Source organism: Oncorhynchus gorbuscha, linkage group LG18 (genome assembly GCF_021184085.1).
Source record: "Oncorhynchus gorbuscha isolate QuinsamMale2020 ecotype Even-year linkage group LG18, OgorEven_v1.0, whole genome shotgun sequence".
Lineage (NCBI taxonomy): Eukaryota > Metazoa > Chordata > Actinopteri > Salmoniformes > Salmonidae > Oncorhynchus > Oncorhynchus gorbuscha.
Window position 1 is genome coordinate 83,437,526 of NC_060190.1, and position 72,089 is coordinate 83,509,614.

Sequence of the window (72,089 nt, forward strand, 5' to 3'; positions counted from 1 at the left end):
TGGTGATCCGTCATCCACACTGATATGTCTGCCAGACATGCAGAGATGCGATTCGCCACCTGGTCATCAGAAGGGGGAAAGGAGAAGATTAATTGTGTGTCGTCTGCATAGCAATGATAAGAGAGACCATGTGAGGTTATGACAGAGCCAAGTGACTTGGTGTATAGCGAGAATAGGAGAGGGCCAAGAACAGAGCCCTGGGGACACCAGTGGTGAGAGCGCGTGGTGAGGAGACAGATTCTCGCCACGCCACCTGGTAGGAGCGACCTGTCAGGTAGGACGCAATCCAAGCGTGGGCGCGCCGGAGATGCCCAACTCGGAGAGGGTGGAGAGGAGGATCTGATGGTTCACAGTATCGAAGGCAGCCGATAGATCTAGAAGGATGAGAGCAGAGGAGAGAGAGTTAGCTTTAGCAGTGCGGAGCGCCTCCGTGATACAGAGGAGAGCAGTCTCAGTTGAATGACTAGTCTTGAAACCTGACTGATTTGGATCAAGAAGGTCATTCAGAGAGAGATAGCGGGAGAGCTGGCCAAGGACGGCACGTTCAAGAGTTTTGGAGAGAAAAGAAAGAAGGGATACTGGTCTGTAATTGTTGACATCGGAGGGATCGAGTGTAGGTTTTTTCAGAAGGGGTGCAACTCTCGCTCTCTTGAAGACGGAAGGGACGTAGCCAACGGTCAGGGATGAGTTGATGAGCGAGGTGAGGTAAGGGAGAAGGTCTCCGGAAATGGTCTGGAGAAGAGAGGAGGGGATAGGGTCAAGCGGGCAGGTTGTTGGGCGGCCGGCCGGCCGTCACAAGACGCGAGATTTCATCTGAGAGAGAGGGGAGAAAGAGGTCAGAGCACAGGGTAGGGCAGTGTGAGCAGAACCAGCGGTGTCGTTTGACTTAGCAAACGAGGATCGGATGTCGTCGACCTTCTTTTCAAAATGGTTGACGAAGTCATCTGCAGAGAGGGAGGAGGGGGGAGGGGGCGGAGGATTCAGGAGGGAGGAGAAGGTGGCAAAGAGCTTCCTAGGGTTAGAGGCAGATGCTTGGAATTTAGCGTGGTAGAAAGTGGCTTTAGCAGCAGAGACAGAGGAGGAAAATGTAGAGAGGAGGGAGTGAAAGGATGCCAGGTCCGCAGGGAGGCGAGTTTTCCTCCATTTCCGCTCGGCTGCCCGGAGCCCTGTTCTGTGAGCTCGCAATGAGTCATCGAGCCACGGAGCGGGAGGGAGGACCGAGCCGGCCTGGAGGATAGGGGACATAGAGAGTCAAGGGATGCAGAGAGGGAGGAGAGGAGGGTTGAGGAGGCAGAATCAGGAGATAGGTGGGAGAAGGTTTGAGCGGAGGGAAGAGATGATAGGATGGAAGAGGAGAGAGTAGCGGGGGAGAGAGAGCGAAGGTTGGGACGGCGCGATACCATCCGAGTAGGGGCAGTGTGGGAGGTGTTGGATGAGAGCGAGAGGGAAAAGGATACAAGGCAGTGGTCGGAGACTTGGAGGGGAGTTGCAATGAGGTTAGTGGAAGAACAGCATCTAGTAAAGATGAGGTCGAGCGTATTGCCTGCCTTGTGAGTAGGGGGGAAGGTGAGAGGGTGAGGTCAAAAGAGGAGAGGAGTGGAAAGAAGGAGGCAGAGAGGAAAGAGTCAAAGGTAGACGTGGGGAGGTTAAAGTCGCCCAGAACTGTGAGAGGTGAGCCGTCCTCAGGAAAGGAGCTTATCAAGGCATCAAGCTCATTGATGAACTCTCCGAGGGAACCTGGAGGGCGATAAATGATAAGGATGTTAAGCTTGAAAGGGCTAGTAACTGTGACAGCATGGAATTCAAAGGAGGCGATAGACAGATGGGTAAGGGGAGAAAGAGAGAATGACCACTTGGGAGAGATGAGGATCCCGGTGCCACCACCCCGCTGACCAGAAGCTCTCGGGGTGTGCGAGAACACGTGGGCGGACGAAGAGAGAGCAGTAGGAGTAGCAGTGTTGTCTGTGGTGATCCATGTTTCCGTCAGTGCCAAGAAGTCGAGGGACTGGAGGGAGGCATAGGCTGAGATGAACTCTGCCTTGTTGACCGCAGATTGGCAGTTCCAGAGGCTACCGGAGACCTGGAACTCCACGTGGGTCGTGTGCGCTGGGACCACCAGAGTAGGGTGGCCGCGGCCACGCGGTGAGGAGCGTTTGTATGGTCTGTGCAGAGAGGAGAGAACAGGGATAAACAGACACATAGTTGACAGGCTACAGAAAAGGCTACGCTAATGCAAAGGAGATTGGAATGACAAGTGGACTACACGTCTCGAATGTTCAGAAAGTTAAGCTACGTAGCAAGAATCTTATTGACTAAAATGATTAAAATGATACAGTACTGCTGAAGTAGGCCAGCTGGCAGTGGGTGCGTTGTTGACACTACACTAATCAAGTCGTTCCGTTGAGTGTAATAGTTTCTGCAGTGTTGCTATTCGGGGGCTAGCAGGCTAGCTAGCAGTGTTGTTTACGTTACGTTGCGTTAAAAGAACGACAATAGATGGCTAGCGAACCTAGAAAATCGCTCTAGACTACACAATTATCTTTGATACAAAGACGGCTATGTAGCTAGCTAAGTAGCTAGCTACGATCAAACAAATTAAACCGTTGTACTGTAATGAAATGAAGTGAAAATGTGATACTACCTGTGAGTGCGACCGGGTAGTTGAGTTCTATACAGAAGACGTTGGCTAGCGTTGGCTAGCTGTTGGCTAGCTAGCAGAGTCACCTACGTGACTCTGCTACGTGTTGAAGGAGAGGATGCCACAAGACTATTGAGATGCAGCCCTGGAAGATGAAACGAGCTGTAGTGCATTAGACTATTGAGATGCAGCCCTGGAAGATGAACCGATCTGTAGTGCATTAGACTATTGAGATGCAGCCCTGGAAGATGAACCGATCTGTAGTGCATTAGACTATTGAGATGCAGCCCTGGAAGATGAACCGATCTGTAGTGCATTAGACTATTGAGATGCAGCCCTGGATGATGAAACTATCTGTAGTGCATTAGACTATTGAGATGCAGCCCTGGAAGATGAAACGAGCTGTAGTGCATTAGACTATTGAGATGCAGCCCTGGATGATGAAACGAGCTGTAGTGCATTAGACTATTGAGATGCAGCCCTGGAAGATGAAAAGATCTGTTGTACTTCTGACCTCTGACTCCTCTCTCCAGTACCATCCCTCCAGAGCAGCAGGCTGAAGCGAGGGAATTGGACTCTGCTCTGTCTGACCTGCAGACCAACACCATGCACCAATACCAGGAAGTGGTAGGTACTGTACAGTACTCCACCAGGTCATATTCATTAGGTACCATACAGAACAAAAGACAACTGGGGAGGGACTATGTGGACTTGTTCAAGAAGAAACCTTTATGTTTCGTTTCAGAATGCCATCAATGAGAATATTGCAGAGTGGAAATCGGAGATGGCAGAGAAGTCCCAAAAATTGGTACGTTATGATCAAGCTGAAGAATGCATTGAAATGTTAAAATGATTATTCTACGACTAAAATGTGTGTCTGTCAGACCCAGTTGAAGGTTGATGTGGCCACTCTAAAGGAGAACATTGGTAAGCTAAAGTCTCAGATCGTTGAGTCTCCTGAAGAGATGAAGATTCAGATGGAGAAGATGAAGGAAAACGTGAAGAACATCAAGCTGGCCATCGAGATGGCAGACGAGCGTCTGGTAGGGCTGCAGAGTAATGTCCAGGGTGTGACTCACAGCGAGGCTGACATCCAGCTGATATTCAAACTACTGCAGGACCTCCAGAGCTCCATGAACAAGACCCAACAGCACCAGGAAGAGGTTAGTACTGTTGTTGTTGTTAGACCCAACAGCACCAGGAAGAGGTTAGTACTGTTGTTGTTAGACCCAACAGCACCAGGAAGAGGTTAGTACTGTTGTTGTTGTTAGACCCAACAGCACCAGGAAGAGGTTAGTACTGTTGTTGTTGATTTTAGACCCAACAGCACCAGGAAGAGGTTAGTACTGTTGTTGTTGTTAGACCCAATAGCACCAGGAAGAGGTTAGTACTGTTGTTGTTAGACCCAACAGCACAAGGAAGAGGTTAGTACTGTTGTTGTTGTTAGACCCAACAGCACAAGGAAGAGGTTAGTACTGTTGTTGTTGTTAGACCCAACAGCACAAGGAAGAGGTTAGTACTGTTGTTGTTGTTAGACCCAACAGCACCAGGAAGAGGTTAGTACTGTTGTTGTTGTTAGACCCAACAGCACCAGGAAGAGGTTAGTACTGTTGTTGTTGTTAGACCCAACAGCACAAGGAAGAGGTTAGTACTGTTGTTGTTGTTAGACCCAACAGCTCCAGTACCACTGTGTTACTGTCGAACTGTGTTACTGTCCAACTGTGTTACTGTCCTACTGTGTTAATGTCCTACTGTGTTACTGTCCTACTGTGTTACTGTCCTACTGTGTTACTGTCCTACTGTGTTACTGTCCAACTGTCCTACTGTGTTACTGTCCTACTGTGTTACTGTCCTACTGTGTTAATGTCCTACTGTGTTACTGTCCAACTGTGTTACTGGAAACTGTGTTACTGTCCAACTGTGTTACTGTCCAACTGTGTTACTGTCCAACTGTGTTACTGTGTTACTGTCCTACTGTGTTACTGTCCAACTGTGTTACTGTCCTACTGTGTTAATGTCCTACTGTGTTACTGTCCTACTGTGTTACTGTCCAACTGTGTTACTGTCCAACTGTGTTACTGTCCAACTGTGTTACTGTCCAACTGTGTTACTGTCCAACTGTGTTACTGTGTTACTGTCCTACTGTGTTACTGTCCTACTGTGTTACTGTCCTACTGTGTTACTGTCCTACTGTGTTACTGTCCTACTGGGTGCACAAACAAAAGAGCTTACATGAAGCATTGAGTAAATGTTAAACTTGGACCTCAAATGTAATGCTTTTGCCGTCTGAGGTGCAATAAGCTAAGTGTGTGTGTGTGTGTGTGTGTGTGTGTGTGTGTGTGTGTGTGTGTGTGTGTGTGTGTGTGTGTGTGTGTGTGTGTGTGTGTGTGTGTGTGTGTGTGTGTGTGTGTGTGTGTGTGTGTGTGTGTGTGTGTGTGTGTGTGTGTGTGTGTGTGTGTGTGTGTGTGTGTAGGCCCAGGCTCTGGTGTGTGTGTATGAGGCACAGCAGAAGGAACTGAAGAACCATGGTGTGGAGGAGGGCCAGCTGAAGAGATCTTTAGGGATGAAGATGGACAAGGAGTCCAAACAACATATACGAAGACAGAAGAAGAAGGAGATTAAGGATCAATACATTGAGGATGTACTAGGGTAGGAGAGGGGAACGAGTAGGGAGGAGAAGAGTAGATGAGGGGAGGAGAAGAGTAGATGAAGGGAGCAGAAGAGTAGATGAAGGGAGCAGAAGAGTAGATGAGGGGAGGAGAAGAGTAGATGAGGGGAGGAGGAGAGAAGAGTAGGGAGGGAGGAGAAGAGAAGAGTAGGGAGGAGAAGAGAAGAGTAGGGAGGAGAAGAGAAGAGTAGGGAGGGAGGAGAAGAGAAGAGTAGGGAGGAGAAGAGAAGAGTAGGGAGGGGAGGAGAAGAGAAGAGTAGGGAGGAGAAGAGAAGAGTAGGGAGGAGAAGAGAAGAGTAGGGAGGAGAAGAGAAGAGTAGGGAAGAGTAGGGAGGGGAGGAGAAGAGAAGAGAAGAGAAGAGTAGGGAAGAGAAGAGAAGAGTAGGGAGGGGAGGAGAAGAGAAGAGAAGAGTAGGGAGGAGAAGAGAAGAGAAGAGTAGGAGAGGAGAGGAGAAGAGAAGAGTAGGGAGGAGAAGAGAAGAGTAGAGTAGGGAGGAGAGGAGAAGAGAAGAGTAGGGAGGAGAGGAGAAGAGAGGAGAAGAGAAGAGTAGGGAGGGGAGGAGAAGAGAAGAGTAGGGAGGAGAGGAGAAGAGAAGAGTAGGGAGGAGAGGAGAAGAGTGGGGAGGAGAGAAGAAGCGTAGAGGGGAGGAGCAGAGTAGGGAAGAGAATAGTAGGGAGGAGGGTGGAGGAGTATGCTTAAATTAAATATGTGTGTCTCTATAGTCAGTGTGACAATGTTCACCAGAAGAGGGAGCAGATAGCGGACCAGATCCAGGAGAGAGACAGGGATTCTCAACACCTCCGCAGTCAGATGACCAACCTGAGGGACACCTGCAGTCAGGAGACTGAGAAAGCTCAGGTAACACACCACAGGCACAACATAAATGTCTAGATGACCAACCTGAGGGACACCTGCAGTCAGGAGACTGAGAAAGCTCAGGTAACACACCACAGGCACAACATAAATGTCTAGATGACCAACCTGAGGGACACCTGCAGTCAGGAGACTGAGAAAGCTCAGGTAACACACCACAGGCACAACATAAATGTCTAGATGACCAACCTGAGGGACACCTGCAGTCAGGAGACGGCGAGAGCTCAGGTACTGTATATCTACACACCTTACATGTATAATATCTATAGTGTGAGGTATGTAGTTAAACAGTGTTATATATATATATATCTACACACCTTACAGGTTGGCAGGTCTGAATATGAATGCATTTTGCAACACAATTTTAAGTCCAAGTACACTGGTGCAATATCAACCTTGACACTGAACCAATCACCTTTTCATATTTCTCTATATGGCCACCAGGACCTGTTTGATCGTCTGCTGGCAGCTCTGGATCACTTCCATAAACGCATACAGAACCACGTCGTCGAGGGCAACAACGACATCGTCAAGATGACTGCTAACTTCTAACCCAGTGTAGTTGACTTCTCTACATCTGTCATTAGTTTAGCTCAGCTCTGCTAACTTCTAACCCAGTGTAGTTGACTTCTCTACATCTGTCATTAGTTTAGCTCAGCTCTGCTAACTTCTAACCCAGTGTAGTTGACTTCTCTACATCTGTCATTAGTTTAGCTCAGCTCTGCTAACTTCTAACCCAGTGTAGTTGACTTCTCCACATCTGTCATTAGTTTAGCTCAGCTCTGCTAACTTCTAACCCAGTGTAGTTGACTTCTCCACATCTGTCATTAGCTTAGCTCTGCTAACTTCTAACCCAGTGTAGTTGACTTCTCTACATCTGTCATTAGTTTAGCTCTGCTAACTTCTAACCCAGTGTAGTTGACTCCTCTACATCTGTCATTAGTTTAGCTCTGCTAACTTCTAACCCAGTGTAGTTGACTTCTCCACATCTGTCATTAGTTTAGCTCAGCTCTGCTAACTTCTAACCCAGTGTAGTTGACTTCTCTACATCTGTCATTAGTTTAGCTCAGCTCTGCTAACTTCTAACCCAGTGTAGTTGACTTCTCTACATCTGTCATTAGTTTAGCTCAGCTCTGCTAACTTCTAACCCAGTGTAGTTGACTTCTCTACATCTGTCATTAGTTTAGCTCAGCTCTGCTAACTTCTAACCCAGTGTAGTTGACTTCTCCACATCTGTCATTAGCTTAGCTCTGCTAACTTCTAACCCAGTGTAGTTGACTTCTCCACATCTGTCATTAGTTTAGCTCTGCTAACTTCTAACCCAGTGTAGTTGACTTCTCTACATCTGTCATTAGTTTAGCTCAGCTCTGCTAACTTCTAACCCAGTGTAGTTGACTTCTCCACATCTGTCATTAGCTTAGCTCTGCTAACTTCTAACCCAGTGTAGTTGACTTCTCCACATCTGTCATTAGCTTAGCTCTGCTAACTTCTAACCCAGTGTAGTTGACTTCTCCACATCTGTCATTAGTTTAGCTCTGCTAACTTCTAACCCAGTGTAGTTGACTTCTCTACATCTGTCATTAGTTTAGCTCAGCTCTGCTAACTTCTAACCCAGTGTAGTTGACTTCTCTACATCTGTCATTAGTTTAGCTCAGCTCTGCTAACTTCTAACCCAGTGTAGTTGACTCCTCTACATCTGTCATTAGTTTAGCTCTGCTAACTTCTAACCCAGTGTAGTTGACTTCTCCACATCTGTCATTAGTTTAGCTCAGCTCTGCTAACTTCTAACCCAGTGTAGTTGACTTCTCTACATCTGTCATTAGTTTAGCTCAGCTCTGCTAACTTCTAACCCAGTGTAGTTGACTTCTCTACATCTGTCATTAGTTTAGCTCAGCTCTGCTAACTTCTAACCCAGTGTAGTTGACTTCTCCACATCTGTCATTAGTTTAGCTCAGCTCTGCTAACTTCTAACCCAGTGTAGTTGACTTCTCTACATCTGTCATTAGTTTAGCTCAGCTCTGCTAACTTCTAACCCAGTGTAGTTGACTTCTCTACATCTGTCATTAGTTTAGCTCAGCTCTGCTAACTTCTAACCCAGTGTAGTTGACTTCTCCACATCTGTCATTAGTTTAGCTCAGCTCTGCTAACTTCTAACCCAGTGTAGTTGACTTCTCCACATCTGTCATTAGTTTAGCTCAGCTCTGCTAACTTCTAACCCAGTGTAGTTGACTTCTCTACATCTGTCATTAGTTTAGCTCAGCTCTGCTAACTTCTAACCCAGTGTAGTTGACTTCTCTACATCTGTCATTAGTTTAGCTCAGCTCTGCTAACTTCTAACCCAGTGTAGTTGACTTCTCCACATCTGTCATTAGTTTAGCTCTGCTAACTTCTAACCCAGTGTAGTTGACTTCTCTACATCTGTCATTAGTTTAGCTCAGCTCTGCTAACTTCTAACCCAGTGTAGTTGACTTCTCCACATCTGTCATTAGTTTAGCTCTGCTAACTTCTAACCCAGTGTAGTTGACTCCTCTCCATGTCTTATTTTGAAAACATACAAACATGCAACTTTTATTTGTGAATAAAAATATCTATTCTCACTCTGCAGTGTCACCATCTGTTAATGTTTATTCATGTGACCACTTTTCAATTTTGTATATGAGACAAAACAATTGAATAGCATGACTATATAATTAGATGGTGCTGGAGGAGATGGCTGCTGTTTTACTGTCTCCAAACCAATTGTGCTATTGTGTTTTTTTTGTGTGTAATTTGTAACTTATGTGTGCATTATTAGGAGCTGAGAGGGTGGTACCCTCTCAGGTCCTGGAACCCGAAAAGGGAGATATGGAGAACTAAAAGAGGGAAGTGTGAGTTGTAATTATTTTGCTAGTAATGTGGTCCCACCTGCCCTGAATGACGGGACGCCACTGCTGTTACCTATGGGGTTTTACATTTTTTGGTTTCAAACCGTCCAGTTGGTGGCGGCAAAACACTTTTTTTATAGTGTAGCCCGCCATAAAACCCACAGAAAAAGAAGAAGAAGCAGCAGAATCTTCCTGTTTTTGTGGTTTAATTTGAGATTTGCTCCCTGCAATTGTGTTTGCCCAGTTTTGAGGTGCGTCTGTGCAAACTGGTGAGACATGAGAACACCTTTACAACAATACTCTGACAAGCAGCATCAAAAGACAACAGCTGGAGGGATATGTCACAGATCTCATCAAATCAAAATGAATTTATATAGCCCTTCTTACATCAGCTGATATCTCAAAGAGCTGTACAGCCTAAAATCCCAAACAGCAAGCAATGCAGGTGTAGAAGCACGGTGGCTAGGAAACACTCCCAGTCACATTCTGGCTGTGCCGGGTGGAAATTAGAACGGCCAAGATGTTCAAATGTTCATTGATGACCAGCAGGGTCAAATAATAATCACAGTAGTTGTCGAGGGTGAAACAAGTCAGCACCTCAGGAGTAAATGTCAGTTGGCTTTTCATAGGCGATCATTGGAGAGTATCTCTACTACTCCTGCTGTCTCTAGAGAGTTGAAAACTGCAGGTCTGGGACAGGTCAGGGTTCCATCTGGTGAACATGACATTTGAACACCTATATCAAAGAAATATTGAGAAAGATTTGGATTTGGGGCCGGTGTGTTCTCAATCTGAAATGGGTGAAGGAGAAGAGTGGGGCCGCAGTGTGTTCTCAATCTGAAATGGGTGAAGGAGAAGAGTGGGGCCGCAGTGTGTTCTCAATCTGAAATGGGTGAAGGAGAAGAGTGGGGCCGCAGTGTGTTCTCAATCTGAAATGGGTGAAGGAGAAGAGTGGGGCCACAGTGTGTTCTCAATCTGAAATGGGTGAAGGAGAAGAGTGGGGCCGCAGTGTGTTCTCAATCTGAAATGGGTGAAGGAGAAGAGTGGGGCCGCAGTGTGTTCTCAATCTGAAATGGGTGAAGGAGAAGAGTGGGGCCGCAGTGTGTTCTCAATCTGAAATGGGTGAAGGAGAAGAGTGGGGCCGCAGTGTGTTCTCAATCTGAAATGGGTGAAGGAGAAGAGTGGGGCCGCAGTGTGTTCTCAATCTGAAATGGGTGAAGGAGAAGAGTGGGGCCGCAGTGTGTTCTCAATCTGAAATGGGTGAAGGAGAAGAGGGGGCCGCAGTGTGTTCTCAATCTGAAATGGGTGAAGGAGAAGAGTGGGGCCGCAGTGTGTTCTCAATCTGAAATGGGTGAAGGAGAAGAGGGGGCCGCAGTGTGTTCTCAATCTGAAATGGGTGAAGGAGAAGAGTGGGGCCGCAGTGTGTTCTCAATCTGAAATGGGTGAAGGAGAAGAGTGGGGCCGCAGTGTGTTCTCAATCTGAAATGGGTGAAGGAGAAGAGTGGGGCCGCAGTGTGTTCTCAATCTGAAATGGGTGAAGGAGAAGAGGGGGCCGCAGTGTGTTCTCAATCTGAAATGGGTGAAGGAGAAGAGTGGGGCCGCAGTGTGTTCTCAATCTGAAATGGGTGAAGGAGAAGAGTGGGGCCGCAGTGTGTTCTCAATCTGAAATGGGTGAAGGAGAAGAGTGGGGCCGCAGTGTGTTCTCAATCTGAAATGGGTGAAGGAGAAGAGTGGGGCCGCAGTGTGTTCTCAATCTGAAATGGGTGAAGGAGAAGAGTGGGGCCGCAGTGTGTTCTCAATCTGAAATGGGTGAAGGAGAAGAGTGGGGCCGCAGTGTGTTCTCAATCTGAAATGGGTGAAGGAGAAGAGTGGGGCCGCAGTGTGTTCTCAATCTGAAATGGGTGAAGGAGAAGAGTGGGGCCGCAGTGTGTTCTCAATCTGAAATGGGTGAAGGAGAAGAGTGGGGCCGCAGTGTGTTCTCAATCTGAAATGGGTGAAGGAGAAGAGTGGGGCCGCAGTGTGTTCTCAATCTGAAATGGGTGAAGGAGAAGAGTGGGGCCGCAGTGTGTTCTCAATCTGAAATGGGTGAAGGAGAAGAGTGGGGCCGCAGTGTGTTCTCAATCTGAAATGGGTGAAGGAGAAGAGTGGGGCCGCAGTGTGTTCTCAATCTGAAATGGGTGAAGGAGAAGAGTGGGGCCGCAGTGTGTTCTCAATCTGAAATGGGTGAAGGAGAAGAGTGGGGCCGCAGTGTGTTCTCAATCTGAAATGGGTGAAGGAGAAGAGTGGGGCCGCAGTGTGTTCTCAATCTGAAATGGGTGAAGGAGAAGAGTGGGGCCGCAGTGTGTTCTCAATCTGAAATGGGTGAAGGAGAAGAGTGGGGCCGCAGTGTGTTCTCAATCTGAAATGGGTGAAGGAGAAGAGTGGGGCCGCAGTGTGTTCTCAATCTGAAATGGGTGAAAGGAAGAAGAGTGGGGCCGCAGTGTGTTCTCAATCTGAAATGGGTGAAGGAGAAGAGGGGGCCGCAGTGTGTTCTCAATCTGAAATGGGTGAAGGAGAAGAGTGGGGCCGCAGTGTGTTCTCAATCTGAAATGGGTGAAGGAGAAGAGTGGGGCCGCAGTGTGTTCTCAATCTGAAATGGGTGAAGGAGAAGAGTGGGGCCGCAGTGTGTTCTCAATCTGAAATGGGTGAAGGAGAAGAGTGGGGCCGCAGTGTGTTCTCAATCTGAAATGGGTGAAGGAGAAGAGTGGGGCCGCAGTGTGTTCTCAATCTGAAATGGGTGAAGGAGAAGAGGGGGCCGCAGTGTGTTCTCAATCTGAAATGGGTGAAGGAGAAGAGTGGGGCCGCAGTGTGTTCTCAATCTGAAATGGGTGAAGGAGAAGAGTGGGGCCGCAGTGTGTTCTCAATCTGAAATGGGTGAAGGAGAAGAGTGGGGCCGCAGTGTGTTCTCAATCTGAAATGGGTGAAGGAGAAGAGTGGGGCCGCAGTGTGTTCTCAATCTGAAATGGGTGAAGGAGAAGAGTGGGGCCGCAGTGTGTTCTCAATCTGAAATGGGTGAAGGAGAAGAGTGGGGCCGCAGTGTGTTCTCAATCTGAAATGGGTGAAGGAGAAGAGTGGGGCCGCAGTGTGTTCTCAATCTGAAATGGGTGAAGGAGAAGAGTGGGGCCGCAGTGTGTTCTCAATCTGAAATGGGTGAAGGAGAAGAGTGGGGCCGCAGTGTGTTCTCAATCTGAAATGGGTGAAGGAGAAGAGTGGGGCCGCAGTGTGTTCTCAATCTGAAATGGGTGAAGGAGAAGAGTGGGGCCGCAGTGTGTTCTCAATCTGAAATGGGTGAAGGAGAAGAGTGGGGCCGCAGTGTGTTCTCAATCTGAAATGGGTGAAGGAGAAGAGTGGGGCCGCAGTGTGTTCTCAATCTGAAATGGGTGAAGGAGAAGAGTGGGGCCGCAGTGTGTTCTCAATCTGAAATGGGTGAAGGAGAAGAGTGGGGCCGCAGTGTGTTCTCAATCTGAAATGGGTGAAGGAGAAGAGTGGGGCCGCAGTGCGTGTTTGTGGTCTTACGTTCAAGCTGACCTACTTTTCTGGAAAGAAGAAATTCTGAGTGGGAAATTTTCAGTTCCTGTGTTGTGTCACATCATGCATGTTAGCAGGGCTAGTTCAAACATCTAAAAACAGGCACTGTGGTGTTATAATGATTAGCATATGTTTATGAAATCCGTTATTTTGGGTAAACATTTTAGCTCAACGTAGACCATGGAGATGTTTTAAGATTGCTTGCAATGTATTCTATTGTTTTGGCCATCTGCTTGTAGGGGTGGGGGGTGTATGTGTGTTTTGGACAGCCCAGAGCAGAACACTGAGGGCCCATCTACAGGTGGTTCATTGCCCCTTGGTTCATCATCTCACCAGCCTGGATCATCACCTCCCCGGCCCCTCTCCAAAGCCCAGGCCCTTCTCACCAACACCCAACCCACGGTCCAGGCGAACCCGTGCTCCCTGCCCTGCAACTCCATCAACCTCTGACCCAGCCACAATGACCAGAAGAGGAAGACAGCTGACCCATCTCCCCGACCCAGCCACAATGACCAGAAGAGGAAGACAGCTGACCCATCTCCCCGACCCAGCCACAATGACCAGAAGAGGAAGACAGCTGACCCATCTCCCCGACCCAGCCACAATGACCAGAAGAGGAAGACAGCTGACCCATCTCCCCGACCCAGCCACAATGACCAGAAGAGGAAGACAGCTGACCCATCTCCCCGACCCAGCCACAATGACCAGAAGAGGAAGACAGCTGAGGATCCTTTGGACACTGCAGCAGGAGTTACAGAAACAGCATCCAGCTGCGACAATTTTCACAAAACCACTTGTTGCAATTTGGATGAGGCTCTCTTGTTCAGATATCGGTAAGTGGACTGGAGGCAGGGCATGAAAGGGATAACAAATCCAGTTGTGTCATCCGTTTTGGGAAAGTACCTGCGTAACTGAGCACCCAACTCACTCAGGTGCTTCACTACATCACATGACATTGTCCGTAAGCTCGAGTTCATTTGCACATAAAAAATCACACAATGATGGAAAGACCTGTGTTGTCCTTGTTATTTAAAAAAAATGATTTAACCTTTATTTAACCAGGTAGGCAAGTTGAGAACAAGTTCTCATTTACAATTGCAACCTGGCCAAAATAAAGCAAAGCAGTTCGACAGATACAACGACACAGAGTTACACATGGAGTAAAACAAGCATACAGTCAATAATACAGTATAAACAAGTCTATATACGATGAGAGCAAATGAGGTGAGATAAGGGAGGTAAAGGCAAAAAAAGGCCATGGTGGCAAAGTAAATAAAATATAGCAAGTAAAACACTGGAATGGTAGTTTTGCAATGGAAGAATGTGCAAAGTAGAAATAAAAATAATGGGGTGCAAAGGAGCAAAATAAATACAGTAGGGAAAGAGGTAGTTGTTTGGGCTAAATTATAGATGGGCTATGTACAGGTGCAGTAATCTGTGAGCTGCTCTGACAGTTGGTGCTTAAAGCTAGTGAGGGAGATACGTGTTTCCAGTTTCAGAGATTTTTGTAGTTCGTTCCAGTCATTGGCAGCAGAGAACTGGAAGGAGAGGCGGCCAAAGAAAGAATTGGTTTTGGGGGTGACTAGAGAGATATACCTGCTGGAGCGTGTGCTACAGGTGGGAGATGCTATGGTGACCAGCGAGCTGAGATAAGGGGGTACTTTACCTAGCAGGGTCTTGTAGATGACATGGAGTGGGGTTGTGGGTTTGGCGAGGAGTATGAAGCGAGGGCCAGCCAACGAGAGCGTACAGGTCGCAATGGTGGGTAGTATATGGGGCTTTGGTGACAAAACGGATTGCACTGTGATAGACTGCATCCAATTTGTTGAGTAGGGTATTGGAGGCTATTTTGTAAACACTAATAACATGTGACTATTACACTGTAATAACACCTGTACATGTGACTATTAAACTGTAATAACACCTGTACATGTGACTATTAAACTGTAATAACACCTGTACATGTGACTATTACACTGTAATAACACCTGTACATGTGACTATTATACACTGTAATAACACCTGTACATGTGACTATTAAACTGTAATAACACCTGTACATGTGACTATTACACTGTAATAACACCTGTACATGTGACTATTACACTGTAATAACCACCTGTACATGTGACTATTACACTGTAATAACACCTGTACATGTGACTATTAAACACTGTAATAACACCTGTGCATGTGACTATTAAACACTGTAATAACACCTGTACATGTGACTATGAAACACTGTAATAACACCTGTACATGTGACTATTAAACACTGTAATAACACCTGTACATGTGACTATTACACTGTAATAACACCTGTACATGTGACTATTAAACACTGTAATAACACCTGTACATGTGACTATTAAACACTGTAATAACACCTGTACATGTGACTATTATACACTGTAATAACACCTGTACATGTGACTATTATACACTGTAATAACACCTGTACATGTGACTATTAAACACTATCTAAATATCTGAATCTGAGCTGCCACATGGATGAAGCCAACCCAGGGAAGCTGCAGGACATGCTGAAGGATCGACCAATGAAATACTTTCTCAGAAAGCCTGGCCTCGCCTCACCAGCCACTCTCGTCAGACTGTTTTCTCTGCTACCACATGGCAAGCAGTACCGGAGCGCCAAGTCTAGGTCCGAAAGGCTTCTTAACAGCTTGATGAGATCACGTTGTTTGCCCTGGGACCATTCCTGGACCCGTCTGAGCTAGGACGACAACACCATCCCGCAACAACTTTCCTTCCACAACAAGCATCACGGCACGTACCCTCACAACCTTTAACATACAGACTAACATTATGTTCACAAGATAATCTTAACAGTAGAGACATAAAGATGACTTCAAAAGTATCGATTAGAAATGGGAAATAGGATCTGTAACCGATGGCTATAGGAGCCGTCTCAGGTCTATCCAGCCTTAAGGCCCATAATACATAAGTGTGATGTCACTTCCTGCAGGGAGTTCCTGAAGCAGAGGTCATTTCAGTACTAGAGGTTGGCTCCGCCCCTATCAGAAGAGGAGAGTCCATATCTACTAGAAACCCACCACCCCCTATGACATCAGACAGTCAGCCGGCCAATGACAGCCAGCCAGGGATGTCACCTTGAGTCCCAAATGGCCCCACATTCCCTACATGATGCACGACTTATTGTTCAGGGAACAGGGTACCATTTCGGACCAACATCAGACTGAAACCACACTATGAATACAAGAAGCACTTTGGATGAAAGAAATCAACACTTTAATAGAATAAATGGCCAGTAACTTACAACCACTGTTCACTTCAACCAAAGTACCATCAGTAAAACAAGGTCATTATATTCAATCGTAGTTATAAATCATATACAGAATTAAATTAACATCATATCAAGAGTTGCTTCAGAACTGAGGAGTTAGTTATTGCTAGTTAACAATACAAAAGTAGAGGCATGTAGCCATGGATGGCAATTTAGGATCACAGGACCCCGAGGTCAGTCTCTCGTGGCCCCCTAATGCCTTTACAGTGCCCCACTTTTAGGTTGCTACATATGGCTCTGGCCCAAAGTAGTGCACTGCACAGGGAATAGGACACCATGTCTCCTCCAGTCAGAGTTATGTTATTCTGTTCAGGTTCTAGAAGGTTCTGTCCAGAGGGTGGGAACAGACATAGGTTCTCTTCTCCAGAACCTCCCTGGCGATCTTCTTAATGTTCTCATCTTGGTTCTCAGGTGAGTCTGAAACAAAAATAACATTCATTAGCCTACACACAAACTACCTTCATTACACACACACTACCTTCATTACACACACACACACACACACACACACACACACACACACACACACACACACACACACACACACACACACACACACACACACACACACACACACACACACACACACACACACACACACACACACACACACACCTATTGATCTGATAAAACAATGTACAGATGTTTTTTCTCTGAGGACGTTGTGTCACAGATTCTCTCTCTAAGGACGTTGTGTAACCGATTCTCTCTCTGAGGACGTTGTGTCACCGATTCTCTCTCTCTGAGGACGTTGTGTAACCGATTCTCTCTCTCTAAGGACGTTGTGTAACCGATTCTCTCTCTGAGGACGTTGTGTAACCGATTCTCTCTCTAAGGACGTTGTGTAACCGATTCTCTCTCTCTAAGGACGTTGTGTAACCGATTCTCTCTCTGAGGACGTTGTGTAACCGATTCTCTCTCTGAGGACATTGTGTAACCGATTCTCTCTCTGAGGACGTTGTGTAACCGATTCTCTCTCTGAGGACGTTGTGCAACCGATTCTCTCTCTCTGAGGACGTTGTGCAACCGATTCTCTCTCTCTGAGGACGTTGTGTAACCGATTCTCTCTCTGAGGACGTTGTGTAACCGATTCTCTCTCTGAGGACGTTGTGTAACCGATTCTCTCTCTGAGGACGTTGTGTAACCGATTCTCTCTCTGAGGACGTTGTGTAACAGATTCTCTCTCTCTGAGGACGTTGTGTAACCGAAACAAAACATATATGAGAGTTCACTAATTATAATAGCTGCGACAATTATATGTTAATATGTGGATCACATGTGATGCTGTGACTGGCTGGCTGTGTATTGAGGTTACCGAGCCGACAAGGTAAAAAAAAAACATCCAATGAGCCCTTGAGCAAGGCACTTAACCCTAATGGCTCCAGGGTCACTGTTGGAGGTGTCAGGGATAGTTGGGATAGGCAAAAATACACGAGTACATGTGTGAACTAGGATAAATGTAAGCACCCCACAATGACCTCATCAAAAGTAGTGCACTATAAAGGGAATAGGGTGCCGACTCTGTCCTACTCACTCCTCTGTAGCTGAGTTAGCCAGTAGTTGTTCTTGAAGAAGGCGTCGGTGCAGAACGTGTTAGCCAGCAGCACCTAGAACAATAGAAGCTCTCACATAGTTAATCAGAATATGAGGAAGGCAAACAATTAAACAACCAAAACTAAATGGAAGAAATCATACTACGCTGTTGATTAGTGTAGCAACCAATAAGCTTCAAGACATATGAATAATAAAACACAAAATATTACCATGTTGTTAGATCCTACTGCATGTTTTATTATATTTTTATTGACCCTTTATTTAACTAGGCAAGTCAGTTAAGAACAAATTCTTATTTACAATGACGCCCTACCCCAACGCTGGGCCAATTGTTCGCCGCCATATGGGACTCCCAAACACGGCCGGATGTGATTCAGCCTTACTGATACAGTATACTTCCTGATACTGTATACATACTGATACTGTATACATATTGATACTGTATACATATTGATACTGTATACATACTGATACTGTATACATACTGATACTGTGGTAATATTGATACTGTATACATACTGATACTGTATACATACTGATACTGTATACTTCCTGATACAGTGGTAATATTGATACTGTATACATACTGATACTGTATACATACTGATACTGTATACTTCCTGATACTGTATACTTCCTGATACAGTGGTAATATTGATACTGTATACTTCCTGATACAGTGGTAATATTGATACTGTATACTTCCTGATACAGTGGTAATATTGATACTGTATACTTCCTGATACAGTGGTAATATTGATACTGTATACTTCCTGATACAGTGGTAATATTGATACTGTATACTTCCTGATACAGTGGTAATATTGATACTGTATACATACTCAAACAGTGGTAATATTGATACTGTATACTTCCTCATACAGTGGTAATATTGATACTGTATACTTCCTGATACAGTGGTAATATTGATACTGTATACTTCCTGATACAGTGGTAATATTGATACTGTATACTTCCTGATACAGTGGTAATATTGATACTGTATACATACTGATACTGTATACTTCCTGATACTGTATACTTCCTGATGCAGTGGTAATATTGATACTGTATACATACTGATACTGTATACATACTGATACTGTATACATACTCATACAGTGGTAATATTGATACTGTATACATACTGATACTGTATACTTCCTGATACAGTGGTAATATTGATACTGTATACTTCCTGATACAGTGGTAATATTGATACTGTATACATACTGATACTGTATACATACTCATACAGTGGTAATATTGATACTGTATACTTCCTGATGCAGTGGTAATATTGATACTGTATACATACTGTATACATACTCATACAGTGGTAATATTGATACTGTATACTTCCTGATACAGTGGTAATATTGATACTGTATACTTCCTGATACAGTGGTAATATTGATACTGTATACTTCCTGATACAGTGGTAATATTGATACTGTATACATACTCATACAGTGGTAATATTGATACTGTATACTTCCTCATACAGTGGTAATATTGATACTGTATACTTCCTGATACAGTGGTAATATTGATACTGTATACATAATCATACAGTAGTAATATTGATACTGTATACTTCCTGATACAGTGGTAATACTGATACTGTATACATACTGATACTGTATACATACTGATACTGTATACTTCCTGATACAGCGGTAATACTGATACTGTATACATACTGATACTGTATACATACTGATACTGTATACTTCCTCATACAGTGGTAATATTGATACTGTATACTTCCTGATACAGTGGTAATATTGATACTGTATACATACTGATACTGTATACATACTGATACTGTATACATACTGATACAGTGGTAATATTGATACTGTATACTTCCTGATACAGTGGTAATATTGATACTGTATACATACTGATACTGTATAGTTCCTCATACAGTGGTAATATTGATATTGTATACTTCCTGATACAGCGGTAATATTGATACTGTATACATACTGATACTGTATACTTCCTCATACAATGGTAATATTGATACTGTATACTTCCTGATACAGCGGTAATATTGATACTGTATACATACTGATACTGTATACTTCCTCATACAGTGGTAATATTGATACTGTATACATACTAATACTGTATACATACTGATACTGTATACATACTGATACAGTGGTAATATTGATATTGTATACTTCCTGATACAGCGGTAATATTGATACTGTATACATACTGATACTGTATACTTCCTCATACAATGGTAATATTGATACTGTATACTTCCTGATACAGCGGTAATATTGATACTGTATACATACTGATACTGTATACTTCCTCATACAGTGGTAATATTGATACTGTATACATACTGATACTGTATACATACTGATACTGTATACATACTGATACAGTGGTAATATTGATACTGTATACTTCCTGATACAGTGGTAATATTGATACTGTATACATACTGATACTGTATACATACTGATACAGTGGTAATATTGATACTGTATACATACTGATACTGTATACTTCCTGATACTGTATACATACTGATACTGTATACATACTGATACTGTATACATACTGATGCTGTATACTTCCTGATAGTGGTAATATTGATACTATATACATACTGATACTGTATACTTCCTGATACAGTGGTAATATTGATACTGTATACATACTGATACTGTATACATACTGATACAGTGGTAATATTGATACTGTATACTTCCTGATACAGCTGTAATACTGATACTGTATACATACTGATACAGTGGTAATATTGATACTGTATACATACTGATACTGTATACATACTGATACAGTGGTAATATTGATACTGTATACTTCCTGATACTGTATACTTCCTGATACAGTGGTAATATTGATACTGTATACTTCCTGATACAGCTGTAATACTGATACTGCATACATACTCATACAGTGGTAATATTGATACTGTATACATACTCATACAGTGGTAATATTGATACTGTATACTTCCTGATACAGAGGTAATACTGATACTGTATACTTCCTGATACAGAGGTAATATTGATACTGTATACATACTGATACTGTATACTTCCTGATACTGTATACTTCCTGATGCAGTGGTAATATTGATACTGTATACATACTGATACTGTATACTTCCTGATACTGTATACTTCCTGATGCAGTGGTAATATCGATACTGTATACATACTGATACTGTATACATACTGATACAGTGGTAATATTGATAATGTATACATACTGATACTGTATACATACTGATACAGTGGTAATATTGATAATGTATACATACTGATACTGTATACATACTGATACAGTGGTAATATTGATAATGTATACATACTGATACTGTATACATACTGATACTGTATACATACTGATACAGTGGTAATATTGATACTGTATACATACTGATACTGTATACATACTGATACAGTGGTAATATTGATACTGTATACTTCCTGATACAGTGGTAATATTGATACTGTATACATACTGATACTGTATACATACTGATACTGTATACATACTGATACTGTATACATACTCATACAGTGGTAATATTGATACTGTATACATACTGATACTGTATACATACTGATACTGTATACTTCCTGATACAGCTGTGTTATTGATACTGTATACATACTGATACTGTATACTTCCTGATACAGTGGTAATATTGATACTGTATACATACTGATACTGTATACATACTCATACAGCGGTAATACTGATACTGTATACATACTGTTCAAAATGGCGCTGGAAGAAATGGCAGCAGTTTTACGGGCGCCCAACCAATTGTGCTATAATCATTTTTTCCCCACGTTATTTGTAACTTATTTTGTACATAATGTTTCTGCAACTTACGACAGAAAAGAGCCTCTGGATATCAGGAGAGCGATCACTCACCTCGGATTAGACAAAGACTTTTTCTACAACAACGACGATGCACAAGACATTCTCCAAACACCCCACAGGACCCACATCCCCGTTATTTGCAAGAGGAAGCGACGTAGGTACAGAGGACAAAGAGCCGGATGCCTGGTCAGGGTCCGGAGAAGGCGAGTGGGAAAGCTGCCTTTACCGTCAATATTACTCGCCAACGTGTAATCATTGGACAATAAATTAGATGAGGTTCGATCCCGGATATCCTGCCAACGGGACATCAAAAACTAATATCCTATGTTTCACGGAATCGTGGCTGAATGACGACATGGATATTCGGGATAGACGCTGCACGGCAGGATAGAACAGCACACCCCGGTAAGACGATGGGGGGGGCGGTCTGTGTAAACAACAGCTGGTGCACGAAATCTAAGGAAGTCTCTAGATTTTGCTCACCTGAAGAAGTATATTGTGATAAATTGCAGGCCACACTACTTGCCTAGAGAGTTCTCAGCTATACTTTTAGTGGCTGTTTATTTACCACCACAGACAGATACTGGCACTAAGACCGCACTCAGTCAGCTGTATAAGGAAATAAGCAAACAGGAAACCACTCACCCAGAGGCGGTGCTTTTAGTGGCCGGAGACTTTAATGCAGGGAAATCTAAATCAGTTCTACCAAATTTCTATCAACATGCTAAATGTGCAACCAGAGGGAAAAAACATTCTAGATCATCTGTACTCCACACACAGAGACACGTACAAAGCTCTCCCTCGCCCTCCATTTAGTAAATCCGACCGCAACTCTATCCTCCTGATTCCAGTGACTTGGTCTATAAAAAAGTGGTCAGATGAAGCAGATGGAAAGCTACAGGACTGTTTTGCTAGCACAGACTGGAACATGTTCTGGGATTCTTCCAATGGCATTGAGGAGGACACCACATCAGTCAATGTCTTTCTCAATAGGTGCATTGAGGACGACATCCCCACAGTGACTGTACGTACATACCCCAACCAGAAGCCATGGATTACAGGCAACATTCTCACTGAGCTAAAGGGTAGAGCTGCCGTTTTCAAGGTGTGGGACTCTAACCCGGACGCTTACAAGAAATCCTGCTTTGCCCTGCGACGAACCATCAAATAGGCAAAGCGTCAACACAGGGGTAAGATTGAATCATACTACACCGGCTCCGACGCTCACTTCTATGCTTGCTTCGAGGCAAGCAACACTGAGGCATGCATGAGAGCATCAGCTGTTCCAGGTGACTGTGTGATCACACTCTCCGTAGCCGACGTGAGTAAGACCTTTAAACAGGTCAACATACACAAGGTTGCGGGGCTAGACTGATTACCAGGACGTGTGCTCCGGGCATGTGCTGACCAACTGGCAAGTGTCTTCACTGACATTTTCAACATGTCCCTGGTTGAGTCTGTAATAACAACATATTTCAAGCAGACCACCATAGTCCCTGTGCCCAAGAACACAAAGGCAACCTGCCTAAATGACTACAGACCCATAACGTTCACGTCCGTAGCCATGAAGTGCTTTGAAAGTTTGGCAATGGCGCACATCAACACCATTATCCAAGAAACCCTAGACCCACTCCAATTTGCAATCCGCCCAAACAGATCCACAGATGATGCAAACTCTATTGCACTCCACACTGCCCTTTCCCAACTGGACAAAAGGAACACCTATGTGAGAATGCTATTCATTGACTACAGCTCAGCATTCAACACCATAGTACCCTCAAAGCTCATCACATAGGTGTCCTAAGGAACCTGGGACTAAACACCTCCCTCTGCAACTGGATCCTGGACTTCCTGACGGGCCGCCGCCCAGGTGGTGAGGGTAGGTAGCAACACATCTGGCATGCTGATCCTCAACACTGGAGCTCCCCACTGGAGCTCCCCAGTTCCCTCCTGTACTCTCTGTTCACCCACGACTGCATGGCCAGGCACGACTCCAACACCATCATTAAGTTTGCAGACGACACAACAGTGGTAGGCCTGATCACAGTCAATGACGAGACAGCCTATTGGGAGGAGGTCAGAGAACTAGCCGTGTGGTGCCAGAATAACAACCTATATCTCAACGTAGCCAAGACTAAGGAGATGATTGTGGACTCCCGAGCACGCCCCCATTCTCATCGACGGGGCTGTAGTGGAGCAGGTTGAGCGCTTCAAGTTCCTTGGTGTCCACATCAACAACAAACTAGAATGGTCCAAGCACACCAAGACAGTCGTGAAGAGGGCACGACAAAGCCTATTCCCCCTCAGGAAACTAAAAAGATTTGGCATGGGTCCTGAGATCCTCAAAAGGTTCTACAGCTGCAACATCGAGAGCATGACTGACTGGTTGCATCACTGTCTGGTACGACAATTTCTCGGCCTCTGACCGCAAGCCACTACAGAGGGTAGTGCATAAGGCCCAGTACATCACTGGGGCTAAGCTGCCTGCCATCCAGGACCTCTACACCAGGCGGTGTCAGAGGAAGACCATAAAAATTGTCAAAGACCCCAGCCACCCCAGTCATAGGCTATTCTCTCTACTACCGCATGGCAAGCGGTACCGGAGCGCCAAGTCTAGGACAAAAAGGCTTCTCAACAGTTTTTACCCCCAAGCCATAAGACCCCTGAACAGGTAATCAAATGGCTACCCGGGCTATCTGCATTGTGTCCCGCCACCCACCACCCCCCTCTTTTACGCTACTGCTACTCTCTGTTCATCATATATGCATAGTCACTTTAACCATATCTACATGTACATAGTACCTCAATCAGCCTGACTAACCGGTGCCTGTATATAGCCTCTCTACTGTTATAGCCTCGCTACTGTTATAGCCTCGCTACTGTATATAGCCTCAATACAGTTCTAGGTTCTCTACTGTATATAGTTTCGCTAATGTATATAGCCTCGCTACTGTATATAGCCTCGCTACTGTATATAGCCTCGCTACGATTATAGCCTCGCTATGGATATAGCCTCGCTATTGTATAAAGCCTCACTACAGTTATAGCCTCTACTGTATATATCCTCACTATGAATATAGCCTTGCTACTTGATATATCCTCGCAACTGTATATAGCCTCTACTGTTATAGCATCGCTACGGTTATAGCCTCTACTTTATATAGCCTCGCTACGGATATAGCCTCGCTACGGTTATAGCCTCTACTGTATATAGCCTCTACTGTCCACTGGCTCCAGGTCATCTATAAGTCTTTGCTAGGTAAAGCTCCACCTTATCCCAGCTCACTGGTAACAACATCCACACGTAGCACGCGCTCCAGCAGGTATATCTCACTGGTGATCCCCAAAGCCAACATCTCTTTGGCCACCTTTCTTTCCAGTTCTCTGCTGCCAGTGACTGGAACAAATTGCAAAAATCACTGAAGCTGGAGACTGTTTTCCCCTCACTAACTTTCAACTTCAGCTATCTGAGCAGCTTACCGATTGCTGCAGCTGTACACAGCCCATCTGTAAATAGCCCATACAATCTACCTACCTCATCCCCATATTGTTTTTATTTACTTTTCTGCTCCTTTGCACACCAGTATTTCTACTTGCACATCATCATGTATCACTTCAGTTTTAATTTGCTAAATTGTAATTACTTTGCCACTATGGCCTATTTATTGCCTTACCTCCTTACTACATTTGCACATCCATAGATTGTTCTATTGTGTTATTGACTGTATGTTTGTTTATTCCATGTGTAACCCTGTGTTGTTGTTTGTGTCACACTGCTTTGCTTTATCTTGGCCAGGTCGCAGTAAATGAGAACTTGTTCTCAACTAGCCTACCTGGTTAAATAAAGGTTTAAAAATTATTTATTTTTTAAATACCAGTAATGCTTTCAGAACACAGTGGCGCAACGTTCTGGGAACATCAGGTGAATGTTTTATACAAACACTATAACCATCAGCAACCTGACGGATGTTCTGGTAAATTTCACATAACCAATTCTGGTTTGCTGGGTAGTGTATAGTACAGTACTACCTCATGGTGTAGTTCCTGAATAGCCGATAGTGTATAGTACAGTACTACCTCATGGCTGTAGTTCCTGAGCCCTATAGAGATATAGTACAGTACTATCATGGCCATAGTTCCTGAGCCCTATAGAGATAGTGTATAGTACAGTACTACCTCATGGCTGTAGTTCCTGAGCCCCATCGATAGTGTATAGTAGTACTTCATGGCTGTAGTTTGAGCCCTAGAGATAGTGTATAGTACAGTTGCCACCTCATGGCCATAGTTCCTGAGCCCTATAGAGATAGTGTATAGTACAGTACTACCTCATGGCTGTAGTTCCTGAGCCCTATAGAGATAGTGTATAGTACAGTACTACCTCATGGCTGTAGTTCCTGAGCCCTATAGAGATAGTGTATAGTTTGGCTGTAGTTCCTGAGCCCTATAGAGATAGTGTTAGTACAGTACTACCTCATGGCCGTAGTTCCTGAGCCCTATAGAGATAGTGTATAGTACAGTACTACCTCATGGCCGTAGTTCCTGAGCCCTATAGAGATAGTACAGTACTACCTCATGGCTGTAGTTCCTGAGCCCTATAGAGATAGTGTATAGTACAGTACTACCTCATGGCTGTAGTTCCTGAGCCCTATAGAGATAGTGTATAGTACAGTACTACCTCATGGCCGTAGTTCCTGAGCCCTATAGAGATAGTGTATAGTACAGTACTACCTCATGGCCGGAGTTCTGAGCCCTATAGAGATAGTGTATAGTACAGTACTACCTCATGGCCGTAGTTCCTGAGCCCTATAGAGATAGTGTATAGTACAGTACTACCTCATGGCCGTAGTTCCTGAGCCCTATAGAGATAGTGTATAGTACAGTACTACCTCATGGCTGTAGTTCCTGAGCCCTATAGAGATAGTGTATAGTACAGTACTACCTCATGGCTGTAGTTCCTGAGCCCTATAGAGATAGTGTATAGTACAGTACTACCTCATGGCTGTAGTTCCTGAGCCCTATAGAGATAGTGTATAGTACAGTACTACCTCATGGCTGTAGTTCCTGAGCCCTATAGAGATAGTGTATAGTACAGTACTACCTCATGGCCGTAGTTCCTGAGCCCTATAGAGATAGTGTATAGTACAGTACTACCTCATGGCCGTAGTTCCTGAGCCCTATAGAGATAGTGTATAGTACAGTACTACCTCATGGCCGTAGTTCCTGAGCCCTATAGAGATAGTGTATAGTACAGTACTACCTCATGGCTGTAGTTCCTGAGCCCTATAGAGATAGTGTATAGTACAGTACTACCTGATGTGGCGTGAAAAAGTATTTCCCCCCTTTATGATTGTCTCTTTTTTTTAAATATTTTTTTGTACTGAATGTTATCAGATCGTCAACCAAAACCTAATAATAGATCAAGGGAACTGGAATGAACAAATAACACAAATGTGACACTTATTTAATTTAATAAACAAAGTTATGTAACACCCAATTCCCCCGTGTGAAAAAGTAATTGCCCTCAATAACTGGTTGTGCCACCTTTAGCTGAAATGCCTGTTGATCAGTCTAACACTGCTGTGGGGAATTTTGGACCACTCTTCCATGCAGACCTGCTTAACTCAGTGACACCAGAACTGCTTGTTTCAAGTCCTGCAACATCTCACTTGTGATTAGGTCTGGATCAGGCCATTCCAAAACTTCCAATTAGTTGCTTTTTAGCCATTTTCATGTTGACTTGATTGTGTGTTTTGGATCATTGTCATACACCCAGTTGAGCTTCAGCTCACAGATGGATGGTCTGACATTCTTAATGTGGAATGCAGTGTTTGGCTTTCACATGGTCAAAATCAGCAAGGGGGGAATACTTTATGACAACAAGATGGTGATAGTATAGTATTACCTCATGGTCGTGGTTCCTGAGCCCTATAGAGATAGATCTACTAGATCGTGATAGGACGGCTGTCATGGCGTACAGGTTGATCAGGACGTCGGCAACACGCTTCAGGATCAGCTGCTCCTCTACTATCGTCTGGAGGAACAGAAAGACACATTCTGAAACTATTCAGACCCTTTCACCTTTTCCACATTTTGTTACTTTACAGCTTTATTCTAACGTGTATTCTTATTCTACCTTTATTTCAACAACAGACTGAGAAGGTCTCTTTCACAGCTGGGCCCTGCGTATACATGTTTCACAGCTGGGCCCTGCGTATACATGTTTCACAGCTGGGCCCTGCGTATACATGTTTCACAGCTGGGCCCTGCGTATACATGTTTCACAGCTGGGCCCTGCGTATACATGTTTCACAGCTGGGCCCTGCGTATACATGTTTCACAGCTGGGCCCTGCGTATACATGTTTCACAGCTGGGCCCTGCGTATACATGTTTCACAGCTGGGCCCTGCGTATACATGTTTCACAGCTGGGCCCTTTACATGTTTCACAGCTGGGCCCTGCGTATACATGTTTCACAGCTGGGCCCTGCGTATACATGTTTCACAGCTGGGCCCTGCGTATACATGTTTCACAGCTGGGCCCTGCGTATACATGTTTCACAGCTGGGCCCTGCGTATACATGTTTCACAGCTGGGCCCTTTCACATGTTTCACAGCTGGGCCCTGCGTATACATGTTTCACAGCTGGGCCCTGCGTATACATGTTTCACAGCGGTTGCGTATACATGGTACAGCTGGGATTAACAACACATGTTTCACAAGACAAACAGCTGGGCCCTGCCATCACATGTTTAACACAAATAACATACACAACAGATGCCCTGCGTATACATGTTTACACATACCGGTTAGGTACTATGATTAAGAAACTACACAAGACAAACAAAACCATCACAGATAACACAAATAAATACAGCAACAGATTACATTTACACACAGGTTATTCCCCTAACAGGTTATTCCCCTAACAGGTTATTCCCCTAACAGGTTATTCCCCTAACAGGTTATTCTACTAACAGGACAATAACTTGTATTACCCAAAACAGGTACAAGCAATACAAAAATAAAAATGCTCCAATAAATGTTTAAAATGGGCGACAGGGGGACAACAGGGGAGTCTCAGTTTGAAGTTTAGTCTGCAGCCTATTCCATAGGTAAGGAGCGTAACAGGAAAAGACAGCCAAACCCAACTCTTTTGAAATCTCATGGGCCTCAAGTGGAATCCATGCTTGAGACCTGGTTTTGGGAATTCTACTTCTAATATTGATGAGTGATGATAAATAAGAAGGTATCTTATTCAGAAGTGCTTTAAAGACAAACACGAGAGCATGTTGTTCTCATCTCACGGACAGCGAAGTCCAACCCACATTATGATATAAAACACAGTGGTGTGTTCTGTAGCCAGCATGTGTAATAAACCTGAGTGCGCAATGATAAGCAGCATCCAGCGATTTAAGTGTTGATGTCGTAGCATGCATGTAAATAATATCCCCATTATCTATAACAGACATAAAAAAGTAGCTTGCACAATTTGTCTTGTATTTGTAGAGGACAAACATGTCCTGTTTCTATAGAGGAAGCCTAGCTTGATTTTTAGCTGTTTACAAAGTTGGTCAATATGCATTTTAAAAGACAGTTCATCTTCCAACCATATCCCTAAGTATTTATATGCAGAGACCTGATTAATTTGAGAACCATCTAAGCTCGTAAGTGCAGGTGTATTTTCAACCAACTTTTTTGAATCATAAAATGTGTTTTCTTTGCATTTAAAACAAGTTTCAGCTGTATAAAAGACCCTTGTAATATCTTAAAATCTGTCTCCAATAATGATAATGCTTGGTCAGCCGTTGAAGTGATAGAGTACATGACAGTGTCATCAGCATATAAATTAATTTGACACTATCTCATCACCGATATTGTTTATGTAGAGAGTGAACAGTAATGGACCAAGTATAGAACCTTGTGGGACCCCTTTAACCAACTCCAACGGCTCTGACTGGATGCCGTCGACTCTTATTCGTCGATACTTATTTTCCACCATAATTTGCAAATAAATTCATAAAAATCCTACAATGTGATTTTCTGGATTTTTTTTTCTCATTTTGTCTGTCATAGTTGAAGTGTACCTATGATGAAAATTACAGGCCTCATCTTTTTAAGTGGGAGAACTTGCACAATTGGTGGCTCACTAAATACTTTTTTGCCCCACTGTATGTATGTATGTATGTATGTATGTATGTATGTATGTATGTATGTATGTATGTATGTATGTATGTATGTATGTATGTATGTATGTATGTATGTATGTATGTATGTATGTATGTATGTATGTATGTATGTATGTATGTATGTATGCATGTATGTATGTATGTATGTATGGATCAAGAAGCTGATTAAATAGCATGATCATTACACAGGTGCACCTTGTGCAGGGGACAATATAAGGCCACTCTAAAATGTGCAGTTTTGAGGGAGCATGCAATTGGCATGCTGACTGCAGGCATGTCCACCAGAGCTGTTGCCAGAGAATTTAAATGTTAATTTCTCTACCATAAACCACGTGTAACCACGCCAGCCCAGGAACTCCACATCAGGCTTCTTGCAGGATCGTCTGAGAGAGTGCTGAGGAGTATTTCTGTCTATAATAAAAGCCCTTTTGTAGAGAGAAACTCATTCTGATTGGCTGGGTCTGGCTCCCCAGTGAGCAACACCAGTTGAGAACCAATGCAACACTTTCCCCTGAAATAAACCCTTACATTCAAAATGGATTCAATTCATTTTTTCCCACACCCACACCCACACCCACACACACACACACACACACACACACACACACACACACACACACACACACACACACACACACACACAATAACAAAGTGAAAACATGTTTTTGACATGTTTGCAAATATATTAAATTCAATCCAGAAATAGCTCATTTAAGTATTCACACCCCTGAGTCAATACATGTTAGAATCAGCTTTGGCAGAGATTACAGCTGTGAGTCTTTCTGGGTCTCTAAGAGCTTTCCACACCTGGATTGTACAATATTTGCACATTATTCTTTCTCTAATTCTTCAACAATAATCTAATATGACCCATGGACCTTCTAGCTGTCTCTATGTAGAACAACAATCTAATATGACCCATGGACCTAGCTGTCTCTATATAGAACAACAATCTAATATGACCCATGGACCTTCTAGCTGTCTCTATGTAGAACAACAAAAAGTAAGAAAAATGCCCAAAGTCATCAATCTAGCTAAGAGATCATTATTAAATATATTTTAAGTGATTGGTAAGAATAAACTAGATCAATGATAATTCATTAACTTGCCCAAGCTTCCCCCATTTCTCCTTCACCCAAATCCAGATAGCTGATGTTCTGAAAGAGCTGCAAAATCTGGACCCCTACAAAATCAGCTGTGCTAGACAATCTGGACCCTCTCTTTCTAAAAATGATCTGCCGCAATTGTTGCAAACTCTATTACTAGCCTGTTCAACCTCTCTTTCGTATCGTCTGAGATCCCCAAAGACTGGAAAGCTGCCGCGGTCATCCACCTCTTCAAAGTGGGAGACACTCTAGACCCAAACTGCTACAGACCTATATCTATCCTACCCTGCCTTTCTAAGGTCTTTGAAAGCCAAGTTAACAAACAGATCACCAACAATTTCAAATCCCACCGTACCTCCGCTGTGCAATCTTGTTTCCGAGCTGGTCATGGGTGCACCTCAGCCACGCTAAAAGACAGAACTGTGCAGCCGTATTCATCAACCTGGCCAAGGCTTTCGACTCTGTCAATCACCACATTCTTATCGGCAGACTCGACAGCCTTGGTTTCTCAAATGACTGCCTCGCCTGGTTCACCAACGGCTTCTCAGACAGAATTCAGTGTGTCAAATCGGAGGGCCTGTTGTCCGGTCCTCTGGCAGTCTCTATGGATGTGCCACAAGGTTACATTCTCGGGCCGACTCTTTTGTCTGTATACATCAATGATGTCACTCTTGCTGCTGGTGATTCTCTGATCCACCTCTACGCAGACGACACCATTCTGTATACTTCTGGCCCTTCTTTGGACACTGTGTTAACTAACCTAAAGATGAGCTTCAGTGCCATACAACTCTTCTTCTATGACCTCCAACTGCTCTTAAATGCAAGTAAACTCTTCAATTCTTTTCCACAATTCAGCTAGTCTTCACAAGACCATAACATGTCCCCTTTTGTGTTATTCACCTCCAGCAGAATAATGAAATTTCTGAGTGCGTGATATTCAGTTTCACTGGCATATAGTATGGCTGGTCTTAACCTGCAGTCATTTGGCCTCCCGAGTGGTGCATTGCAATAAGGCATTGAAGTAAAACTGCAAAGGTGGCAAGAACTTTTTGTCCTGAACACAAAGAGTTGTATTGTGTTGAATTTGCCCCAACATAATACATCACTGAGTACCACTCCATATTTTAAAGCATGGTGGTGGCTACATCATGTCATGGGTATGCTTGTTATCGTTTAGGACTGCAGAGTTTTTAAGGATAAAATGAACAAAAATAGATCTAAGCAAAGGCAAAATCTTAGAGGAAAACCTGGTTCAGTCTGCTTTCCACCAGACACTGGGAGATTAACTTTTTAGCAGGACAACCGGAGTGGCTGAGTTAAAGTTTTGACTTAAATTGGCTTGACAATCTATGGGAAGACCTGAAAATGGTTGTCTAGCAATGATCAACAAACAATTTGACCGAACTTGATTCATTTTTAAAAGAATAAATAGGCAACTGTTGCACAATCCAGGTGTGGAAAGCTCTTACGGAGTTTTTCCTAGACCCCATGCTTCTACATCTGCATTGCTTGATGTTTGGGGTTTTAGGATGGGTTTCTGTATAGCACTTTGTGACATCAGCTGATGTAAAAAGGGCTTTATAAATACATTTGATTGATTGATTATCCTTACCCAGAAATACTCACAACTGGAATCGCTGCCAAAGGTGACATGTATTGACTCAGGGGTGTGAATACTTATGTAAATGAGATGTTTCGTATTTAATTTTCAATACATTTGAAATGTCCAAAAACACATTTTCACTTTGTCATTATGGGGTATTATGTGTAGATGGGGGAGAATTGTTTTTCTTTAATCTATTTTGAATTCAGTCTGTAATGACAAAATGTGGAATAAGTCAAGGCTATAATGTACCTTTCCATATCTGTACAGCAGGTTCTCCACTGTGGAGCCAAAATGGGCCACGTTCTGCTCCAGTTTCTTGGCACTGTCCTGGGAGAGAATAGGGGACAGGGAAACTATGACTTTCCATTCACTCATTAGATCATGGTTTCCCAACCCTCTCCTCAGCCACCTCAGACTTTTTAGCATTTTGTTTAACCCTAAACAGGCCTACCTGATTCAATTAGTCAAAGGCTTGATGATTAGTTGACTAATTGAATCAGGTGCACCAATTTAAGGTTAAAAACAAACACGCGGAACGTCTGGGATGACCGAGGAGAGGGTTGGGAAACTCTGCATTAGATCCTTCCCACCGAAGTGACAGAATGGTTCTAAAACAACATGTGACAGAATGCAGGGTTTGTACTGACAGTGGCAAGTCAAATTCAAGGACATTCAAGTACTTTTTCAAGCAATAATATTTATTTTCAAGGACCATCAATTTGTAAATGTTACTATTATTCAACTGTTTCTAGTCGCTTCCGACTGGCAGCTTTAGTGTCGCCGGTCTGGAGAATGACAAGTGGGCTGTGTGAGGAAAACGGCAGTAGCACGGGAACGGCAGGAGCACGGCTGCTGCTTGATAAAGCGGAATATTGCGGGTGCCCCAAGAATGAGGCAATTGGCAAAAAAGCTCTGAAGGTTGTTGCAAAGAAAATGTCACAATGCAGAACTGGTGCCAGAACAGGATGCAGCGTTGTCTTTTCCCCTTCATGAGGCCCTTCGGGGCCAGTTCACCCACTCGCAATGTCAGTCTGACACGTTTTGCACCTTACACAGTGTGGGTTGGTGGGGTCCAGTGACATACTGGTAAAAAAGGTGGGTCAACTATACTGAACAAAAATATAAAACCCAACATGTAAAGTGTTGGTACCATGTTTCATGAGCTGAAATAAACGATCCCAGAAACGTTCCATTTGCACAAAACGCAGAATTTAAAATAAACATTTGCCCGTCATTTTAGCTATCGATGTGACGCTTGGTGGCGCCTAATCAGTCTGTTTAGTACCGGTCTTGTCCAAGTGGCAGTGTGGGTGGAATGACCGAGCTCGCCTGAAACACCTGAGGAAATAAAACGTGGTAGGTCTGCCTGGAAATTAATTTGCAATTTTACTAATACTTTCAAGTACCAACTTTGCATTAAAGACCAATATTGGTAAAAGAAAATTGTGATAAGTAAAAATATATACCAGTTTCATTTAAGGACCAAAATATTGACAGCTGTGCCATATGAATGTAAAATAGTTGGGAAGAGATTGTCGATGTACCGATTCCATGGCATATGAATTGACACGCAAAACGCCAGATTCAAAACGTAGAATTTTTCTATTTAAATTATTATACAATCAATCTTCCCTGCTCGGCAGATTTTGCTGTGAGGAGGAGTCACTAGATCATTTATTTTGGTACTGTCCATAATGTAGCTCGTTTTTGGTCACAGGTCCAGGAATGGCTGAAGAATTGCAATATATACCTAGAGCTATGTAAATAGTCTGGGTAGACATTTTATTAGCTGTTCAGGAGTCTTATGGCTTGGGGGTAGAAGCTGTTTAGAATCCTCTTGCACTTAGACTTGGTGCTCCGGTACTGGTTGCCGTGCGGTAGCAGAGAGAACAGTCTATGACTAGGTTGGCTGGAGTCTGACCATTTTTAGGGCCTTCCTCTGACATCTCTTGGTATAGAGGTCCTGGATGGCAGGAAGCTTGGCCCCGATGATGTACTGGCCGTACGCACTACTATCTTTTCAGTCTCCTGAGGGGGAATAGGTTTGTCGTGCCCTTTTCACGACTGTCTTGGTGTGCTTGGGCCATGTTAGTTTGTTGGTGATGTGGACGCCAAGGAACTTGAAGCTCTCAACCTGCTCCACTACATCTCCGTTGATGAGAATGGGGACGTACTCATTCCTCCTTTTCCTGTAGTCACAATCATCTCCTTTGTCTTGATCACATTGAGGGAGAGGTTGTTGTCCTGGCACGACATGGTCAGGTCTCTGACCTCCTCCCTATAGGCTGTCTCATCATTGTCGGTGATCAGGCCTATCACTGTTGGGTCATCAGCAAACTTAATTGTTATTGTTTACTCCAATTGGGGGAGGGGTGGTAGGGTTTGTGGGGAACAATAAGGGAAGGTATATTCTTTAAAAAGTGTGTTCAAAAGTTTGGGGTCACTAAGAAACGTCCACATGCCATTGGAACACAGGAGTGATGGTTGCTGATAATGGGCCTATGTAGATATTCTGTTTCCAGCTACAATAGTCATCTACAACATTAACATTGTCTACATGTATTTCTGATAATTTTGATGTTATTTTAAAAATGGACAAAAAATGTGCTTTTCTTTAAAAAACAAGGACATTTCCAAGTGACCCCAAACTTTTGAACAGTAGTGTATATATTTACCTCCAAAAATATGGAGGATGGAAATGATGCAGACAATTATATTGATGAAAGCAACAATCTATGCTCAATATTAAAGCTGATCCACCCACTAAAAGAAATAATTTAAAAAACCATAAAAATAAAATAACATGAGAAAATGTCTAAATTTGTCCCCATTTCAAGGTATTCCAGTACGTCATTTAGACAGGGCTTGACCACTGCTGATTTCACTAGATAAGGGCTCTTCTTAACCAGATTATATTATGGGACTTACAGGGATCATCAACTAGAATGTTGCAGGATGATTTTTTCTTGAGCAGATGGTCAGAACATAATTACAAATTATTTGTAGAGTGCAAATTGACAGCAAGAAGCCCAAACCCAATATAATATTTGACTAAAACAATAATTTCAAACCTTGCTTACATTATTAGTATACGATCACAAATATCTCTCATGTGTGGGAATACTTTGGAACAGATTTTCCCAAAATTGTATCACTTGGAGCTTATTTTTAACAGTACTTTAGGTCCAACAATTACACACATAAAATACCCAGCGGGCCAAATCCAGCCAGTGGGTCACCAGTTAGGGAACCCTGACTCATGGTAACAACGTGTACAGTAAGCCTGTGGGGATCAATAAGGTTCAAAACATTCTGCCACATTAGGATGTTCCAGCCATGTTTATAGTATTATATGCACAGTACATTCAGAAAGTAATCAGACTCCTTGACTTTTTCCAGTTACATTACAGCCTTATTCTAAAATGGATCAAATATTCCCCCCCCCCCCATCAATCTACACACAATAACCCATAATGACAAAGCCAACACAGTTTTGAAGTTTTTGCAAAATGTTAAAAAACAGAAAAAACAGAAGAAAAAAACATATCTACATACAGTACAAGTCAATAGTTGACACACCTACTCACACCTACTCACACCTACTCATTCCTATTTTCTACATTGTAGAATAATAGTGAAGACATCAAAACATTGAAATAACACATATGGAATCATGTAGTAACCAAAAAAACAAAAGTGTTAAACAAATCAAAATATATTTTATATTTGAGATTCTTTGCCTTGAGAGCTTTGCACACTCTTGGCATTCTCTCAACCATCTTCACGAGGTAGTCACCTGGAATGCATTTCAATTAACAGGTGTGCCTTGTTAAAAGTTAATTTGTGGAATTTCTTTAATTCTTAATGCGTTTGAGCCAAATCAATAGTGTTGTGACAAGGTAGGGCTGGTATACAGAAGACAGCCCTGTTTGGTAAAAGACCAAGTCCATATTATGGCAAGAACAACTCAAATAAGCAAAGAGAAACGACAGTCCATCATTACTTTATGACATGAAGGTCAGTCAATCCGGAAAATTTCAAGAACTTTGAACGTTTCTTCAAGTGCAGTCGCAAAACCATCAAGCGCAATGATGAAACTGGCTCTCATGAGGACCTCCACAGGAAAGGAAGACCCAGAGTTACCTCTGCTGCAGAGGATGTTCATTAGAGATACCAGACTCAGAAATTGCAGGGCAAATAAATGCTTCACCAAAGTTCAAGAAACAGACCCATCGCAACAACTGTTCAGAGGATACTGCATGAATCAGGCCTTCAAGAAACCACTACTAAAGGATATCAATAAGAAGAAGAGACTTGCTTGGGCCAAGAAACACAAGCAATGGATATTAGACCGGTTGAAATCTGTCCTTTAGTCTGATGTGAGTTTTTTTAAAGGTTTTTGGTTCCAACCGTTGTGTCTTCGTGAGACGCAGAGTAGGTGAACGGATGATCTCCACATGTGTGGTTCCCACCGTGAAGCATGGAGGAGGTGGTGTGGGGGTTCTTTGCTGGTGACACTCAGTGATTTATTTAGAATTCAAGGCACATTTAACCAGCATGGCTACCACAGTATTCTGTAGCGATACACCATCCCATGTGGTTTGCGCTTACATTTACATTTACATTTAAGTCATTTAGCAGACGCTCTTATCCAGAGCGACTTACAAATTGGTGCATTCACCTTATGACATCCAGTGGGACAGTCACTTAACAATAGTGCATCTAAAACTTAGGGGGGTGGGGTGAGAGGGATTACTTAACCTATCCTAGGTATTCCTTAAAGAGGTGGGGTTTCAGGTGTCTCCGGAAGGTGGTGATTGACTCCGCTGTCCTGGCGTCGTGAGGGAGTTTGTTCCACCATTGGGGGGCCAGGGCAGCGAACAGTTTTGACTGGGCTGAGCGGGAGCTGTACTTCCTCAGTGGTAGGGAGGCGAGCAGGCCAGAGGTGGATGAACGCAGTGCCCTTGTTTGGGTGTAGGGCCTGATCAGAGCCTGGAGGTACTGAGGTGCCGTTCCCCTCACAGCTCCGTAGGCAAGCACCATGGTCTTGTAGCGGATGCGAGCTTCAACTGGAAGCCAGTGGAGAGAACGGAGGAGCGGGGTGACGTGAGAGAACTTGGGAAGGTTGAACACCAGACGGGCTGCGGCGTTCTGGATGAGTTGAAGGGGTTTAATGGCACAGGCAGGGAGCCCAGCCAACAGCGAGTTGCAGTAATCCAGACGGGAGATGACAAGTGCCTGGATTAGGACCTGCGCCGCTTCCTGTGTGAGGCAGGGTCGTACTCTGCGGATGTTGTAGAGCATGAACCTACAGGAACGGGCCACCGCCTTGATGTTAGTTGAGAACGACAGGGTGTTGTCCAGGATCACGCCAAGGTTCTTGGCGCTCTGGGAGGAGGACACAATGGAGTTGTCGACCGTGATGGCGAGATCATGGAACGGGCAGTCCTTCCCCGGGAGGAAGAGCAGCTCCGTCTTGCCGAGGTTCAGCTTGAGGTGGTGATCCGTCATCCACACTGATATGTCTGCCAGACATGCAGAGATGCGATTCGCCACCTGGTCATCAGAAGGGGGAAAGGAGAAGATTAATTGTGTGTCGTCTGCATAGCAATGATAAGAGAGACCATGTGAGGTTATGACAGAGCCAAGTGACTTGGTGTATAGCGAGAATAGGAGAGGGCCAAGAACAGAGCCCTGGGGGACACCAGTGGTGAGAGCGCGTGGTGAGGAGACAGATTCTCGCCACGCCACCTGGTAGGAGCGACCTGTCAGGTAGGACGCAATCCAAGCGTGGGCCGCGCCGGAGATGCCCAACTCGGAGAGGGTGGAGAGGAGGATCTGATGGTTCACAGTATCGAAGGCAGCCGATAGATCTAGAAGGATGAGAGCAGAGGAGAGAGAGTTAGCTTTAGCAGTGCGGAGCGCCTCCGTGATACAGAGGAGAGCAGTCTCAGTTGAATGACTAGTCTTGAAACCTGACTGATTTGGATCAAGAAGGTCATTCAGGGAGAGATAGCGGGAGAGCTGGCCAAGGACGGCACGTTCAAGAGTTTTGGAGAGAAAAGAAAGAAGGGATACTGGTCTGTAATTGTTGACATCGGAGGGATCGAGTGTAGGTTTTTTCAGAAGGGGTGCAACTCTCGCTCTCTTGAAGACGGAAGGGACGTAGCCAACGGTCAGGGATGAGTTGATGAGCGAGGTGAGGTAAGGGAGAAGGTCTCCGGAAATGGTCTGGAGAAGAGAGGAGGGGATAGGGTCAAGCGGGCAGGTTGTTGGGCGGCCGGCCGTCACAAGACGCGAGATTTCATCTGAGAGAGAGGGGAGAAAGAGGTCAGAGCACAGGGTAGGGCAGTGTGAGCAGAACCAGCGGTGTCGTTTGACTTAGCAAACGAGGATCGGATGACGTCGACCTTCTTTTCAAAATGGTTGACGAAGTCATCTGCAGAGAGGGAGGAGGGGGGGGAGGGGGCGGAGGATTCAGGAGGGAGGAGAAGGTGGCAAAGAGCTTCCTAGGGTTAGAGGCAGATGCTTGGAATTTAGCGTGGTAGAAAGTGGCTTTAGCAGCAGAGACAGAGGAGGAAAATGTAGAGAGGAGGGAGTGAAAGGATGCCAGGTCCGCAGGGAGGCGAGTTTTCCTCCATTTCCGCTCGGCTGCCCGGAGCCCTGTTCTGTGAGCTCGCAATGAGTCATCGAGCCACGGAGCGGGAGGGGAGGACCGAGCCGGCCTGGAGGATAGGGGACATAGAGAGTCAAGGGATGCAGAGAGGGAGGAGAGGAGGGTTGAGGAGGCAGAATCAGGAGATAGGTGGGAGAAGGTTTGAGCGGAGGGAAGAGATGATAGGATGGAAGAGGAGAGAGTAGCGGGGGAGAGAGAGCGAAGGTTGGGACGGCGCGATACCATCCGAGTAGGGGCAGTGTGGGAGGTGTTGGATGAGAGCGAGAGGGAAAAGGATACAAGGCAGTGGTCGGAGACTTGGAGGGGAGTTGCAGTGAGGTTAGTGGAAGAACAGCATCTAGTAAAGATGAGGTCGAGCGTATTGCCTGCCTTGTGAGTAGGGGGGAAGGTGAGAGGGTGAGGTCAAAAGAGGAGAGGAGTGGAAAGAAGGAGGCAGAGAGGAAAGAGTCAAAGGTAGACGTGGGGAGGTTAAAGTCGCCCAGAACTGTGAGAGGTGAGCCGTCCTCAGGAAAGGAGCTTATCAAGGCATCAAGCTCATTGATGAACTCTCCGAGGGAACCTGGAGGGCGATAAATGATAAGGATGTTAAGCTTGAAAGGGCTAGTAACTGTGACAGCATGGAATTCAAAGGAGGCGATAGACAGATGGGTAAGGGGAGAAAGAGAGAATGACCACTTGGGAGAGATGAGGATCCCGGTGCCACCACCCCGCTGACCAGATGCTCTCGGGGTGTGCGAGAACACGTGGGCGGACGAAGAGAGAGCAGTAGGAGTAGCAGTGTTGTCTGTGGTGATCCATGTTTCCGTCAGTGCCAAGAAGTCGAGGGACTGGAGGGAGGCATAGGCTGAGATGAACTCTGCCTTGTTGACCGCAGATTGGCAGTTCCAGAGGCTACCGGAGACCTGGAACTCCACGTGGGTCGTGCGCGCTGGGACCACCAGAGTAGGGTGGCCGCGGCCACGCGGTGAGGAGCGTTTGTATGGTCTGTGCAGAGAGGAGAGAACAGGGATAAACAGACACATAGTTGACAGGCTACAGAAGAGGCTACGCTAATGCAAAGGAGATTGAATGACAAGTGGACTACACGTCTCGAATGTTCAGAAAGTTAAGCTACGTAGCAAGAATCTTATTGACTAAAATGATTAAAATGATACAGTACTGCTGAAGTAGGCCAGCTGGCAGTGGGTGCGTTGTTGACACTACACTAATCAAGTCATTCCGTTGAGTGTAATAGTTTCTGCAGTGTTGCTATTCGGGGGCTAGCAGGCTAGCTAGCAGTGTTGTTTACGTTACGTTGCGTTAAAAGAACGACAATAGATGGCTAGCGAACCTAGAAAATCGCTCTAGACTACACAATTATCTTTGATACAAAGACGGCTATGTAGCTAGCTAAGTAGCTAGCTACGATCAAACAAATCAAACCGTTGTACTGTAATGAAATGAAGTGAAAATGTGATACAACCTGTGAATGCGACCGGGTAGTTGAGTTCTATACAGAAGACGTTGGCTAGCGTTGGCTAGCTGTTGGCTAGCTAGCAGAGTCACCTACGTTAAGGACGACAAATAGCTGGCTAGCTAACCTCGGTAAATTAAGATAATCACTCTAAGACTACACACTCTAAACCTAAACAACACAATTATCTTGGATACGATGATACGATGATACGAAGACAGCAAAGACAGCTATGTAGGTAGCTAACACTAAACTAATCAAGTCGTTCAGTTGAGTGTAAAAGTTTCTCAGTGCAGCTAATCAGTGGACGTTAGCTAGCTGGCTAGTGAAGACTACGTTAGGACGGCGAAATACGATAATTACGCAATTATCTTTGATACAAAGACGGCTATGTAGCTAGCTGAGAAGAAATTGCTAAGATAAGACAAATCAAACCGTTGTGATATAATGAAATATAATGAAAAAGTTATACTACCCGTTGGAGCGACGTGCAGATGCGACCACTCGCTCCAACCGGATACAGTGAGCTTAGTGGGACTATCATTTGTTTTTCAACAGGACAATGACCCAACACACTTCCAGGCTGTGTAAGGGATATTTGACTGAGAGTATGCAACCTACACAACGCAGGAGTGGCTTCGGGACAAGTCTCTGAATGTTCTTGAGTGGCCCAGCCAGAGCCCAGACTTGAACCTGATCGAACATCTCCGGAGAAACCTGAAAATAGCTGTGGCGCTTCCCATCCAACCTGACAGAGCTTGAGAGGATCTGCAGATAATTTATTTTGAGAAACTCCCCAAATAGGTGTGACAAGCTTGTAGCATCATACCCAAGAAGACTCGAGGCTGTAATCGCTGCCAAAGGTGCTTCAACAAAGTACTGATTAAAGGGTCTGAATACTCAAGTAAATGTGATAGTTTATTTTTACAAATTTGCACATAAAAACATTTTGCTTTGTCATTATGGGATATTGATGAAATTGCTGAGGGGGAAAAAAACAAGTTAATATACTTTAGAACAAGGCTGTAACGTAACAAAATGAAGAAAAAGTTAAGGGGTCTGAATACTTTCCGAACGCACTGTAGTACTGCATATGAGGTACGTACCGTCCCATTCAGTCCCAGGGTTAGGGGTTATAGGTTAAATAAGGTACGCACCGCCAGACCAGGATGCACCACCCCATCCATCCCAGTCAGTCCAAGGTCCACCTTCCTCCCCAACGCATCTCCCAACTTCCTGCCCAACATCTCCAAGGCCACACCCACATTCCCCTTCTTCATCTCCCTGATTGGACAAGGCAGAGAGACAGATGACAATTTCAGAATGTTACAGATAGAAATGTAATTAATTGAGCTGATATATACACACACACACATACATACTCACAAGAGTATGTGGACACCCCTTCAAAATGAATGGATTCGGCTATTTCAGCCACACACGTTGCTGACAGGTGAATAAAATCTAAACCAGCCATGCAATCGCAATAATATAACACTGGCAGTAGAATGGCCTTACTGAAGAGCTCTGTGAATTTCAACGAGATCCATACAGAAATATTTTGTTGAGATCGTGTGGAAGAACTTGACTGGCCCGCACAGAGCCCTGACCTCAACCCCATCGAACACCTTTGGGATGAATTGGAACGCAGACTGTGAGCCAGGCCTTATTGCCCAACATCAGAGCAATGATCTAGTGGAAAGCCTTCCCAGAAGAGTGGAGGCTGTTATGGCAGCAAAGGGGGGAACAACTCCATATTAATGCCCATGATTTGGGAATGAGATGTTTGACGAGCACGTGTCCACATACTTTTGGTCATGTAACTTATCTTAAAAAGGTGCCATATGCAGAAATCACACCACCATTTCATGGTTGCTAAAATTGTAATAGTTCGCCTAATTTCAGTTTGTGACAAAACAAGCAAGTATAGTGTGGAGAATCATTGTACCATCTAAACCTCTGTGAAATATGTTTTCCCATCACCAATAATAGTATTTTCAGCTGTTTGAAGCTGGTGTACAAAACCAAAAGACGAAAAAAAAACTAAGAAATAGAATAAAATAGAACAGATCTACCGATTCTTAGACTTGCTTTCAATGCGAATGCCAGATCTATAACTCACATTTCTATATGAATTTGGTCAGGTCGTCCAAAAAGTTACTTACTTGATTTTGCCTGTCAGTATTTTTCCAGCATACTGCATCCCAGTCAGAGCTATGTACATCCTCAGGATCTCATTGGTGCCCTGAAGAGACAGAACACAACGTCAAGTAAAGACCTCTTCATAACTACAATCTAACATCTTCATATCTCCAGAGAGATTCAGTGCCTTCAGAAGGTATTCACACCCCTTGACTGGTACAGAGCCTTCAGAAGGTATTCACACCCCTTGACTGGTACAGAGCCTTCAGAAGGTATTCACACCCCTTGACTGGTACAGAGCCTTCAGAAGGTATTCACACCCCTTGACTGGTACAGAGCCTTCAGAAGGTATTCACACCCCTTGACTGGTACAGAGCCTTCAGAAGGTATTCACACCCCTTGACTGGTACAGAGCCTTCAGAAAGTATTCACACCCCTTGACTGATACAGAGCCTTCAGAAGGTATTCACACCCCTTGACTGGTACAGAGCCTTCAGAAAGTATTCACACCCCTTGACTGGTACAGAGCCTTCAGAAGGTATTCACACCCCTTGACTGGTACAGAGCCTTCAGAAGGTATTCACACCCCTTGACTGGTACAGAGCCTTCAGAAAGTATTCACACCCCTTGACTGGTACAGAGCCTTCAGAAGGTATTCACACCCCTTGACTGGTACAGAGCCTTCAGAAGGTATTCACACCCCTTGACTGGTACAGAACCTTCAGAAAGTATTCACACCCCTTGACTGGTACAGAGCCTTCAGAAGGTATTCACACCCCTTGACTGGTACAGAGCCTTCAGAAGATATTCACACCCCTTGACTGGTACAGAGCCTTCAGAAGGTATTCACACCCCTTGACTGATACAGAGCCTTCAGAAAGTGTAATTAATAACAAAGAGATATTCAATGTCTGATTTTATTTTACCCATTTACAAATAGATGCCTTTCTTTGACAGGCATTGGAAAACCTCCCTGGTCTTTCTGGTTGGAAAACATCGGTAAAGTTCTCTGTCATCTTTCGTGGAGCAAAGACATATAGGGACCGAGGAGAAAACACAATAACACCAACAAAAATATAAATAAATAAACAATTCGGGAAAGATTTTCAGTGCAAAATGTCCAAAACGACATCAGTTTGACCGGTTAAGGAGAAAGAAAGCTGTGAAAACGACCCAACGTGTTTCTAATAAAATATACATTAAAGCCGAACTGAAATCTTATGTGGTTGAAATACTATCAGTGTTTGTGATGAAGACAGAACCTCTACAGAAGGTATCTAACTGAGCATTGCATTATCTCAAGATGTAGAAATAAATCATATTTCTCCTGTTCCCGAGTCATAACGTTGCCAACATTTGGTGTATGATTTTACAGTTAATACAGGCTTAATTCTTTTGTTGTATAATTTTACAGTAATGCATGCTTAATTCATTTGGTGTATCATTTTACAGTTAATACATGCTTAATTCATTTGGTGTATGATTTTACAGTTAATACATGCTTAATTCATTTGGTGTATCATTTTACAGTAATACATGCTTAATTCATTTGGTGTATCATTTTACAGTTAATACATGCTTAATTCATTTGGTGTATCATTTTACAGTTAATACATGCTTAATTCATTTGGTGTATCATTTTACAGTTAATACATGCTTAATTCATTTGGTGTATCATTTTACAGTTAATATTAAGGCCATGTGAGATGTTACAGACCTACAGTCAGTGTCCAGATTTCAAGTGTCCATTTAACCCATCTGAACATACCATTCCCTTGACATGCCATAGGCCTATCTGAATCATCACACACAACATAGCCAGCTCTGCTGTCATCCTCTTTCCTACTTCACCACATAACATAGCCAGCTCTGCTGTCATCCTCTTTCACTACTTCACCACATAACATAGCCAGCTCTGCTGTCATCCTCTTTTACCTCTTCACCACATAACATAGCCAGCTCTGCTGTCATCCTCTTTCACTACTTCACCACATAACATAGCCAGCTCTGCTGTCATCCTCTTTCACTACTTCACCACATAACATAGCCAGCACTGCTGTCATCCTCTTTTACCTCTTCACCACATAACATAGCCAGCTCTGCTGTCATCCTCTTTTACCTCTTCACCACATAACATAGCCAGCTCTGCTGTCATCCTCTTTTACCTCTTCACCACATAACATAGCCAGCTCTGCTGTCATCCTCTTTCACTACTTCACCACATAACATAGCCAGCTCTGCTGTCATCCTCTTTCACTACTTCACCACATAACATAGCCAGCTCTGCTGTCATCCTCTTTTACCTCTTCACCACATAACATAGCCAGCTCTGCTGTCATCCTCTTTCACTACTTCACCACATAACATAGCCAGCTCTGCTGTCATCCTCTTTTACCTCTTCACCACATAACATAGCCAGCACTGCTGTCATCCTCTTTTACCTCTTCACCACATAACATAGCCAGCTCTGCCGTCATCCTCTTTCACTACTTCACCAAATCTTTCCCAAACACTTTTTCTAGTCCTCCCTTCTTTCACAGTGTTTGTCTTATTGAATTAAACTTTCTACAATCTACAATGTACAGGGTGGCAAAAAAGTATTTAGTCAGCCACCAATTGTGCAAGTTCTCCCATTTAAAAAAACGAGAGAGGCCTGTAATTTTCATCATAGGTACACTTCAACTATGACAGACAAAATGAGGAAAACAGAAATCCAGAAAATCACATTGTAGGATTTTTTATGAATTTATTTGCAAATTATGGTGGAAAATAAGTATTTGGTCATTAACAAAAGTTTCTCAATACTTTGTTATATACCCTTTGCTGGCAATGACAGAGGTCAAACGTCTTCACAAGGTTTTCACACACTGTTGCTGGTATTTTGGCCCATTCCTCCATGCAGATCTCCTCTAGAGCAGTGATGTTTTGGGGCTGTTGCTGGGCAACATGGACTTTCAACTCCCTCCAAAGATTTTCTATGGGGTTGAGATCTGGAGACTGGCTAGGCCACTCCAGGACCTTGAAATGCTTCTTACGAAGCCACTCCTTCGTTGCCCGGTCGGTGTGTTTGGGATCATTGTCATGCTGAAAAACCCAGCCACGTTTCATCTTCAATGCCCTTGCTGATGGAAGGAGGTTTTCACTCAAAATCTCATGATACATGGCCCCATTCATTCTTTCCTTTACACAGATCAGTCGTCCTGGTCCCTTTGCAGAAAAACAGCCCCAAAGCATGATGTTTCCACCCCCATGATTCTATTTTGGTTTCATCTGACCATATGACATTCTCCCAATCTTCTTCTGGATCATCCAAATGCTCTCTAGCAAACTTCAGACGGGCCTGGACATGTACTGGCTTAAGCAGGGGGACACGTCTGGCACTGCAGGATTTGAGTCCCTGGCGGCGTAGTGTGTTACTGATGGTAGGCTTTGTTACTTTGGTCCCAGCTCTCTGCAGGTCATTCACTAGGTCCCCCGTGTGGTTCTGGGATTTTTGCTCACCGTTCTTGTGATCATTTTGACCACACGGGGTGAGATCACGGGGTCCTTCTGTAGCTCAGTTGGTAGAGCATGGCGCTTGTAACGCCAGGGTAGTGGGTTCGATCCCCGGGACCACCCATACGTAGAATGTATGCACACATGACTGTAAGTCGCTTTGGATAAAAGCGTCTGCTAAATAGCATATATTATTATTATTATTATTAGATCTTGCGTGGAGCCCCAGATTGAGGGAGATTATCAGTGGTCTTGTATGTCTTCCATTTCCTAATAATTGCTCCCACAGTTGATTTCTTCAAACCATGCTGCTTTCCTATTGCAGATTCAGCCTGGTGCAGGTCTACAATTTTGTTTCTGGTGTCCTTTGACAGCTCTTTGGTCTTGGCCATAGTGGAGTTTGGAGTGTGACTGTTTGAGGTTGTGGACAGGTGTCTTTTATACTGATAACTAGTTCAAACAGGTGCCATTAATACAGGTAACGAGTGGAGGACAGAGGAGCCTCTTAAAGAAGAAGTTACAGGTCTGTGAGAGCCAGAAATCTTGCTTGTTTGTAGGTGACCAAATACATATTTTCCACCATAATTTGCAAATAAATTCATTAAAAATCCTACAATGTGATTTTCTGGATTTTTTTCTCATTTTGTCTGTCATAGTTGAAGTGTACCTATGATGAGAATTACAGGCCTCTCTCATCTTTTTAAGTGGGAGAACTTGCACAATTGGTGGCTGACTAAATACTTTTTTGCCCCACTGTACTTAAACAAACAAAACAACAAGTTTTCTGTCTGTTCCCAAAATCATTATTTGGCTCTGCAGGCTATTGGGCCTGCAAGTTTAGGCTTATGCACTAATACCATAAAATAATGGAAGAGAAACCACAATGTAGCCTATAGATATAAATGAATGTATTTATGGTATTGTTTCTCTTTACTCAACCCGCTCGCCACCCACCTACCCACCCTTCATCCACACAATAGTTCAGGACCCCCGAATCCGTACGCCCCGTGGATAGAACCGCAGGGACTGCGAGTTATGAGTCAACCCGCAAATCACTAGTATCTAGTCTGTCAAAGTGGACATCCGTCCTCTGGTGGACACTACATGGTTAACGCTGTATAACTCTGTTATTAAAAGGAGAAATACTACACTGTGTGCGTGATACCTCGAAGATGAGCAGGATACGGCAGTCTCTGAGGTAGCGTTCGTAGGGATAGTTCTTAGTGTAACCCAGCCCTCCTAGAACCTGCAGAGCCTCAGACACACAGATCCAGCCTCCCTCAGAGCTGAACACCTACAGAGAGAGAGGTAAGCAAAGACACAGACAATAAGGTACTCTGTCATGCAACTAGTCATGAAACTTGTGTAGTGTAACCGTAGTGTGTCTATAGTGTAGTGTGTCTATAGTGTAGTGTGTCTATAGGTGTAACAGCAGTGTGTCTATAGGTGTAACAGCAGTGTGTCTATAGGTGTAACAGCAGTGTGTCTATGGGTGTAACAGCAGTGTGTCTATAGGTGTAACAGCAGTGTGTCTATGGGTGTAACAGCAGTGTGTCTATAGGTGTAACAGCAGTGTGTCTATAGGTGTAACAGCAGTGTGTCTACAGGTGTAACAGCAGTGTGTCTATAGGTGTAACAGCAGTGTGTCTACAGTGTATCTAGTAGTAGCAGCAGTATTAGTAGTTGCAGCAGTATTAGTAGTAGCAGCAGTATTAGTAGTAGCAGCAGTATTAGTAGTAGCAGCAGTATTAGTAGTTGCAGCAGTATTAGTAGTTGCAGCAGTATTAGTAGTTGCAGCAGTATTAGTAGTTGCAGCAGTATTAGTAGTTGCAGCAGTATTAGTAGTTGCAGCAGTATTAGTAGTGTTAGTAGTTGCAGCAGTATTAGTAGTTGCAGCAGTATTAGTAGTTGCAGCAGTATTAGTAGTAGCAGCAGTATTAGTAGTAGCAGCAGTATTAGTAGTTGCAGCAGTATTAGTAGTTGCAGCAGTATTAGTAGTAGCAGCAGTATTAGTAGTAGCAGCAGTATTAGTAGTAGCAGCAGTATTAGTAGTGTTAGTAGTAGCAGTAGTAATTTTAGTAGCTGAAGCAGTAGTAGTTTTAGTAACAGTAGTAGTAACACCCCAGTATAGTGGTAGAAAAAGTACCTTAACCATAGCAGCCTCTAGAGAACAGTCAGGGACCCCAGGTCGATCCATCATCCCAGCCGTCAGGTACGCCATGCTCTCCATCACAAATGCATTCTGGGCCATCACCGCAAACTTCTCTTGGATCATCCCAAACTCACTGAGGTTCTTACCAAACTGTTTCCTGCTGCCAGCGTACTCTGCTGTCATCTCTGGAGAGGGAGACAAGACATCACCATTATCATCATCATCATTACTATAACCATAATCATGATTATGAGCTTCTCACACTACAGCTTATACCGATGAGTTTCTTGATCATTCCAGAGCCGGCGCTGCCCATACTGAACCTGCCAGAGTTGAGGATGTTCATCGCAACCTGGATAATGACACATACAAAGAATCAGTAAAGGTTTGAGTGAAAACACGTGTACAAAGATATGGTAAACCATTCAAAACTAAATGGTGACAGTTAACGGTAGCACCAATACACCATGCAAATGACACAGCAAGGAGCCTTGTAGGCTTTTTGAATGTTCTTCAAATGGGCAAAAAAGTAGTGCAATGGTCTTCAGCGTAAAAACACAAGGCACCTAACCTAACATGTCGTTTTTTTCTCTATGCTCATGATCCATTTCCCTGCGGACATAGGACAGACAGTCGGTGGTCGGAGCGCAGGACAGAGAGTCGGTGGTCGGAGCACAGGACAGACAGTCGGAGCGCAGGACAGACAGTCGGTGGTCGGAGTGCAGGACAGATAGTCAGAGCGCAGGACAGACAGTCGTGGTCGGAGCGCAGGACAGACAGTCGGTGGTCAGAGCGCAGGACAGACAGTCGGAGCGCAGGACAGACAGTCGGAGCGCAGGACACACAGTCGGAGCGCAGGACACACAGTCGGTGGTCGGAGCGCAGGACAGAGAGTCGGTGGTCGGAGCACAGGACAGACAGTCGGAGCGCAGGACAGACAGTCGGTGGTCGGAGTGCAGGACAGATAGTCAGAGCGCAGGACAGACAGTCGTGGTCGGAGCGCAGGACAGACAGTCGGTGGTCAGAGCGCAGGACAGACAGTCGGAGCGCAGGACAGACAGTCGGAGCGCAGGACACACAGTCGGAGCGCAGGACACACAGTCGGTGGTCGGAGCGCAGGACAGACAGACGGTGGTCGTAGCACAGGCCAGAAAGTCGATGGTCGGAGCGCAGGACAGACAGTCGGAGCGCAGGACACAGTCGGAGCACAGGACAGACAGTCGGTGGTCGGAGGGCAGGACAGACAGACAGTCGGTGGTCGGAGCGCAGGACAGACAGACAGTCGGTGGTCGGAGCGCAGGACAGACAGACAGTCGGTGGTCGGAGCGCAGGACAGACAGTCGGTGGTCAGAGCGCAGGACAGACAGTCGGAGTGCAGGACAGACAGTCGGAGTGCAGGACAGACAGACAGTCGGTGGTCGGAGCGCAGGACAGACAGACAGTCGGTGGTCGGAGCGCAGGACAGACACACAGTCGGAGCGCAGAGCGCAGGACACACAGTCGGAGCGCAGGACACACAGTCGGAGCGCAGGACACACAGTCGGAGCGCAGGACACACAGTCGGAGCGCAGGACACACAGTCGGTGGTCGGAGCGCAGGACAGACAGTCGGTGGTCAGAGCGCAGGACAGACAGTCGGATGGCGCAGGACAGACAGACAGTCGGTGGTCGGATCGCAGGACAGACAGTCGGAGTGCAGGACAGACAGTCGGAGCGCAGGACACACAGTCGGAGCACAGGACAGACAGTCGGTGGTCGGAGCGCAGGACAGACAGACAGTCGGTGGTCGGAGCGCAGGACAGACAGTCAGTGGTCGGAGGACAGGACAGTCAGTCGGAGCACAGGACAGACAGTCTGAGCACAGGACAGACAGTCGTGGTCAGGAGCACAGACAGACAGTCGGTGGTCGGAGCGCAGGACAGACAGACAGTCGGTGGTCGGAGCACAGGACAGACAGTCGGTGGTCGGAGCGCAGGACAGACAGACAGTCGGTGGTCGGAGCGCAGGACAGACAGTCAGTGGTCGGAGCGCAGGACAGACAGACAGTCGGTGGTCGGAGCACAGGACAGACAGTCAGTGAGCACAGGACAGACAGACAGTCGGTGGTCGGAGCGCAGGACAGACAGACAGTCGGTGGTCGGAGCACAGGACAGACAGTCGGTGGTCGGAGCGCAGGACAGACAGACAGTCGGTGGTCGGAGCGCAGGACAGACAGTCAGTGGTCGGAGCGCAGGACAGACAGTCGGAGCACAGGACAGACAGTCAGACAGGACAGGACAGTCGGAGCACAGGACAGACAGACAGTCGGTGGTCGGAGCGCAGGACAGACAGACAGTCGGTGGTCGGAGCGCAGGACAGACAGACAGTCGGTGGTCGGAGCGCAGGACAGACAGACAGTCGGTGGTCGGAGCGCAGGACAGACAGACAGTCGGTGGTCGGAGCGCAGGACAGACAGACAGTCGGTGGTCGGAGCGCAGGACAGACAGACAGTCGGTGGTCGGAGCGCAGGACAGACAGACAGTCGGTGGTCGGAGCGCAGGACAGACAGACAGTCGGTGGTCGGAGCGCAGGACAGACAGACAGTCGGTGGTCGGAGCGCAGGACAGACAGTCGGTGGTCGGAGCGCAGGCCAGAGAGTCGGTGGTCGGAGCACAGGCCAGAGAGTCGGTGGTCGGAGCGCAGGACAGACAGTCAGAGCGCAGGACAGACAGTCAGAGCGCAGGACAGACAGTCAGAGCGCAGGACAGACAGTCAGAGCGCAGGACAGACAGTCGGAGCGCAGGACAGACGGTGGTCGGAGCGCAGGACAGACAGCCGTGGTCGGAGCGCAGGACAGACAGCCGTGGTCGGAGCGCAGGACAGACAGCCGTGGTCGGAGCGCAGGACAGACAGCCGTGGTCGGAGCGCAGGACAGACAGCCGTGGTCGGAGCGCAGAACAGACAGTCGGTGGTCGGAGCGCAGGACAGACAGTCGGAGCGCAGGACAGACAGTCGGAGCGCAGGACAGACAGTCGGAGCGCAGGACAGACAGTCGGAGCGCAGGGACAGAGTCGGTGGTCGGAGCGCAGGACAGACAGACAGACAGTCGGTGGTCGGAGCGCAGGACAGACAGACAGTCGGTGGTCGGAGCGCAGGACAGACAGACAGTCGGTGGTCGGAGCACAGGCCAGAGAGTCGGTGGTCGGAGCGCAGGACAGACAGTCAGAGCGCAGGACAGACAGTCAGAGCGCAGGACAGACAGTCGATGGTCGGAGCGCAGGACAGACAGTCGGAGCGCAGGACAGACAGTCAGAGCGCAGGACAGACAGTCAGAGCGCAGGACAGACAGTCGGAGAGCAGGGCAGTCAGTCGGAGCGCAGGACAGACAGACAGTCGGTGGTCGGAGAGCAGGGCAGACAGTCGGAGCGCAGGACAGACAGACAGTCGGTGGTCGGAGCGCAGGACAGACAGACAGTCGGAGCACAGGGTGGTCGGAGCGCAGGACAGACAGACAGTCGGTGGTCGGAGCACAGGCCAGAGAGTCGGAGCACAGGCCAGAGAGTCAGTGGTCGGAGCGCAGGACAGACAGTCAGAGCGCAGGACAGACAGAGCGCAGGACAGACAGTCAGAGCGCAGGACAGACAGTCAGAGCGCAGGACAGACAGTCGTGGTCAGAGCGCAGGACAGACAGTCGGAGCGCAGGACAGACAGTCGGAGCGCAGGACAGACAGTCGGAGCGCAGGACAGTCGGTGGTCGGAGCGCAGGACAGACAGTCGGAGCGCAGGACAGACAGTCGGAGCGCAGGACAGACAGTCGGTGGTCGGAGCACGTCTCTGGAGCCGCTGAGCATCTATTAACCCCGCTGTAGAACTCATTGCGGTCAGCACTAGTAGGTCAAACGAACGACTAAAATTAACAAATCACTCAGAAAAACTTATCAGGGGCTCCCGAGTGGCGCAGTCTAACGCACTGCATCTCAGTGCAAGAGGCGTCACTACAGACCCTGGTTCGATTCCAGGCTGTATCTCAACCGGCTGTGATTGGAATCCCATAGGGTGGCACACAATTGGCCCTGCGTCGTCCGGGTTAGAGTTTGGCCGGGGTAGGCCGTCATTGTAAATATGAATTTGTTCTTAACCGACTTGCCTTGTTAAATAAAGGTTAAATAAAAGTTTTAAAAAAGACTCTCCAGCTTGTGAAAAAAAGACCTTGAAAAATAACTGCACATCAATAGGATATAACAGAGGGGAAAGGGAAGTGACATCACCTTGAAGCCTCCTCCTACTTCTCCTATTACATTCTCCACAGGGACTGGACAGTTGTCGAATGACACTTCACATGCTGGGGGACAGAAACACATCAGTTATAGCCCAGTGAATGGTACACAACAGGGATTTCCCTTGGCTGACTGACAGCTACAGTTATCTGGTTTACAATACTTTTAAATCATTGAAGAGTGAATGAGTTCACACAAGGAGAACAGGCATTATTGGTCTCTGCAGTTATATATATATATATATGTTGGATCGTGATTACCCTGACTAGGCTAACACCAACACCGGTCATTTACCCCACTAGGCTAACACCAACACTGGTCATTTTTAACACCAACACAAGTACTGTCATTTTACCTCTAGTCATTTACTCCACTAGGCTAACACCAACACAAGGTAACACCAACACGGTCATTTACCTCCACTAGGCTAACACCAACACAAGTACTGTCATTTACTCCACTAGGCTAACACCAACACAAGTACTGTCATTTACTCCACTGGGCTAAACACCAACACATTTACTCCACGGTCATTTATTTACTCCACTAGGCTAACACCAACACAAGTACTGTCATTTACTCCACTAGGATAACACCAACACAAGTACTGTCATTTACTCCAATAGGCTAACACCAACACAAGTACTGTCATTTACTCCACTGGGCTAACACCAACACAAGTACTGTCATTTACTCCACTAACACCAACACAACTACGGTCATTTACTCCACTAGGCTAACACCAACACAAGTACTGTCATTTACTCCACTAGGATAACTGTCACCAACACAACTACGGTCATTTACTCCACTAGGCTAACACCAACACAAGTACTGTCATTTTACTCCACTGGGTCATTTACTCCACACCAACACAAGTACTGTCATTTACTCCACTGGGCTAACACACAACACAAGTACTGTCATTTACTCCACTAGGATAACACCAACACAACTGTCATTTACTCCACTGGGCTAACACCAACACTGTCATTTACTCCACTAGGCTAACAACACAAGTACTGTCATTTATTTGTTCTTAACTGTCATTTACTCCACTGGCTTAATTTGTTCTTAACTGACTTGCCTGGTTAAATAAAATTATAAATAAAATAATTGTTAGACCCCCTAATGCCTAGATGTGATCTTACTGTTAGACCCCCTAATGCCTAGAGATGTCGACCCCCTAATGCCTAGATGTGATCTTACTGTTGCCTAGATGTGACCCCTAATGCCTAGATGTGATCTTACTGTTCGACCCCTAATGCCTAGATGTGATCTTACTGTTCAACCCCTAATGCCTAGATGTGATCTTACTGTTCGACCCCTAATGCCTAGATGTGATCTTACTGTTCGACCCCTAATGCCTAGATGTGATCTTATGCTAATGCCTAGATGTGATCTTACTGTTCGACCCCTAATGCCTAGATGTGATCTTACTGTTCGACCCCTAATGCCTAGATGTGATCTTACTGTTCGACCCCCTAATGCCTAGATGTGATCTTACTGTTCGACCCCTAATGCCTAGATGTGATCTTACTGTTCGACCCCTAATGCCTAGATGTGATCTTACTGTTCGACCCCCTAATGCCTAGATGTGATCTTACTGTCGACCCCCTAATGCCTAGATGTGATCTTACGACCCCCTAATGCCTAGATGTGATCTTACTGTTCGACCCCTAATGCCTAGATGTGATCTTACTGTTGACCCCCTAATGCCTAGATGTGATCTTACTGTTCGACCCCTAATGCCTAGATGTGATCTTACTGTAATGCCTAGATGTGATCTTACTGTTCGACCCCCTAATGCCTAGATGTGATCTTACTGTTCGACCCCCTAATGCCTAGATGTGATCTTACTGTTCGACCCCCTAATGCCTAGTTTATCTTCTGGTTTTCTTCTGGCTGGTGATCCCTCCGAAGGCTCGCTCTACGATGAAGGCAGTGATCTTATCTTTCTTCACTCCATCCTCTCCTACCACCTCCGTACGAGCAAACACCGTCATCAGGTCTGCAAACCCCCCGTTTGAGATCCAGATCTGGACAGCATGGAAATACAGTCACACAACTGTCCTTCAGACTGAATCATCACAAACACAAAGTACCAACAGCAGTTAGCGAACACATGACTGACAGGCAAAACACAGGTAGGAGGATAATGTGTCTCACCTTTGACCCATTGAGCAGGTATGTTTTCCTGTCTTCTGATAGGGTGGCTTTGGTCTGAATGGACGCAGCATCACTCCCACTGAAACATACAGGATCCACATGAAACAGTCAGATTCAGAGAACATGACAAAACCAAGCTTTAAAATACACAACCACTTCTGTCATTTGTTGGTATAACAAAAGTTGGAATGCTTTTCAGTGGCAAAAAAAACAGCTTTACGGCAAACAGTTCCAGATGATGTGACTGGTCGAAAAGCAGAATGATGTCATCCAGAGTTGGTTCAGGATGGTAATGATTTCAGCAGGTTGTGTTTTATATTTCACCTTTATTTAACCAGGTATTTATATATATAACCCTTTATTTAACCAGGTATTTATATATATAACCCTTTATTTAACCAGGTATTTATATATATATAACCCTTTATTTAACCAGGTATTTATATATATAACCCTAACCCTTTATCTAACCAGGTTGGCCAGTTGAGAACAAGTTCTCATTTACAACTGCGACCTGGCCAAGATAAAGCAAAGCAGTGCAACACAAACACAGAATTACACATAAACAAATGTACAGTCAATAACACAATAGAAAAATCTATGTACAGTGTGTGCAAATGTAGAAGATTAGGGAGGTAAGGCAATGAATAGGACATAGTGGTGAAATAATTACAATTGAGCAATTAAACACTGGAGTGTTGCAGTAGGTTCGTACTGTATCTACCATGCTCAGTGGGAAAGGCTGTGTTGCAGTAGGTTCGTACTGTACCTACCATGCTCAGTGGGAAAGAAGGCTGTGTTGCAGTAGGTTCGTACTGTATCTACCATGCTCAGTGGGAAAGGCTGTGTTGCAGTAGGTTCGTACTGTACCTACCATGCTCAGTGGGAAAGAAGGCTGTGTTGCAGTAGGTTCGTACTGTACCTACCATGCTCAGTGGGAAAGAAGGCTGTGCTGCAGTAGGTTCGTACTGTACCTACCATGCTCAGTGGGAAAGAAGGCTGTGTTGCAGTAGGTTTGTACTGTACCTACCATGCTCAGTGGGAAAGAAGGCTGTGTTGCAGTAGGTTCGTACTGTACCTACCATGCTCAGTGGGAAAGAAGGCTGTGTTGCAGTAGGTTCGTACTGTATCTACCATGCTCAGTGGGAAAGAAGGCTGTGTTGCAGTAGGTTCGTACTGTATCTACCATGCTCAGTGGGAAAGAAGGCTGTGTTGCTGTAGGTTCGTACTGTACCTACCATGCTCAGTGGGAAAGAAGGCTGTGCTGCAGTAGGTCCGTACTGTACCTACCATGCTCAGTGGGACAGAAGGCTGTGCTGCAGTAGGTTCGTACTGTACCTACCATGCTCAGTGGGAAAGGCTGTGCTGCAGTAGGTTCGTACTGTACCTACCATGCTCAGTGGGAAAGGCTGTGCTGCAATAGGTTTGTACTGAACCTGCCAGGCCCAGTGAAACAGACGGTACGTACCTGCCAGGCTCAGTGAGACAGAAGGCTGCTACATGTTCTCCTGAAGCCAGCTTGGGGAGATATTTAGCCTTCTGCTCCTCACTACCGGCTATCAGGATCCCCTAACATACAGCAAGCAAGACATCACAGGTTCACAAACAGCAGTAACATTATACAACACAGATAAAAAGAAAGCCTTGAGTCTATCGGTGCAGGACTCTTTACCTTGAGTCCGATGGCTTGGTGGGCAGCCAGTGTAACTGCTATGGATCCATCCAGAGAGATGATCTCTCCTAGTCGGGCATACATGGTGTTGGACAGACCCAGGCCACCTAGGAAGAGACAGGAAGTTATGTTGAGTGGCGTCATGTTTCAATGTGTGTCCACAAGATGGTCTCTGATACAGTATGAAGACCATACCAGCGATAGGCCTAATGTTTGTTGCACAGGCTGTGACCTGTTCTCCTCTGATATTAAACTCCTCACCATACTCCTCAGGCACCTGGATACCGAACAGTCCCAGCTCCTTCAGTCCGTTCAGAGTCTCTGGAGGAATCTTAGCTTCATGGTCGATACGCTTGGAGTCCACTGAAATACAAGGACAGGTCTCAGAATACAACACTGGAACACAGTCTGAAGGTCTATTAGAATAGAACCACACTTTGAATCTGAGTCTTGTATAAGGACAGCAGTCTCTTCTCTCAGTCTCACCCTCTTCAGTGAAGAATTTCTCTACCGGAGCAACAAACGAGTTGATCTCCTCCAGCTCTTCATTTCCAATCTCTGGATAGGGGAAGCACTCTGCCTGGAGGAGACACACACAATACGAATCAGATATTTGGTTGATTTATCCTTTATTTTCTCATTGTCTTTCAAGGCAAAAAATGGCTTGCCTCTGGCGAGAGGTGACAGCTGACAACAATGGAAAGATGGCTATGGGTGTCTCTAACTTACAATAACTGAGCAAGCTATCACATATTTCTTAGACAGTACGGCTAAATCAACATTGTATTCCTTATCTAGAATTTAAAAAGCATAATAGATAAACTAGCTAGCTAGTCGCTTACTTTGTTTACTTTGCCAAGGAACAGGTCCTTGGCGTAGGCCAGATTCCTAGCATGAGTTCTAATGGTCCGGTGAGGTAAGGTGACTTCTTTCGTCGCATGTCTTGCGTTAGATGTTAAAATCTTTCCAAATTGAACAGATTTGGATAAAGCTATAAGTCTATTGATATTCATTGTCCTGTCAAATTTTCACCTCAACCAGACTTCTGCTGCTTCCGAAAATGGGTTACAAGCAGGTTGAAATATGGTCGAAGCTATCTGGGATCCATGGGACGTCCCCACACTGACGTCACCCGTTGAAGTAGACATTTTAAACGGTTACGGTAATGGTTAAGGTTAGGTAAGGGTTATGGCTTCGGTTAGGATACGGTTAGGAGTTAAGGTCAGGGTTAGGAGTTAGGGTATGGACGCGCCAAGTATACCGAATAGCCCTAACAGTAGACTAAGGTTGGGATACCTTTCACCTCATTCTGTCTCATACTGATGACGTAAAATGGGCGTTTCGTAATGAATCAGCTGCCTGCAATTCTTCATTAAATCACTGGAGGGGACTGTTTCGTCAGGAACAAAATGTACATGGAAGTGCTCAGGGTCTGCTAAAAAACAATGGACACATTTCTGTATACCGCACATGTATAATGAACAAAAATATAAACACAACATGCAACAATTTAATAGAGTTTACTGAGTTACAGTTCATATATTGGAAATCAGTCAATTGAAATCAATTCATCAGTCCATAATCTATGGATTTCACATGACTAGGAATACAGATATGCATCTGTTGCTCACAGACACCTTTAAAAAAAGGTAGGTGCGAGGATCAGAAAACCAGTCAGTATCTGGTGTGACCACCATTTGCCTCATGCAGTGTAACACATCTTCACTTAGAGTTTATCAGGCTGTTGATTGAAGAGGAGTGGGACAACATTCCACAGGCCACAATGGCTGTGCGAAGTTGTTGGATATTGGTGGGAACTGGAATATGCTGTCGTACACACGTTGATCCAGAGCATCCCAAACAACCTCAATGGGTGACATGTCTGGTGAGTATACATGCAACAGCTCTGGTGAACATTCCTACAGTCAGCATGCTAATGGCACGGAACACTTGAGACATCTGTGGCATTGTGTTGTGTGACAAAACTGCACATTTTAGAGTGGCCTTTTATTTCCCCAGCACAAGGTGCACCTGTGTAATGAGCATGCTGTTTAATCAGTTTCTTGATATGCCACACCTGTCAGGTGGATGGATTATCTTGGCAATGGAGAAATGCTCACTAAAAGGGATGTAAACAAATTTGTGCACAAAATCTGATAGAAATAAGCTTTTTGTACATATGAAACATTTCTGAGGTCTTTTACTTCAGCTCATGAAATATGAGATCAACACTTTACAATACAACCTTACCGTGAAATGCGTACCTACAAGCCCTTAACCAACAATGCAGTGAAGAAAAATAAGGGTTAAGAACATATTAACTAAATTGAAAGTAAAAAAATAAAAGAGCAACAAAATAATGAGGCTATATACAAGGTGTACCGGTAACGAGTCAATGTGCAGGGGTACAGGTTAGTAATGAGGCTATATACAAGGTGTACCGGTAACGAGTCAATGTGCAGGGGTACAGGTTAGTAATGAGGCTATATACAAGGTGTACCGGTAACGAGTCAATGTGCAGGGGTACAGGTTAGTAATGAGGCTATATACAAGGTGTACCGGTAACGAGTCAATGTGCAGGGGTACAGGTTAGTAATGAGGCTATATACAAGGTGTACCGGTAACGAGTCAATGTGCAGGGGTACAGGTTAGTAATGAGGCTATATACAAGGTGTACCGGTAACGAGTCAATGTGCAGGGGTACAGGTTAGTAATGAGGCTATATACAAGGTGTACCGGTAACGAGTCAATGTGCAGGGGTACAGGTTAGTAATGAGGCTATATACAAGGTGTACCGGTAACGAGTCAATGTGCAGGGGTACAGGTTAGTAATGAGGCTATATACAAGGTGTACCGGTAACGAGTCAATGTGCAGGGGTACAGGTTAGTAATGAGGCTATATACAAGGTGTACCGGTAACGAGTCAATGTGCAGGGGTACAGGTTAGTAATGAGGCTATATACAAGGTGTACCGGTAACGAGTCAATGTGCAGGGGTACAGGTTAGTAATGAGGCTATATACAAGGTGTACCGGTAACGAGTCAATGTGCAGGGGTACAGGTTAGTAATGAGGCTATATACAAGGTGTACCGGTAACGAGTCAATGTGCAGGGGTACAGGTTAGTAATGAGGCTATATACAAGGTGTACCGGTAACGAGTCAATGTGCAGGGGTACAGGTTAGTAATGAGGCTATATACAAGGTGTACCGGTAACGAGTCAATGTGCAGGGGTACAGGTTAGTAATGAGGCTATATACAAGGTGTACCGGTAACGAGTCAATGTGCAGGGGTACAGGTTAGTAATGAGGCTATATACAAGGTGTACCGGTAACGAGTCAATGTCGCAGGGGTACAGGTTAGTAATGAGGCTATATACAAGGTGTACCGGTAACGAGTCAATGTGCAGGGGTACAGGTTAGTAATGAGGCTATATACAAGGTGTACCGGTAACGAGTCAATGTGCAGGGGTACAGGTTAGTAATGAGGCTATATACAAGGTGTACCGGTAACGAGTCAATGTGCAGGGGTACAGGTTAGTAATGAGGCTATATACAAGGTGTACCGGTAACGAGTCAATGTGCAGGGGTACAGGTTAGTAATGAGGCTATATACAAGGTGTACCGGTAACGAGTCAATGTGCAGGGGTACAGGTTAGTAATGAGGCTATATACAAGGTGTACCGGTAACGAGTCAATGTGCAGGGGTACAGGTTAGTAATGAGGCTATATACAAGGTGTACCGGTAACGAGTCAATGTGCAGGGGTACAGGTTAGTAATGAGGCTATATACAAGGTGTACCGGTAACGAGTCAATGTGCAGGGGTACAGGTTAGTAATGAGGCTATATACAAGGTGTACCGGTAACGAGTCAATGTGCAGGGGTACAGGTTAGTAATGAGGCTATATACAAGGTGTACCGGTAACGAGTCAATGTGCAGGGGTACAGGTTAGTAATGAGGCTATATACAAGGTGTACCGGTAACGAGTCAATGTGCAGGGGTACAGGTTAGTAATGAGGCTATATACAAGGTGTACCGGTAACGAGTCAATGTGCAGGGGTACAGGTTAGTAATGAGGCTATATACAAGGTGTACCGGTAACGAGTCAATGTGCAGGGGTACAGGTTAGTAATGAGGCTATATACAAGGTGTACCGGTAACGAGTCAATGTGCAGGGGTACAGGTTAGTAATGAGGCTATATACAAGGTGTACCGGTAACGAGTCAATGTGCAGGGGTACAGGTTAGTAATGAGGCTATATACAAGGTGTACCGGTACTGAGTCAATGTGCAGGGGTACAGGTTAGTAATGAGGCTATATACAAGGTGTACCGGTAACGAGTCAATGTGCAGGGGTACAGGTTAGTAATGAGGCTATATACAAGGTGTACCGGTAACGAGTCAATGTGCAGGGGTACAGGTTAGTAATGAGGCTATATACAAGGTGTACCGGTAACGAGTCAATGTGCAGGGGTACAGGTTAGTAATGAGGCTATATACAAGGTGTACCGGTAACGAGTCAATGTGCAGGGGTACAGGTTAGTAATGAGGCTATATACAAGGTGTACCGGTAACGAGTCAATGTGCAGGGGTACAGGTTAGTAATGAGGCTATATACAAGGTGTACCGGTACTGAGTCAATGTGCAGGGGTACAGGTTAGTAATGAGGCTATATACAAGGTGTACCGGTAACGAGTCAATGTGCAGGGGTACAGGTTAGTAATGAGGCTATATACAAGGTGTACCGGTAACGAGTCAATGTGCAGGGGTACAGGTTAGTAATGAGGCTATATACAAGGTGTACCGGTAACGAGTCAATGTGCAGGGGTACAGGTTAGTAATGAGGCTATATACAAGGTGTACCGGTAACGAGTCAATGTGCAGGGGTACAGGTTAGTAATGAGGCTATATACAAGGTGTACCGGTAACGAGTCAATGTGCAGGGGTACAGGTTAGTAATGAGGCTATATACAAGGTGTACCGGTAACGAGTCAATGTGCAGGGGTACAGGTTAGTAATGAGGCTATATACAAGGTGTACCGGTAACGAGTCAATGTGCAGGGGTACAGGTTAGTAATGAGGCTATATACAAGGTGTACCGGTAACGAGTCAATGTGCAGGGGTACAGGTTAGTAATGAGGCTATATACAAGGTGTACCGGTAACGAGTCAATGTGCAGGGGTACAGGTTAGTAATGAGGCTATATACAAGGTGTACCGGTAACGAGTCAATGTGCAGGGGTACAGGTTAGTAATGAGGCTATATACAAGGTGTACCGGTAACGAGTCAATGTGCAGGGGTACAGGTTAGTAATGAGGCTATATACAAGGTGTACCGGTAACGAGTCAATGTGCAGGGGTACAGGTTAGTAATGAGGCTATATACAAGGTGTACCGGTAACGAGTCAATGTGCAGGGGTACAGGTTAGTAATGAGGCTATATACAAGGTGTACCGGTAACGAGTCAATGTGCAGGGGTACAGGTTAGTAATGAGGCTATATACAAGGTGTACCGGTAACGAGTCAATGTGCAGGGGTACAGGTTAGTAATGAGGCTATATACAAGGTGTACCGGTAACGAGTCAATGTGCAGGGGTACAGGTTAGTAATGAGGCTATATACAAGGTGTACCGGTAACGAGTCAATGTGCAGGGGTACAGGTTAGTAATGAGGCTATATACAAGGTGTACCGGTAACGAGTCAATGTGCAGGGGTACAGGTTAGTAATGAGGCTATATACAAGGTGTACCGGTAACGAGTCAATGTGCAGGGGTACAGGTTAGTAATGAGGCTATATACAAGGTGTACCGGTAACGAGTCAATGTGCAGGGGTACAGGTTAGTAATGAGGCTATATACAAGGTGTACCGGTAACGAGTCAATGTGCAGGGGTACAGGTTAGTAATGAGGCTATATACAAGGTGTACCGGTAACGAGTCAATGTGCAGGGGTACAGGTTAGTAATGAGGCTATATACAAGGTGTACCGGTAACGAGTCAATGTGCAGGGGTACAGGTTAGTAATGAGGCTATATACAAGGTGTACCGGTAACGAGTCAATGTGCAGGGGTACAGGTTAGTAATGAGGCTATATACAAGGTGTACCGGTAACGAGTCAATGTGCAGGGGTACAGGTTAGTAATGAGGCTATATACAAGGTGTACCGGTAACGAGTCAATGTGCAGGGGTACAGGTTAGTAATGAGGCTATATACAAGGTGTACCGGTAACGAGTCAATGTGCAGGGGTACAGGTTAGTAATGAGGCTATATACAAGGTGTACCGGTAACGAGTCAATGTGCAGGGGTACAGGTTAGTAATGAGGCTATATACAAGGTGTACCGGTAACGAGTCAATGTGCAGGGGTACAGGTTAGTAATGAGGCTATATACAAGGTGTACCGGTAACGAGTCAATGTGCAGGGGTACAGGTTAGTAATGAGGCTATATACAAGGTGTACCGGTAACGAGTCAATGTGCAGGGGTACAGGTTAGTAATGAGGCTATATGCTATATACAAGGTGTACCGGTAACGAGTCAATGTGCAGGGGTACAGGTTAGTAATGAGGCTATATACAAGGTGTACCGGTAACGAGTCAATGTGCAGGGGTACAGGTTAGTAATGAGGCTATATACAAGGTGTACCGGTAACGAGTCAATGTGCAGGGGTACAGGTTAGTAATGAGGCTATATACAAGGTGTACCGGTAACGAGTCAATGTGCAGGGGTACAGGTTAGTAATGAGGCTATATACAAGGTGTACCGGTAACGAGTCAATGTGCAGGGGTACAGGTTAGTAATGAGGCTATATACAAGGTGTACCGGTAACGAGTCAATGTGCAGGGGTACAGGTTAGTAATGAGGCTATATACAAGGTGTACCGGTAACGAGTCAATGTGCAGGGGTACAGGTTAGTAATGAGGCTATATACAAGGTGTACCGGTAACGAGTCAATGTGCAGGGGTACAGGTTAGTAATGAGGCTATATACAAGGAGTACCGGTAACGAGTCAATGTGCAGGGGTACAGGTTAGTAATGAGGCTATATACAAGGTGTACCGGTAACGAGTCAATGTGCAGGGGTACAGGTTAGTAATGAGGCTATATACAAGGTGTACCGGTAACGAGTCAATGTGCAGGGGTACAGGTTAGTAATGAGGCTATATACAAGGTGTACCGGTAACGAGTCAATGTGCAGGGGTACAGGTTAGTAATGAGGCTATATACAAGGTGTACCGGTAACGAGTCAATGTGCAGGGGTACAGGTTAGTAATGAGGCTATATACAAGGTGTACCGGTAACGAGTCAATGTGCAGGGGTACAGGTTAGTAATGAGGCTATATACAAGGTGTACCGGTAACGAGTCAATGTGCAGGGGTACAGGTTAGTAATGAGGCTATATACAAGGTGTACCGGTAACGAGTCAATGTGCAGGGGTACAGGTTAGTAATGAGGCTATATACAAGGTGTACCGGTAACGAGTCAATGTGCAGGGGTACAGGTTAGTAATGAGGCTATATACAAGGTGTACCGGTAACGAGTCAATGTGCAGGGGTACAGGTTAGTAATGAGGCTATATACAAGGTGTACCGGTAACGAGTCAATGTGCAGGGGTACAGGTTAGTAATGAGGCTATATACAAGGTGTACCGGTAACGAGTCAATGTGCAGGGGTACAGGTTAGTAATGAGGCTATATACAAGGTGTACCGGTAACGAGTCAATGTGCAGGGGTACAGGTTAGTAATGAGGCTATATACAAGGTGTACCGGTAACGAGTCAATGTGCAGGGGTACAGGTTAGTAATGAGGCTATATACAAGGTGTACCGGTAACGAGTCAATGTGCAGGGGTACAGGTTAGTAATGAGGCTATATACAAGGTGTACCGGTAACGAGTCAATGTGCAGGGGTACAGGTTAGTAATGAGGCTATATACAAGGTGTACCGGTAACGAGTCAATGTGCAGGGGTACAGGTTAGTAATGAGGCTATATACAAGGTGTACCGGTAACGAGTCAATGTGCAGGGGTACAGGTTAGTAATGAGGCTATATACAAGGTGTACCGGTAACGAGTCAATGTGCAGGGGTACAGGTTAGTAATGAGGCTATATACAAGGTGTACCGGTAACGAGTCAATGTGCAGGGGTACAGGTTAGTAATGAGGCTATATACAAGGTGTACCGGTAACGAGTCAATGTGCAGGGGTACAGGTTAGTAATGAGGCTATATACAAGGTGTACCGGTAACGAGTCAATGTGCAGGGGTACAGGTTAGTAATGAGGCTATATACAAGGTGTACCGGTAACGAGTCAATGTGCAGGGGTACAGGTTAGTAATGAGGCTATATACAAGGTGTACCGGTAACGAGTCAATGTGCAGGGGTACAGGTTAGTAATGAGGCTATATACAAGGTGTACCGGTAACGAGTCAATGTGCAGGGGTACAGGTTAGTAATGAGGCTATATACAAGGTGTACCGGTAACGAGTCAATGTGCAGGGGTACAGGTTAGTAATGAGGCTATATACAAGGTGTACCGGTAACGAGTCAATGTGCAGGGGTACAGGTTAGTAATGAGGCTATATACAAGGTGTACCGGTAACGAGTCAATGTGCAGGGGTACAGGTTAGTAATGAGGCTATATACAAGGTGTACCGGTAACGAGTCAATGTGCAGGGGTACAGGTTAGTAATGAGGCTATATACAAGGTGTACCGGTAACGAGTCAATGTGCAGGGGTACAGGTTAGTAATGAGGCTATATACAAGGTGTACCGGTAACGAGTCAATGTGCAGGGGTACAGGTTAGTAATGAGGCTATATACAAGGTGTACCGGTAACGAGTCAATGTGCAGGGGTACAGGTTAGTAATGAGGCTATATACAAGGTGTACCGGTAACGAGTCAATGTGCAGGGGTACAGGTTAGTAATGAGGCTATATACAAGGTGTACCGGTAACGAGTCAGTGTGCAGGGGTACAGGTTAGTAATGAGGCTATATACAAGGTGTACCGGTAACGAGTCAATGTGCAGGGGTACAGGTTAGTAATGAGGCTATATACAAGGTGTACCGGTAACGAGTCAATGTGCAGGGGTACAGGTTAGTAATGAGGCTATATACAAGGTGTACCGGTAACGAGTCAATGTGCAGGGGTACAGGTTAGTAATGAGGCTATATACAAGGTGTACCGGTAACGAGTCAATGTGCAGGGGTACAGGTTAGTAATGAGGCTATATACAAGGTGTACCGGTAACGAGTCAATGTGCAGGGGTACAGGTTAGTAATGAGGCTATATACAAGGTGTACCGGTAACGAGTCAATGTGCAGGGGTACAGGTTAGTAATGAGGCTATATACAAGGTGTACCGGTAACGAGTCAATGTGCAGGGGTACAGGTTAGTAATGAGGCTATATACAAGGTGTACCGGTAACGAGTCAATGTGCAGGGGTACAGGTTAGTAATGAGGCTATATACAAGGTGTACCGGTAACGAGTCAATGTGCAGGGGTACAGGTTAGTAATGAGGCTATATACAAGGTGTACCGGTAACGAGTCAATGTGCAGGGGTACAGGTTAGTAATGAGGCTATATACAAGGTGTACCGGTAACGAGTCAATGTGCAGGGGTACAGGTTAGTAATGAGGCTATATACAAGGTGTACCGGTAACGAGTCAATGTGCAGGGGTACAGGTTAGTAATGAGGCTATATACAAGGTGTACCGGTAACGAGTCAATGTGCAGGGGTACAGGTTAGTAATGAGGCTATATACAAGGTGTACCGGTAACGAGTCAATGTGCAGGGGTACAGGTTAGTAATGAGGCTATATACAAGGTGTACCGGTAACGAGTCAATGTGCAGGGGTACAGGTTAGTAATGAGGCTATATACAAGGTGTACCGGTAACGAGTCAATGTCGAGGGGTACAGGTTAGTAATGAGGCTATATACAAGGTGTACCGGTAACGAGTCAATGTGCAGGGGTACAGGTTAGTAATGAGGCTATATACAAGGTGTACCGGTAACGAGTCAATGTGCAGGGGTACAGGTTAGTAATGAGGCTATATACAAGGTGTACCGGTAACGAGTCAATGTGCAGGGGTACAGGTTAGTAATGAGGCTATATACAAGGTGTACCGGTAACGAGTCAATGTGCAGGGGTACAGGTTAGTAATGAGGCTATATACAAGGTGTACCGGTAACGAGTCAATGTGCAGGGGTACAGGTTAGTAATGAGGCTATATACAAGGTGTACCGGTAACGAGTCAATGTGCAGGGGTACAGGTTAGTAATGAGGCTATATACAAGGTGTACCGGTAACGAGTCAATGTGCAGGGGTACAGGTTAGTCGAGGTAATATGTACATGTAGGTGGGGTTAAAGTGACTATGCATAGATATAGACTTTTCAGCAGTCTTATGGTTTGGGGGTAGAAGCCTTTTGGAACTAGACTTGGTGCTCCGGTACCGCTTGCCGTGCATCTCCTTTGTCTTGATTGACGCAAAACCAGGGTGGTGTCAGAGGAAGACCCTAAAAATTGTCAAAGACTCCAGCCTCCCTTAGTCATAGACTGTTCTCTCTACTACTGCACGGCGTGTGGTACCAAGCGCCAAGTCTAGGTCTAAGAGGCTTCTAAACAGCTTCCACCCCCAAGCCATAATTGCTTTCTTTAACTAGGCAAGTCAGTTTTAAGGGGGTCGGAAGTTTACATACACTCAATTAGTATTTGGTAGGATCGCCTTTAAAATTGTTTAAAACTTGGGTCAAACGTTTTGGGTAGCATGCTTCCCAAAATAATTTGGGTGAATTTTTGCCCATTCCAGTTTTAGGCCTCCTCACTTGCACACACTTTTTCAGTTCTGCCCACAAATGTTCTATAGGATTGAGGTCAGGGCTTTGTGATGGCCATTCCAATACAATGACTTTGTTGTCCTTCAGCCATTTTGCCACAACTTTGGAAGTATACTTGGGGTCATTGTCCATTTGGAAGACCCATTTGCAACCAAGATTTAACTTCCTGACAGATGTCTTGAGATGTTGCTTCAATATATCCACATAATTTTTCACTCCTCATGATGTCTTCGATTTTGTGAAGTGCACTAGTCCCTCCTGTGGCAAAGCACCCCCACAACATGATGCTGCCACCCCGATGCTTCACGTTTGGGATTGTGTTCTTCGGCTTGCAAGCCTCCCACTTTTTCCTCCAAACATAACGATGGTCATTATGGCCAAACAGTTATATTTTTGTTTCATCAGACCAGAGGACGTTTCCCCAAAAAGTAAGATCTTTGTCCCCATGTGCAGTTGCAAACCGTAATCTTTTTTTATGGCGGTTTTGGAGCAGTGGCTTCTTCCTTGCTGAGCGGCCTTTCAGGTTATTTTGATATATTGGACTTGTTTTACTGTGGATACAGATACTTCTGTACCTGTTTCCTCCACCATCTTCACAAGGTCCTTTGCTGTTGTTCTGGGATTGTTTTGCACTTTTTGCACCAAAGTACGTTCATCTCTAGGAGACAGAACGTGTCTCCTTCCTGAGCGGTATGACGGCTGAGTGGTCCCATGGTATTTATACTTCAGGCGTTTGGAAATTTCTCCCAAGGATGAACCAGACTTATGGAGGTCTCCAATTTTTTTTCTGGGGTCTCGGCTGATCTCTTTGATTTCCCCATGATGTCAAGCAAAGAGGCACTGAGTTTGAAGGTAGGCCTTGAAATACAGGTACACCTCCAATTGACTCAAATGATGTCAATTAGCCTATCAGAAGCTTCTAAAGCCATGACATTTTCTGGAATTTTCCAAGCTGTTTACTTTGTGTATGTAAACTTCTGACCCACTGGAATTGTGATACAGTTAATTATAAGTGAAATAATCTGTCTGTTGTAATGAATTTCCTCCTCTTCTTCCGAAGAGGAGAGGCGAAACGGATCAGAGGACCAATGCGCGGCGTGGTAAGTGTCCATGGTTCTTTTAATACGTTAAGGTACACATGAACAACTGACTACAAAAAAACAATAAACGTGAAAACTCAAAACAGTCCTATCTGGTGCAATCACAGAGACAGAAACAATCACCCACAAACACACAGTGAAACCCAGGCTACCTAAGTATGATTCTCAATCAGATACAACTAATGACACCTGCCTCTGATTGAGAACCATACTAGGCTGAAACATAGAAAATCCCAAAACCTAGAAAAACAAACATAGACTGCCCACCCAACTCACGCCCTGACCATACTAACTAAATACAAAACAGGAAATAAAGGTCAGAACGTGACATCTGTAAACAATTGTTGGAAAAATTACTTTTGTCATGCACAAAGTAGATGTCCTAACCGACTTGCCAAAACTATAGTTTAACAAGAAAATTGTGGAGTGGTTGAAAAACAAGTTTTAATGACTCCAACTTAAGTGTATGTAAACTTCCGACTTCAACTGTAGTCTCGCTATTGTTATTTTACTGCTGCTCTTTAGTAACTTGTTACTTTTATCTCTTATCCACATTTTTTTGAAACTGCATTGTTGGTTAGGGGCTCGTAGTTTAGTTTATTAATTCAACCATTTTAAAAACAAGCACACAAAACTTGAAAAAAGCCATACATGCACATGAATAAAATCATGGAGGATAACACACAATACAGTCTGGGACTTATTTCCATTGTTAAATCATGGAGGATAACACACAATACAGTCCGGGACTTATTTCCACTGTTAAATCATGGAGGATAACACACAATACAGTCTGGGACTTATTTCCACTGTTAAATCATGGAGGATAACACACAATACAGTCTGGGACTTATTTCAATTGTTAAATCATGGAGGATAACACACAATACAGTCTGGGACGTTCTTTCAAAAACACGGAAGCCCAAACTTTTGAGCATTAATGTATATGTGGGTATGTGTATGTATTGTAATGACCTGACTAGATCATAAAGGAACAATTGTCCAGACAGAGGGTTGAGTTTACGAATTGACGGTTTATTAACCCAACTTTACACAGGCTACTGTTTGGCCGTAGCCCACGCCAAATAAATGAAAGATACCCTACAAGCCAACCATGACCTTCTCTTGTGAAGGCCAGATGTACAAAGGCTAAACCCGGTCTTAACTTCCAACCCCCCTCCATGCCACTCTGCCAGGATGCCCGGCATCAGAACATTCCAGTCATTCCCGTGATTGGCAGATAGCAGGTTGATTGGCATGTCGGACCCAGCGAACACTGGGTACTGGTAAGTACAACACAACCACCTACTAGCCTAACACATAACACACAGCTGTCTGTGCGGGTCGCTACAGTATGTATATATATTTATATTTTTTCATTTTCTTTCAAAAACAAAGACATTTCTAAATGACTCCAAACTTTTGAACAGTAGTGTAACTCTAAACCAAAATGGGACATGCAGAAAATACATTTCTGAAGCAACAGAAATATACCTTGTTTCCCCCCTCAATCTACACACAATAACCCATAATGAAAAAGCAAAAACTGGTTTAGACATTAATTTATATAAAATTAAAGAAATATCACAATTACATAAGTATTCAGACCCTTTACTTAGTACTTTGTTGAAGCACCTTTGGCTGCGATTACAGCCTAGTCTTCTTGGGTATGACGCTACAAACTTGGCACACCTGTATTTGGGGAGTTTCTCACATTCTTCTCTGCAGTTCCTCTCAAGCTCTGTCAGGTTGGATGGGGAGCGTCACTGCACAGCTATATTCAGGTCTCTCCAGAGATGTTCGATCAGGTTCAAGTCCGGGCTCTGGCTGGGCCACTCAAGGACATTCAGAGACTTGTCCCGAAGCCACTCCTGCGTGATCTTGGCTGTGTGCTTAGGATCATTGTACTGTTGGAAAGTGAACCATCACCCCATTATGAAGTCCTGAGTGCTCTGGAGCAGGTAGTACAGTATACCCTCAGCTAGTCAGCCTCTAGTACAGTATAGCCTCAACTAGTCAGCCCCTAGTACAGTATACCCTCAGCTAGTCAGCCTCTAGTACAGTATAGCCTCAACTAGTCAGCCCCTAGTACAGTATAGCCTCAGCTAGTCAGCCCCTAGTACAGTATAGCCTCAGCTAGTCAGCCCCTAGTACAGTATACCCCCAGCTAGTCAGTCCCTAGTATAGTATACCCCCAGCTAGTCAGCCCCTAGTACAGTATAGTCTCAGCTAGTCAGCCCCTAGTACAGTATAGCCTCAGCTAGTCAGCCCCTAGTACAGTATAGCCTCAGCTAGTCAGCCCCTAGTACAGTATACCCCCAGCTAGTCAGTCCCTAGTATAGTATAGTCTCAGCTAGTCAGCCCCTAGTACAGTATAGCCTCAGCTAGTCAGCCCCTAGTACAGTATAGCCTCAGCTAGTCAGCCCCTAGTACAGTATAGCCTCAGCTAGTCAGCCCCTAGTACAGTATACCCCCAGCTAGTCAGTCCCTAGTACAGTATACCCTCAGCTACTCAGCCCCTAGTACAGTATAGTCTCAGCTAGTCAGCCCCTAGTACAGTATAGCCTCAGCTAGTACAGCAGGTAGTTGGTTTTGAGAGAGGGCCTTGACAGAATGATAACCACGCCACAGAACTCTATACATTTATCAATGATACATGCTCCAACCAGGGTCCCTTGACACAGAGGCAAGTACGCTAACCCTAACCAAGATAGACAACTCTAGAGCTTCTGAAAGGTTGTTCTAGTGTGGATATGAATGGAGGCTATGGTCATAACAGAGAACAGAAAAACATGGCTGCCTGAGAGTAGTTGTTCTGCTGGTCAGGGAAGGCAATAGATTGTACATTTATCTTCTGATCAGGGTAAAATCACTACCCCACAACAATACAATCTACTACCTCACAACGCCTCAGCAGATAGACAATGATTTCATAATGTACTTTATTGATATCTTCCTGTTCATTCTCAAAACACCACAGCAAATGTGTTCAGTATATAATCTTTTACAATGACCATAAGAGGAGATTGACTGTCGTATCCTTGGTGGTTGACACATTGAGAAAGACAGTAGGTTGTACAGTTATCTCCCAGTGTAGGTGTAACCCTAAAACTATCCAACCTACTACCTCATCCCACTGAGCAGAGGAAACAGAGGAACCGTGGCACCTGGTCTGATCCACCTCACAGCATCTGTTGAGAGAGAGACTGGATAGTAATACTGCCACTTTTAGGATCAATTCCATCATAACAAACAAAAAAAACATTCTACATTGTTACGTTACAGCCTTATTCTAAAATAGATTTTCTTTACATTTATATTCAACCTACACATTATACCCCATGATGACAAAGCAAAAACAGGTTTAGAAATTTTAGCAAATTGGTCCTTTTCTTATTTTCAGAATTCAGGGGAGAGGGATTTGAGAGGAACCTTTTATTCAGCGAGTTGTATGTATTATTTTGGGTGTGTTTTGAGACCGGTTGTGAACCAAGGTTTCTACAACCCTTCTGTTGCTCTCTTACATGGTTTAACTAAGGGAAAGCAGTGGTGAAATACAGAGTCCACAAGCAGACTCCACATCGGGCTGATTATAATTTTATTTATAAACAATATCAATCAACCTCTTAAAGCGCTCCCAATTACTTTAGTTCAATATTCTAGATTTAATGCTACTAATCATCCCCATCTGTTCATTTCCAGCTGCCAAAGAGAAGTGGAAAGTTGGAAAGTGGTCACAAATGTCAGCATAAAGAATACCTTTATCAGCCACATTATTCAATGAATAGGAGAGAGTATGATCAATAAGGGAGGTGAACAGGTCAATCTGTGGGCGTATAGATGAGGGGATAGGGATATATGGTGTATG

The 72,089-nt window shown here is 44.8% G+C and overlaps 2 protein-coding genes across 5 annotated transcripts in view; one reads left to right on the top strand and one right to left on the bottom strand.

Annotated features, from left to right (window-relative positions):
• The window catches only part of nuf2 (UF2 component of NDC80 kinetochore complex), a 37,744-nt gene extending 28,967 nt beyond the window's left edge, over positions 1–8,777 (top strand). For 2 of the 4 annotated variants that reach the window (XM_046310284.1, XM_046310283.1), the window contains 6 exons: positions 3,172–3,265; positions 3,384–3,446; positions 3,523–3,801; positions 5,112–5,287; positions 6,030–6,165; positions 6,625–8,777. In XM_046310284.1, coding sequence (XP_046166240.1) covers positions 3,172–3,265; positions 3,384–3,446; positions 3,523–3,801; positions 5,112–5,287; positions 6,030–6,165; positions 6,625–6,732 — 856 coding nt within the window. In that variant the 3' untranslated portion in view covers positions 6,733–8,777. The remainder of the gene's footprint in view (positions 1–3,171; positions 3,266–3,383; positions 3,447–3,522; positions 3,802–5,111; positions 5,288–6,029; positions 6,166–6,624) is intronic. The other 2 variants (XM_046310285.1, XM_046310286.1) reach the window with 2 other exon arrangements.
• Positions 8,778–15,864: 7,087 nt separating this feature from the next.
• On the bottom strand, positions 15,865–57,545 carry LOC124003860 (complex I assembly factor ACAD9, mitochondrial-like). Its single transcript, XM_046312476.1, is given in 18 exon segments — positions 15,865–16,353; positions 17,471–17,543; positions 27,281–27,409; positions 32,525–32,602; positions 41,562–41,688; positions 42,570–42,649; positions 47,207–47,335; positions 48,188–48,378; positions 48,470–48,545; positions 52,440–52,513; positions 54,309–54,348; positions 54,350–54,487; positions 54,618–54,696; positions 56,086–56,186; positions 56,290–56,396; positions 56,551–56,652; positions 56,776–56,869; positions 57,132–57,545. Coding segments are annotated over 18 exon segments (1,890 nt in total). The 5' UTR covers positions 57,303–57,545; the 3' UTR covers positions 15,865–16,252.
• Between the last annotated feature and the right edge of the window lie 14,544 nt (positions 57,546–72,089).